Genomic DNA, 72,089 nt, shown 5'->3' on the forward strand with positions numbered 1-72,089 from the left:
CATTAAATTAAAAGGGATTGCACAAACAAAACCAATGCAGTCAAGTTTAGAAGGAAAGCAGAAAACTGGGAAACATGTTTACAGCAAGCTTTTCTGATAAAAGCCTTTTTACTCAAATATATAAAGAACTGAATCAAATTGATAAGAATGAAAGTCATTCCCCAACTGATAAATGGTCAAAGGATTTGAACAAAGTTTTCAGTCAAAGAAATCAAAGCTATCTACTTACATGAAAAAATGCTCCCAATAACTACTGATTAGAGAAACGCAAATTAAAACAACTCTGAGGTACTACCTCACACCTAACACATTGGCTAATATGACAGAAAAGAAAAATGACAAATGTTATAGAGGATGTGGGAAAACTGGGACACTGATTGTTGCGATACTATTGTGAACTTATTCAGCCTTCTAGAGAGCAACTTGGAACTATGCCTAAAAGGCTATAAAACTGTGCATACCCTTTGACCCAGCAATAGCACTGCTAGGTCTGTATCCCAAAGAGATCCAAAAAGAGGACCTATTGTCTTATGTCATGTCAAACTCTGTGACCCCATCTGGAATTTTTTTGGCAAAGATACTGGAGTGGTTTACCATTTCCTTCTCCAGCTCATTTTACAGATGAAGATACTAAGGCAAACAGGATTAAAGGACTTGCCTAGAGTTACACAGTCAATAAGTATCTGAGCCCAGAACAGAACTTCCTGACTTAAGGCCCAACATTCTATCCACTGCACCGTCTACTTACTCACAAAAATATTTATAGCAGCTATTTCAGTTGTGTCAAAGGATTGGAGATCAGGATGCCCAGCAATTGGGGAATGGCCAAACAAGTTGTGATATACGATTATGATGAAATACCATTATGCTATAAGAAATGACCAACAGGATACTTTCAGAAAAACCTGGAAAGACTTACATGAACTGATGCAAAGTGAAGTGAGTAGAACGAGGAGAACAATGTAGACAGTAACAGCAATACTGTATGATGACCAACTGTGAATGATTTAGCTATTCTCAGAAATACAATGATCTAAGATAAGAATCTAACATTCTGAAGGATTCATGATGAAAAATGCTATCCACTTCCAGAAAGAACTGATGGAGTCTGAATGCAGATCAAAGCATACTTTTTTTAACTTTATTTTCTTTTTGGAGGGGGGAGGGTGTATCTGTGTTTTCTTTCACAACGTGACTAAGAATAGAAATTATTGCATGCCTGCACATGCACAACCTATATCAAATTGCTTGCCTTCTCAGGGCAGGGTTGGAAGAGAGAATATGGAACTCAAAATTTTAAAAAACATATGTTAAATATTTTTACATGTGAGTGGAAAAAAAAAATATATATATATATAAAAGATTTGTGAAAGCTTTGAAGAAATCAAAGATCCTTTAGGGATTTGACTATCTGTAATAAAACCCTATTCAAGGAGAAGAATATACACACCAAATATTACATCATTATAAAGTACAGCAGAGTTTCTCAAATGATTTCCAGGTCCATGCTTCCAAGTTTATTGAAATTTTTAAGGCAAGACATAATTTCAAATATCTAGACCTGAGTCATGCGCTTGATAGAGAATGGATACTTTCTGAAATTTCAAGATCAGATACTACTGTTTCAATCTTAGAATGTTCTGATGTTTTGTTTTTACTTTTATCTGTCTTGGATATTACTGTCATATCTCCTGTCTCTTTCCTAGCAAGACTGTATCTTTTTGAAGCCAGATGTTTGAATTTTTCATGAGCCAAAGGGGTATGCTCCCCATGTCTTTTGCTTTTCTGGCTTAGGCTCTCAGAGGAGGAATGAGAACAACTTTCGGACTGTTTCTTTGAAGAGTGTTTTGAGGTATGTTCACTCATTCTGGCACTTGTCTCTGAGGAATTTCTACTATTTCTGGAAGACTCCTCTTCTTTTCTTTCATTTTGAGCTTCAACAACAACATTTGCTAAAAATGATAATGATGGTGCAGGGACAAATTCTTTAGGAGGAACCTGTTGATGATCAGAGCCCTTGATTTCACGAACTTCTTTGGAAGAAGATAAGGCCTCCTGAGTAGAAACTGGAAACTGGAAGGTGTCAAGAGGCAAAGAAGTTCTAATATCGCCACTAACTTTCTGAAACTGAAAAGTATAATTCAAATTAGTCAAAAGCACTTAACAATAATAGTCAGAAATTTCTACTGGCTACTATGACTTTATTAATAAACATTAAAGACATTTAAAATTCAATTGCTGATTACACACAAAGTTCTGGGGGTCACTTCTCCTACTGGGGGCCTAGGTCCTGAGAAATTTCAACAATTACTCAGCTATGTCTAAGAGCATTTCCCATTGTCTTCCAAGTCTCAAGAACATGGAGGGCAGATGAAAACTTAAAAACAAGTTATCAGGTTCCAAACTAATAAACAGGGTGTGCGTCAAAAGGGGCCTACAACAGGGAGGGAAGACAAAGCAGGGGGCCAGCGAAAGGAAGTCCCTATGGGTCACCTCCCTGTAGATTTTGATACATAGAAAACCAAAGCCATTTTGATACACAGAAAACCAAGTCAGTGAGTGCTCATTTCAAAAAACTGCCTGTGTTCTCTTACTAATCTGGATAACTAAAAACTGACTCTCAATCTTTTCCCCTAGAAATACATATCTACACATATATTTACTTATATAAGAACCTTTAAAAAAAAACCCAATGCCTTTTTGACCTATGATCATTCATTCATAGTACCTAACTTGTATTACTGTGCTTTTTATTTTGATTTCTCATTTTGTGCCTTCCTGAAAAAGTTTGTTTATACCAGTATATGTCAAACTGTCAAAAGGCTAGAGTTTCTTATGTTAAAATATCACTTTCTTATTTTGTTAAATCTATAAAGTACCTATATACTAATCATTGATCTGTAAAGAATCTTAAGAGGTCAAGTGGCTTAGTTCTTCTAAGCATGTCAAAGTCTCAATCATCCTAGATAAAGTCCATGTGTATTTCATCTTCAAAAACTTCTGTAGACACAGAATCCATTGGCAACCTAAGCCAATGCTTATTAACCTATTGTTTTAGATCAAACTAAACTACTACTACTATTTAAACCCATTTCTGTTTTTTTTCTTTATAAAGAACTGAATTATTTAGCATTTTCCTCACAATAAAACTCTTCTTAAACCAGTAGTACAGTAGAAAGAGCACTAGTCTAGGCATCATCTGGATTCCAGTTCAGGTGATACTAGCTGCTATCTAACTCTGGAGGTGCATCTAGGTGGCACAATAGATGCAGTGCTGAGCCTGGAGTCAGAAAGACTCAGTTTTCTGGGTTCAAATCTGGCATATGTTGTGAGAAACAAGCAAAACAATATATAAAAGAAGCTTATAAATATAAAGCATTATATTAAATTTCATGTTTTCTAGCTCTAAGATCCTAGGCTCCTCAACTTATACATCATGCTCTATTCCCCGTATCCAATCAGTTCCTAAATCTTTGTTTCTCATTTCTACTTATATGATCATTGAAACTTATCTCTTGTACACACCCTTCTTTTTTCTCACCCTCTTTTCTCTTTTCTGCCATCACCCTGGTCCTCCCTTATTACCACACACACACACACACTCACACACACACACACACACACGGACTACTGCAACAGTTTGCTAGCTGGTCTCCCTGCCTCAAGACTCTTCTACTCCTGTTCATCCTCCACATCAGTTATCAAAATGATCTTACTAAGTTGCAAATCTGCTGAGGTCACTCCCTATTGAATCAACTCCAATGGCTCCCTATTGCATCCAGGATCAAATACAAAATCCTGTTTGGTTTTTAAAGCCCTCCATAACCTTTTCACTATTCTAGTCTTCTCATATTTAACACCTCTCTTCTCCCCACTCTGCCCCACCCCACCCCCACCCCCACCCCAGGAGACTCAGTGACCTTGGCTTCTTTACTATTCCTTGCATAAGATTCCATCTCTCAACTCTGAGTATTTTCACTGGGTGTCCCCTACTCCTGGAATTGTCTCCCTTCTCATTTACATCTTCTTCTTATCTTCATCAACTTTATTCACGTCTCCACTAAATTCCAATCTTATACCTTTTCCAGCCCTCTTTATATTAGTATCAGTGCCTTCCCTTGGATAACTCCCATTCACTCTGTATCTTGTTTGTACATACTAGCTTGTATGTTGTCTCCTTCACTAGGTAAACTCCTCGACAGCAGGTGTTGTTTTTTGTCTTTGTTCACCTCCCCAGAGCTTAGCACAGTGTATGGCACATGGTAGGCACCTAAAAATGTTTGTTGACTTGTCGACTAGGCATACTAGTAAATATTAACACATTAATTTACAGTCTGATCATATAAATCATTATTTTATTACTGTTGTTCAGATGTTTTCAGGATTTTCTTGGCAAAGATACTGGAATAGTTTACCATTTCCTTCTCATTCTACAGATGAGGAAACTGAGGTAAACAGGGTTAAGTGACTTGTCCAGGGCTGCAAAGCTAATAAGCATCTGAAGCCAGATTTAAACGCAAGAAGATGAGTCCTGCTGACTTCTAACCCAGCACTCTATCCATTGTGTCACCTAGCTTTCCAATTATATTATAGTCTAATACATATTAAATAAAAATAACATGAAGAAATGAATAATGGATAATAATATAATTTTAATAATATTTACTTATAATACACTAAAATAAACTCAACACTAAGGCAGCACTTGCAAGGTTAAATCATGAACCTACTGTTACTGAACAGATCTTCTCAACAATATCTTAAATGATGAAATCAAGAGATTCTTTGTTATATTAGGTAGAATGATAGCAAAATGAAATAGAGAAAAGGTATAGTTTGAAGGTGGTGTGCCTGCTCCTCGTACATCGTCACTTACTTGCATGCTATGCATTTGTCCTAGGGTATTCTGATTAAGTTCTGGTCTTTCTTCAAGTCCCTTTTTATCTTCTATAAGTATAGCATTAATTGTAGAGTTCATCTGGGGATGATCTAGGAAATCAAAATCCGACTGATTTATACCAGCGACTGTGGCAAGCTGCCCAAGTCTACAAGAAAGATTGGGTGAAGAGAAGAATCAATAGTTATTATAGATTCATATAAATGTCTCAGATCAGAGCAAAGAAATTGACTAAAATGGAGTCACATATTTGGTCTCAAAATGGGATCCTTTTCCCACCTAATTCACCATAAGTTATCTTCTTGTATGTTCTTGGATTTGTGTTCAAATTTTGAGAATAATCTCCTAATAAACTACTGTTGAATAGCTATCACTTTTATTTGCTATACCTTGATCTCATACCTGTCTGTTACTGCTTTCATAGGATTATTTTTGCATGAATGTGCTTTCTACCTAACCCCTTAGAAATATAAATTCACCATTGTTTATTTATTTTTCAGTGTAATCCAATATGATTTTCAATTTGATGGAGCTTTACAAATACCAGTGGAGAAAACAGTTTATTATATTTGCAAATAGTGGAATACTGAACCTTCTTTAAACAAGTGATAAAAATTACAAAAACTAAAGTTAAGCCAAGGAAAGAAATAGCATGTAACCTACCCAGCATCTTTAAGGAGATCCAAAAAGGCGTGGAACTTTTGAAAAGATGTCTCAATACTGCCCAAAACACCATCATCTTCCAAAATCATGGTTGCCAGTGACTGTGCATGAAGAGCCTCAGATAGAGAGAAATTTATATTTCGCAACTGGGAATTTTCAAGTTCCAGCTAGGAAAGAATATAATTGCCATTCTTTGTAAACAAGAAACAAAGTTTAAATGAAAAAAGGACTAAGAAACTTGTAGTTGTATTCCATCAAGCCCCACTGTGAAAACAGATACCATTTCCCATAATCTTGGATTAATAGTACAAAAACTCAGATTCATTTTTTATTTATTAAATCCTTCTTTCTAACACAAAAAGGGTTCATCTCTCTCAGAGTAGTAAGGGAGCTCCCGGTAAAACCACTCCTACCAACAGCTATCATAAACTGCTTTGCAGTAGTTTCAGGGAGCTATCTGGGCACTGAGAGGTCAAGTGACTTGCCTGTTGTCAGGAAGTCAGTATATGTCAGAAGTGAGACTTGAACCTACATCTTCCTGACTCTGAGGCCAAGTCCCATGCTACCTCTTCTAAGTGATTATACAGACAACTTGTGATTCTGTAAGTCTAAATGATTACATAACAACAACAAAAAAAAGTCACAATGATTGGTTCAATTCATACCAGGTTTCCAGAAAATGCTTTACTTTGTTAGAAAAATGGCTAAAACATTCTGTCAATTAGGAAATAAAATTAAAAGTCTGATTTCCGGAAAAATATACAGAAGTTCAAACTAACACAAGAAGCTGAGGGAAAAACAAGTATGGCGTTCATTTGTGTTTCTAAAATATCCTTACAGGTAACCACTGGATTAATTCCTAAAGCTTCACTCTGTAGCTTGTTGAATTCAATGACAACTTTTTGGCCCTGTCTTCGAGGTTCTCCATCAGCCTGCCAATGCTGCCACCGATACACTATGCAGCTCCTTCCTCCATGCTCTTCTACCAGATTTCTGAGTTCATTCTTCCATCTATGCCCTTGCTCATGTTACCTTTTCTGCTTTGATTCTGGATTCTGTAGGTACTTTATAAACTGTATCTGCTAAATGAATGCCATTCAATGGCTTCCCACAAGGTCAAGATATACCGTCAAAAAGCCACTCTTAATCCTGAGGCACCTGAGTCACTCTATTGCTTTGTGTTTCCTCTGGCACATAAATACCATCTCCTCTTTATTATTTTTGACTTGCTTTAATACTCTAAGTAGTCCCACGTCTTCCTATGCAAATTGCAAGCACCTCAAGATTGCTTATGTCTTAAATTTCTTTTGCACCTTCTATGATTCTCCATATTACTGTACACCAAATTGGTGCTTAATGAGTGAACAAAACCAAAGAAAATACAGAAATAACTAAGCCTTTTACTCTTATATTTTAGACTAAATAATGGAATACGTACATGAATGCAACATTAATGTTAACAGAGAGTGAACAATTTTCAAATGCACCTTTTAATTTAAACTTCATTCTAAAGCCTAAATATCTTAGCTCAAATATGTCACAAAAACACAAATTAATTTTAGTTTTACCTCAGTTACTCGTTTGTCAGCCTTGACTCTCATAATTCTTTCTGCTTTTAATTGCTCTATGCACTCTTCCAACTTCTCCTGCGGAAAACCAGCAAAATTATTACTTTAAAAAGAGCTAAAAAAGGTGGAAAGTCTTAGTCACAGACTCTCTGGGCCTCAACCTTCTTCATCCAAAATATCTTTAAGGTTTCAATCAGCTCTAAAAATAGAATTTTAAAGTGAAAGGTATCTTATAGGTCACCTAGTTGAATCTGCTAATTTAAAGACAAACTCATGTTCAGAAAAATTAAGTTTTTTTAAGCAGATTACACAAGTCTACTTTTTTTCCAGCCACTATGCTAAATACTGGAGATACAAAAAGGAGGGAAAAGACAGTACCTGCCTTCAAGGAACTTTCAATATATTGGGAGAGAAAAAATGCAAACAAATAAATACAAAACAAGCTATGCATGGGATAAATACGAAATAATAATAATAAAAAAAAGATCTTGAAATTAAGAGGGGTTGGGGACAGCTTTCTGTAGGTATGATTTTAGTTGGGTCTTAAAAGAAGTCACAGAAGTCAGTTACTGAAGCAGAGGAGGGAGAGCATTCCAAGAATGGTAGACAAAAGATAATAGCTATAGCCAAGAGATGGAGAGTATTGAACAGCCAGGAGGTCAATGTCACTGAATGAAAGAGGACATGTCGGGGAATAAGTGGAAAAAAGACTAGAAAGGTAGGAAGGGGCTCAGTTATAAATGGTTCTGAATGCCAAATAGAGGATTTTGTATTAGCTCTTGGAGGCAATAGGAGACCACTAGAATTTATTGAGGGGGGTGTGTGTGAGAGAGAGACATGATTGGCCCTACATTTTACGCAAATCTCTTTACTGGCTGAGTGGGAAGAGACTTGAAGCAGCAGACCCACAGGCAGATCACTGCAATAATCCAGGTGTGAGGCGAAGACAGCCTGCATAGAGCAGTGTCAGAGGAAGAGAGGCATATTCAAGAAATGCTGCAAAGATACAATCAACAGGCCTCAGCAACAGATTGGATATGGAGGGTGTGGGGAAGGTGAGAGATAATGAGGAATTCAGGGTAATTTCTAGGTTGTAAGCCTGAGGAACCAGGATGGTATTGCCCTCTACAGTAATTGGGAAGGTGTCTGTGTTGCCGGGGGGGGGGGGGGGGGGGAGATTAGGGGAAAGATAATGAGTTGTTTTGGATATACTGAGTTTAAGACTCAGTTTACTAGACATCCAGGTTGAGAGGTCTAAAAGGCTGTTGGAGATAAGATTGGAAGTCAGCAGGGGTAGATAGATTTGAGAATCGTTAGCATACTATTAATTAAATAAATGTGTTACATGAATGTAATGCAATTTTGTTGTGCTGTAATTAAATCTATGTGAGCTTATGAGATCATCAAGTGAAGTAGTATAAAGAGAAGAGAGAAAAGGGCCCAGTACAGAACCCTGAGGGTATACTTAGGGCATGTTCTGGAGGAGGATCCAATAAAGGAGACAGGTAAGGGGTATCTGATAGGTTAAGTGGAAAACCAGGAGAAAGTATGTCCTGAAAACCTAGAGAAAAGGGAGTATCAAGGAGGAAAGAGTGGTCAACAGTGTCAAAGGCTGCAGAGCAGTGAAGGAGAAGATCAAGAAAAGGCCGCTGGATTTGGTAATTAAATGATAACTTTGGAGAGAGCAGTTTTGGTGTAATGATAAAGTTAGAGGCCAGATTCTAAGAGGTGAAGAAAAGCAAGAAGAGGGAAAAAAGAAGCATTTACTATTAGCTCCAAAAGGCAGAAGAAAAATAGCACCATAGCTAGTAGGGATGGAAGGATCAAATTAGGGTTGTTGTTTTTTTTCTCCAAGACAGGGGAGACATGAGCATATTTGTAGGTAAGAGGAATGAGGTAGTACGGAGAGAGGGAGATTGAAAATAAGTGAAAGAGTGAGGATGACAGAGGAGGCAATGTGGTGGAGAAGGGATGGAATGGGATTATTTGAACAAGTAGAAGAGTTTTTAGCCTTGGAAGGCCACTTCATCAAGTGAGACAGGGTGAGGAAGGAAAGAATAGCAGAAGGCATCTGAATGATAGGAGATGAGGAAGAGTGAAGAGGGAGTTCTCAGTTGTTGTCTGTATTATTACAAGTGGTGCTATTTTGGTGGGAGAAATTCTGTTGTACTTTTCAATAATTTTCAAAATTCTTTTGATTCTTTTCTAATTTCTTATTCAGCTATTTTATATATTCAAGACTCTGGCCATTTATTTTTAAATTACCTGACAGGGAATGTATAAGCTTTCCTGGCAACTGATTCCCCTCCCCACACCCCCTGCCCCCAAACCCTCAATCTCATTTAGTCTCTTTGGAGTTGGGGATGAAATATAACTCTCTCTGGAAATGCACAAAATACAACTAGTACTTCAAAAGCACTTCACCACATAAAAAGGATTTAGTTAAACCGAGGTGATGGGGCAAGAGGCACAACATAAACCTCAAGATTTAGAGTTAAAAGATCCCAATTCAAATTCCATCTCTAACTCACTACTAGCATGATCTTAGGTAAGTTATTTCACCTCCCTGGGCCTCAATTTCCTCATCTGCAAAATGCAAAGGTTGGACCAGATGACCTCTGAGGTTCCTTCAAGCTCTACATCTATGGTCCTATGACCTCTCTACTCTATGTAAATCCTCTCTTCTGCTTCAGTCCAGTTAGTTTGTAAAGGAGGGAACTAGCATCTAAGGGAGCACCTTGAATGGCCTCTTAGACAACTGGGGAATGGCTGATCAAATTGTGTTACATGAATGTAATGCAATTTTGTTGTGTTGTAAGAAATGATGAAGGAGAAAATTTCAGAGAGTCCTAAGCAGTAAAAACCGACAGTGAAATGAACAGAACCAGAAGGATAATTTATACAAAAACAAAAAAAAAAAAAAAAGAAGAAAAAAAAAGACGACTCCAAAGGGTCTATAATAAGGCAAGATACTCCTCTCTTGGCAGAAGTACAAACACAAAGTGCAGAAACATACCTTTTGAGACATAGCTAATTTGTGGATTTATTTTGTTTGACTTTGCTTATTTGTTACAAGAAGTTCTTCGCATTTCCTTTCTTTTTCTTTGTGAAGTGAGTGGAGAGGTTTATGGAAAGGGAAGGTAAACAACAGTGATGCCAAAAAGAAGGCACTGTAACACTTTAAAAAACACATTTACAATAGAAAAAAAGGAAATTCAGAAGGAAGCAGCACAGACAAGTAGGAGAATTTATTATATATTATTAAAATAAAAAATGGGTGGCATGAAATAGACATTTATAATTCTATAATTGTGCATTCTGCCATGCATATAGAAGTTCTGGGGGGTGTTTAAGTTCAGAATATATATATTTTTTAATTCAAGCCCCTTGAAATGTTCCCACTACCCACAATCTACTCCCCTCTCTCCACTATTCAAAATCTTTGTACTTCAGCCCACTGAAGGAAGACTAGTCTTCCCATCAACATTGAATTCTATAATATATCATAATGTACTGTCAGAAATCTTAGGGTCAGGGCATGTCCTGACTCTCCCACTATTTCTTCCATAGTCTTCCTATCCTCCTTTCTACCCCAGGCCTCCCTCCTGAGTGTCACTGTTTATGAGACTCCCATGCTTCAGGAAAAGGGCCAGTCTTGTCTCACTCATGGCTTCCCCTCAAGTCTTTTCTTATACTGCCTCATCATATGTTCCTTTCTTCCCTGTCCCACTCTACCCTCATGATCAAAAAAATCTACCAATTCATGGATGAGGTTGATATATCTCCTCCCATTTTTGCATGTACATTCCCAGAACACAGAACACAGCTTTGCCCAGAGTTAACTTAACTTTGGAGAGCTGGACCTTATTCAATTCAGGCATAGGGAAAAATGATACCAAGAAATGACAGGTTAGAATAGTCTGTCTGTTGGCAAAAGAACCTTTTCTCTTCATTCGTGCCCCAGCCACTCTTCTCTAGACTTTTGACATCACCTCTAGGAACGTCACCATCCCGCAAGATCACTTCCCCCGGGGAATTCATACCTCCTCAGAAGCCCTAGCCCCATGGATTCCTCCCTCTGATTGAATGGCTCCTTCCCGAACCTCCATTTAAGCAAGGGGCCTAGGCTGCCATGTCTTTATTTCCCCCCAGACTGCACTCCCCAAGCCTCCCTGCCTTTCAGCTTCCTTTTATGTGTTGTCTTTCTCCATTACATTGTTAGCTCCCTGAGGTTAGCGACTTTTTCTTTTTTGTATTCCCAGCCCTTAGCACATTTAAATGTTTATCCTTAGCACATTTAATAAATATTCATCAACTGAGGACTGACTGTCCAAGTTGGTTGAAGTACGAAGTATATAGACTGGATCTACGTGACAGAGTAGTTAAATGCAAAGCAGTTTGGGAGGGAGGGCACTAGCAGTGGAGGGAAAGTCAGGAAATCTTCATGTAGAAGATGGTGCCTGTGTTACATCATAAAGGAAGAGACTCCTATGACACCGAGTGAGGAAGGCAGCACATTTCAAGCACAGGAACAGCCAGTGTAGGGTGATGGGGGGGTGGGGTGTGTATCATGAGTGAGTGAGGACTAGAAGGACCAGTTTGGCTAGGTCACAGAAGAGACTGTAGCTAATTTCTCCTTCTAGTTCTCACTTGATCTATGCAGTCAGAATTTCATTCTCTGGAGCACCCCATCCTTTTTGAGCTGATTTTCTCTGTAGGATCTGAAACCTAGAATCCTATTTTTTCCTCTTAACTCACTGAAACCCACTCTCCCCAACTCTAGAGTGAGACTATCATCAGGATTCTTTTCTTTATATTCCATGTTATCTATTTTAAAGGCTGTTATATGAAAAAAGGTTTGGATTTGTTCTGCTTGACACTAGGTAGCTCCTAGAAATACCAGATTTTCAGTTACCCAAGGATTTCAAGAGAATAATGGATGACCACTCACTGGTGATGTTGTAAACAGAATTTTTGTGCACGTATAGCTTGTACTAGCAGCCTCCAAGATCCCTTCCAACTCTGAGAATCTGTGATTGTGACCAGTAATATATGTGCTTTGTAATTTTTTTAAGTCAGAATGATGAATCTGCATGGATTTTTTTTTTAACACTATTTCACCTTTGAGACTAATCAGATACTTGGGGGGGAGGGCAGGTGGAGAGAGGTAAAGGAACAGAGAGGGTAAAGGTACAGACTGGTTACTGATAACCTTGCCAATATTAGCAAAGCACATGGACAAACAGATCCTAACTAACCATATAAAATAATTTTAAAAACATTGTTAAATTCTGACCCTTGAAAAGAGAGACTAACTTATAAAACTATCTTATACTATTAAGTGCAGTTTATCTGCCCTAGATTACTCAATTATATAAGGATTGCAAAATCTTATTTGACATTATTTCATGACAAAGACCAGTTCTATACAGAAATAAACATCTGGACATAAAGTTAAAAAACAAACTAGTTTTTCTATGTAATGCCAAAATTTGGACATTTAGCACACATTGCATTATGTGGATAGTCTCAGACTTGAGAAAAATATCTCTGTTTGTGTATGTTAAATATTTTAAGGAGTTCTGAAAACTATTCTAGCTTTTATTTTAATAATTTCATTTGTTTTGAAAAAATACTTTATAAATACATTTCAGAATGAGATTGTCCTATATTAACCTTATTTCCATAAATGTATATATCAAGGATACTGGATATAGTTTGGCCACAATTTCCTTTAATTACTATCATTTTAGGAACACTCAGTCACTATGAAAAAGAAGAAAAATACCTTGTTTCAATCTACTGTAGCAATCAAGAAGGATTAAGTTTAACAACAAAGGTGGGGAGACAGAACACGTCCCATAACTCTGGAATCCAGCTCTAGTTTTTTGGGTTTTTTTGGGGGATGGGGGGCATAACTCAGTGTTGTCTTTAAAATTTTACACTTTTGTCTCGTATTTCAGAAGAATGTTTGTGCTTTACTAGATTTTAATCAGGAAATAAAATTTATATGGCCTTGAAACTTTAAGGAAAAAGCTAGTTTTATTCAAAGCAAGGGATCAAAGAACTTTTGGTTTTATGAAAACTTTCTTCTTATAGAAAAGATCTGAACTCACTTTCTGATGTAAACTTTGGAAATTAATTAGTAAAGAAAGTACCAGAAAATCTTTTTAAAGTGAAAATGTGTAACACTTTCTACAATTCCTTAAATCAACTTTATAAATATTTGACTATCTCATCATATAATTACCTTCTCTTAGTATAAGTCCAGATTGTTAATCTGGTGCCAATTACCGAAAGTCTGTCTTATTTACCATAAAAGAGTTTACTTAATTTTAAAAACAGGGATGACACTAAGTAAATGCAGGACATTGATGAATATAATTTTTACACAAATTATTTTCAGTATAACTAAACCTAATTTTACCTAAAACATTTAGTAGTTCCTAAAATGTAAATCCATATTCTATAAATCAAGTAATATTTTTCCATTATAATTCCAGGTATCTTTCATAGTATTTTCTTGTTGATAGTCAATTATCAGTGGCTCTTACAACTTCAGCTTCAGGTTTTTTCAACCTATATATTCAAGTTATTCATCTATGAAAAACTGCCACCCTAGAAGATTTTTGAAGTGAATTCTTTTGTAAAATAAAAAGTCCACATGATGCAAATAATCTTGGCCGCTGTTATCTGTTGGTTAAATTTAAATTTCTATATATCACACATTCTTAAGGCAGGCACACTATGGAGTGCAATCTGATTCTTCAGCAAATGCTGCAACAAACCAGGAAAATAGTCAAAGAAAATCAAGCATCTTTCACTCCCAATTACAGAAAGCATTTAAACTTACGCAGTCTAATAAACAAAAGAATGCTAAACTGATGTCTTCAACACTTTTACTTTTGCACTTAAATATTATTTCTAACAGACACTTTAGAAATTTGCAATAACAACAACAAAAAAACTCACAATGGTTTGGAGAGTGGTTTTCAAATTATATCTCATAAAACCTTAGGAACTAATGTACTTTTCCGGCAAAAATTACATTTTTGTCAGCTTAGGAATATAACACCTATTAGATATCTAAAATAAACTTCAATCCCCTTAAAATTTTCATTCAGTACAAATTTTAGTGGTAATGAGCTCCTGAGTTTATGACCCCACTGTGTAACACAGCACTTAATTTTATTTATCCTACCACTTCTTTTATTTACCACATTATCTTTTTAATTGTTGACTCAATTTGTCCATTTGTAATAGCTGTAAAAGATCAGATCAACGGAGATCTATGAGCTAATCATTCAATTGCATAGCAGAGTTTGGAGAATAGGTTTTCTTCCTCTAATGGGACAAATTCTTGAGGGATTATAGATCATCTAGCAAAACATTATCAGCAAATACTAGCATCTGGGCACCTCACCTTCTATAAGGGCTCCCTTTAACTTCAACTCCATTATCTATTGCCTTTGTTTGACATTAATGATCAAAACATTGCCAAACGAGGTTATTTCTGTTACAGCTTTTAAGTAATCTTGTATATGCCTGATATATGCAGGGGAGATATTTCAGAGAAGCCATTAAGGTCACAGGTTCACAGTGACCTCAGAGGCCAGCCTGACCAACTTCCATATTTTACAAATAAGGAAAGTGAGGCCTTGGTAGGTTAAGTGACTTGAGCTGGATGTTTTGCTTTACTGAATCAACTGCTTTTTTATAGAAAACAAACAAGCACATCAAGATCTTGGATTCTTTACATTCCTCAGTCGAGTGTGTGATAATAAAAATATAGTCCTCTGTGAAATATCACTTACAAAAACCAGTCTGTTCCCTTATGAATAACTTCATTTAGGAGAGCCTCAATGCACATATGAGTACAAGAGTCTCTTACAAATTACGTCAAAGTGGAAATATGACTCGGTAGTTATGGGTATTCTTTTGGTTACCTTTCTTGGTTCAAGAAGGTCTCAGTTTTTTTCCCCACACCTTTGGTATCTTTCCCTTCTTCAAATACCACAAGCAGCAATTCCTCTGCTACGCACATTTGGTCTACTGTTCTTCAGTGACATTTCCATTGCATGTCTAGGACTGTTAACTCATGTTAAGAGTCCAAATGTGGCAGTTCCATATGGTGAAAAGACTATAAAATTTTTGCAAATCTTTTCCTAAGGTAATTTGTTTTCCAACTCAGAGTTTAACCTTTCTTTACATCTTTACATGGGGATGACTGCTTATCCGGGTCATTTATTAAGGATTCTACAAACTTGTTTTTTTTTTCCTTCCACTGTTTCTCCCTGTTTTATGAAGCACAAATACTCTTGAATCCTCCTCTGTTCTTCTCCACAAGAGAACTAGTTTATACACTAAACTGTTTGCCTTGGCAGTCAAATATTTCTATTTGGTAAGAAGGTCAAGTATTTGTTGACAAAGGTGGTTTTTACGTTCTTTGGACCTCATATTTAAGGCAGTTTCATTTTCTAATTTGCACCTTCAATAATTTGTTTAAATAGGTCAGGCTGAAGTTGTTTTAACTGGATTCCAAATTTTTCCCCATTCTTATTCTTTCTGCTAACTTCACACTAATTTTGATCTTTTCTCTAACTAGTCAGTAAAGAAAGGTGATTCAGGCAGATACAACTTTTGCATTAGCAAAAAGGAATTTTTTGTCAAAATACAACCAATTTCATTTTTTTATTATTTGGTGTTTATCATATTTTTTTCCTTTTTAAAAAAAATCTTTAGCTTTTCTGTGAAGTCTTATTGGGCTTGTGTCCAATTTGCTTGTAGATGTTTTCTCATCATTGTCTTCTTCTGAGTTTGTCTTGAGCTTCCTTGTCACCAACACCAAGTAGCTTTTTATTGGCAGGTTCCTTTTTTATTTTTTGTTTGCTCATTTTCCCAGCCTATTTCTTGACTTTGAACTTTATGTTAAGGTTGGGCTAACGTGGGGCTGGGGGAAAAGAGAAATTGGAGAGAAGAGGAGTGTATTGTCCTCAGCTTCAGACTTTTTCACACTACTATTTTCACAGTCAGTTCTGGAGCAGGGGTGGGGGGATGGATCTGTAAGTTTTTGGTGCTTCTAAGGTGGTGTGATCTAAGGAGAAGTGCGTTCACTGCTCTCCTGGTCTGCATTCTGGTACTTACCAGGAAGTCTCCTGCTCCCTTTCAACCACAAGTGCTCTCTCTGCCCTCAAACTGCAATCCAGAATTGGGTAAAGGTGATGACAAGTACTACAGTCTTGTACTCAGTGCCCACATACGGGTCCCCTATAATCTATTTCTGATCAGTTGTCCAAACTCTTTACTGTCTCTGGAGATGGAGAACTCCCACAACTGTTGCTGCTGCGACCTCTGAGTCCCACACCTGGAGTTGCTGCCACATGTGCTCTGGGCTAGCCCGTATCCCAGTTTCACAGATCTCTTCTTCCAACCTCCTGAGTTGTTTTGGGCTGGAAAAGTGTCTTATCTGACCTTTTGTTGGCTGTACCGCTCCAGAATTTGACTTGCTATTTTAAAGTTGTCTGGAGAGGAATGCTGAAAGTTCAGCTTGAATGCTCCTTCTACTCAGACATCTTGGCTCCACCTCTATCTGGTGTTTACCATATTCAGGATTTAGAAGCCTTCTGAATTCATGATATATATTACTGAATCATGAGGCTTCTATGCAATTTACAAGTCTTTGGCTCTCTTATTTCTAACATATTTTTCTCTATTCACGCAAGCCCACTTTTGCATTGAAAACACTAAGTACAAAACCATGTTTATTTAATTTGGAATATCTCATCCAACTATCCAAAGAATTTCTCTCTTCAGCTTCTGCAATATATGTTGGCACATTTCCTTTAATTATTTTGATGGTGGTTTTCCTGTAAATATTTTTCATGAGTATTGCTAAATGAGATAACTAAAAGTCCCATGAAATGTCTCCTATTGCCTTTCAATGTCAGCTGAAACCACTACACCAAACCTTTATTTCCTTCTCAAAGAGACTTGTGATCCTTTTGTTTTCTGCTTTTGTTTATACAGAGACTGTCAAGAACAAACCAATTCAGTTCCTCCACTAAGTCCTACTTCTAAGTCAGTGAACAAGGTTCTCACACATTTAGAGTACTACTACCAGTACTAATACCTAACATTTCTATAGCACCCACTGCGTGTCAGGCACTGTTCTAAGTGCTTTACAATTATTATCTAATTTTATCCTCACAACAACCTTGGGAGATGGGTGCTATTATCATCTTCATTTTACAGTTGAGGAAACTGTGACTTGCCCAGGGTCACATAATAGGAAGTGTCTAAGGCTAGATTTAAACCCAAGTCTTCCTAACTCCCAGTGCTCTAGTTAATGTTTACAGACAGCCTAAAAACTGTATGGTTTTTGGAAACCTCTTTATTACAATTCTGTCATCTGAGTTCTAGAAACAAAGAGGGTGGCCCAGGACAGACTACTATTTTGTATTTCTTTTCTTCATGGGTTGCCAATGCCAAAGAATTCATCATCAAGTAGCCAAGCTACTGGTGACTAGCCTCTGGCCAGTTCCACCTCTACCCTAGCTGCCTGGCCCCCTGGGGAAAATCTTCATCCTGAGGCTGATTCAGTAATTTCTGTGTCTTTGATTGAACCTCCATGTCATGAGAAGGCTCAGCCATGCTACGTTCAACTCCCTTTCTCAGGCTCAGTCTCAAGTTCACTCCACGCCACCTCCTCACTGATTACCTGCATCAAGAAGGCACTCTCCTGAAATCGAGAGGATGCCCATCAAATGGGGAATGGCTGAACAAGCTGTGGTATTATATGAATGTAATGGAATATTATGGTGCTATAAGAAATGATGAGCAAGCAGACTTCAGAAAAACCTGGAAAGACTTGCATAAACTGACACTGAGTGAAGTGAGCAAAACCAGGAAAACATTGTACACAGTAACAATAACATTGTGCAATTACCAACTCTGATAGACTTAGCTCTTCTCAGCAATGCAAGGATCTAAGACAACTCCAAAAGACTCATGATGGGAAATGCTATCCACATTCAGAGAAAGAACTATGGAGTGTGAATGCAGATTGAAGCATACTATTTTTCCCTTTTTTGTTGTTTTTTTTCCTTTCTCTTGGTTTTTCCTGTTGGTTCTAATTCTTCTTTGCAACATGATTAATGTGTAAATATGTTTTAATATGATTGTACATGTATGGCCTGTATCAGATTGCACTCCGTCTTGGGGAGGGGCAGGGGTAGAAAATTTAAAATTCAAAATCTTATAAAAGTGAATGTTGAAAACTAAAAACAAATATTTTAAAAAAAATAGAAGGTGCTCTCTTTCCTCCTGACCCCCAGCTAGTCATCAGAAATTCTAGACTTTTAAGCATGATAGAATATATTAGAACTTGCACTCCAACACGCATAGTATTTGAGAAACCTTAGTCATTTACCTCCACAAATAATTATAAGGGATTTCAACAGCTATCTAGGTCCAACTTATATACAAAAGAAATTTCCATTATAACATGCCCAACAATTAGATATATCTAGTTTTTGACCTGCCTCCAAATGATAAATAAATACTAGGTAATATAATGAAGAGTTCATTGCTCCTACAAAATTAGGAACTGCAAGGCTAAAATCTAAAGTACCTTATTCTTGATTGGTTCTAATTCTTTACTGCCAAGATAACCAATTCAAAACTCATGACTCGTTCTGGTAGAGATAAAGAGATATTTTTTCTTTTAAAAATAAATAAATTATGGTTACTTAAACTCACAATAATCATATAGCTGGATAATCAAATTAATTTTCAGAGAAGAGCCAATGAATTAAATTTACATAATGATCCTAACTTTACTATAAAAACGTATAGACTCTGGAAGTCCTCATAAAGGGATTCAGCATATTATGGTGGAAATTTTGTAAAATATAAGCTACAAAGTGGAACAAACCTATTGAAACTTTAAAAATATGACAGCCTCATACCTGTATTTCATTTATTTTGTATGGTGTTAGGCTAGTATTTTCAGGAAGAGATTCTAAAATGGTGTCTTCTGACTCTTCCGTTTCTGAGCATGATGGGGTCTCCACAGTTACTTTCACAGGAAAATCCATTTGCTTAAAGAAAATCATAGGAAACTATAAGCAAGGTTAAAATGATCAAACATTAAAGCATATTTCAAAACATTTCCAAACTCTAAGTAAAATTTCCTTATCTGACATCTTCATTATGTAACACTTGACTGCATATGTATTTGGGTAACATAACAAGTAGATGAATGTGCAAGTACTTTTCTTCCATTTCATCTTAGTCATACAAGATATAATTATTAATAACCAAGCCAAATGTAATGATTGTAGCATAATATACTTTTTCCTGCTGGTTATACTATGATTAAATAATTTCGACATCCTGAATCATACTTTTATTTTAACTTCACATAAGTAGTAGAAGTTGTGTTTAGGATCACAGATTAAGAGCTGAAAGGGGCTTCAGGGATGATCTAATATAAATCTCATCACTGGAGAAATCTAATACCCTGAGTTTAAGCGAACTGGCCAAGGAATATTCTGGGTTTTATTCAGGAGAAAGCCTGTAAAAAGACAGTTAATTTAAGGTGCAAAGCAGGGAGTAGGAGTTAGAAATTACTATTTAGATGGAGTATGAATGCAACAGAGTTCTTTTTCCCTTTTCTGCTTAACAACATATGTATGGTCTCTTAAGCCAAACATCTGCAATATTGACCTAGGAATTTTTAAAGATACACAGTGTAGATGACAAAAATAATTCACTGGGAGGTTAAGTCTTCTAAGGGACAACCAACTTGCACTCAAAAATTAGGACAGAAATTTCCTCTCAATCCCCAAAACTGAAATATGATAAATATTTTAGCATATTACCTGAACTGGCCAAGGTAAATCTCGAGTTTTAATCAGTGGAAATCCCCTAAAGAGACAATTAATTTAGGTCACATTTTAAGGTAAAAATGTTGGGGTTTAAAATAACATACAAAAGCACGTTAAACTGACATCTCTGGAGAAGTATCTATTTTATATAATTTAATTTTCCAGATAAATGAATCTTAACCCTTAAGGTGCCAAAAAAAAAATTTGAAAGCTCTAGGTATTTTTAAGTTTAACATTTCATACATCTTTCTCTTTTGTGAAAGAATACAGTGAACACAATTAACATTTTCTTGGCTACCATTATAAACATCAAGATACGGCCTACATTAAATGGCCCCAAGCTACAATTTTTAAAGTTTCCCTTTTTATTTTCTTTTCTTTTAAAAAAATCCCCAAAGCTTCACACGTCAAAACTTTAAAGCTGGAAAAGCCCAGAGAGATCACTTAGTTCAGGAGTTTTAAATCTGGGGTGCATAAATTTGTCTTTTAGAATATTTTAATAACTATTTCAATATAATTCATCTCCTTCATAATCCAAAATATTTTATTTTGTGCATTAAAAAACATTGTGAGAAGGGATCCACAAGTTTCACCAGACTGCCAAAAGGGTCCATGTACACAAAACAGATTAAGAATCCCTGTTCTAGTCCAACTCTGACTATGTAAATGAAGAAAGTGAGGCCTAGAGGAGATGGTGCCCCAAGGACACACAACCAAATTTTTTTGTTTCTTCACTGTCAGCTGTCATTTTATATTACTATCAGTACAACCACCCATAATGCCACAATTATACTGTTTGTATCTGTTCCCAATTAATTTATTGCTTCTCTTAGAACTATATGTAAAATAAGAGTTCATACCCTGACAGAAAGCATGACAAGTTCTCATTAAGTCAAGTGAATATGCTCTAATGCACTGATATTGTTAAAGCATTTTTATTTTTCATAATTTATAACAAAATACATTTGCTACAGGCAAAATATATTTAGACATATACTAAAATGTATGTACCTCAAAATATTTTCATTATGAGTAGCCAAAAAAAATCTATATATAGTGTCACTGAAATCTATTAGAATGTAAGCTCTTTGAGGAAAAAAGACTATTTGTTTTTTGTCTCTTTATCCCCACTGCTTCAAAAATTTTCGTGCTATTATCTTTTTTTCTTATGAAACAAAAACAATTAACTTTACCTGAAGATCAAAATTATCCCACTGAGCCTTTTTAAAAATAACTCAGGGGCAGCCAGGTGACGTAGTGGATAGAGCACTGGCCCTGGAGTCAGGAGGACCTGAGTTCAAATGTGACCTCAGACCAAACACTTAACGCTTACTAGCTGTGTGGCCCTGGGCAAGTCACTTAACCCCAACTGCCTTTAAAAAATAAATAAATAAATAAATAATGATAACTTTTACAAACTGATCCTTTTTTCAGAATTGAAATCTGATGATTTAATTTTCCCCTCTATGGCAAACCCCCCCACCCAGTTTTAGAATAAAAATTATTAAGTAAGAATAGCAATGTATTGGGGTTCAAAAGATATACAATCTGATAAGCTGCCTGGCTCATATTTCATATGATCAATATTTTTCTTATATTATAAAGACAGAAGCTAAAAATACTCTACCTGCTCCTGTTGGCACGTTCCGCAGTACGCCAGGGCAGGAAGCCATATGTACCAGGTGGTAACGACTCTGGAGTATAAGAATCTTTACTACATAACAGTTTTCTTCCTGTACCTAGAGGTTTCACTGTTGTTACTCCTGAATGGTTTGAAGAGGCATTAAAAGAAGGAATTAAAAGCAATACGAAACATATATGTATATATGATTAGATTAGCATATGTATGTATATACACCCTGGGGTAAAAGAAAAATACGCATGTAGCATTTAAGCTAATGCAATACAGAATAAGTCCATTTACTTTAATGTCCTTTTATAAAGAACAATCATTTCATTTTTATATTATTGCTGTACTGTGCCAAGTATACTTTTAGTATGATGTTTTAAGTCACATACAATATGCTGAGAAGGTGAGCAACTCATGGACTGGCTTGAAAAGACTGAGTCCATTAGCCCAAGTGTGGAAGACATATGCCACTAGTCTTTACAAAATATTGTCACAGGAGAAGTTATGAGGTTACTTCAGTGTTTTTCTATTTAGCCCTTGCATGGCCATATTAAAACTTCTCCTTTGAAGAGGAGAATATAGGAAAGGTGGGCAATAGGCTATAAGCATATACGTTGCCATGTATATTTCCTATCAGGACTGGTCACAGAATTATCTCAGTGTGGTGGAAGCTATCACATGGGACTGGCTATGGCAAAATGGTGCTACCACTACGGGCTGGTGGAAATGTACCACTGCACTGTTGACTTCCACCTGCTCCATTCTGTGAATCTTTCACTTATTAACCTCTAGCCTTAACGTCATCTTATAATCTAAACCTGAGCAGGATAGTACATGATACTTAAGCATGTGTTAGAAAATAATACAAAAAAAAGTTAAATATCTATCATGGAATGTAAAGAATGATGCCACCAATTTATTGGCTAGGAATTAATTTCTGGCACATTTTTCTACCAAATTCATCAGCATCAGACAGCCACACTAACATCTTTGGCACTCCTATACTTGAGGGAAATGGGAAAACAAGTATACACTTTTTCTTGAACAGGTTGCACTTTGCAGCTACAGTATCATACTATTCTGAGACCACTCTCTCCCCCTAACATTATCACAGGGAGTTGTTGGCATGAAACTTAGGAATCTGTTCCCTACTTTCATTGAACAGACTGACACTGAACTGCCTATTAAAACAATCTCTCAATAATGCAAACTTACTTTCATATGGAAGACAAAATACAAACGTAAAAAATAACAGCAAAAAATAGGTGAAAGAAAATATTTTTGAGATTATAAGAAGCCAATAGTTCATTCTTAAAATGTCCAAGTAATTTATGCATTTACTGCCTCTCAGAACATCAATTTATTATTATGCATAATTAACTTATATCATTGCATTAATATAACATCATTATATAATTATCTTAATTATCAAGGCAGGGTTATGATTTATGAATAATTAGAAAGGACAGCAAGCAAAAGATAAGCTGAAGTTTACATTCAAAAATTAAATTTCCTGCCTTGCAACATTAAGAACACCTTAGTTAAATTTTCATATAATTGTAAGAATTTATTAGCCAAGTTCAATTCTCCCACTATTCCAAACGGCATATGTAAAATCAGTACATAGGATATAAGATGTCCTAATCCCTACAAGTCAGTAATATGCAAATCTTTATAAGACTATTATTCTGTCATGCCCATGGAATGAATTTACACCTCACAAATTACATTAAAATTTAGTTTACCTTGTGCTATTCAACTTAAATTTTTTTCTTTCTTAATACAAGTCTAAATGTAATACTGAATTTTGTCTTTAAAGCATATACTAAATACTATTAACACAATTAATCTCCTATGCTCTCTGAAACGAAATCAGACACTGACTTGAAGTGCTTACCTTTGTGCCTCCAAATTACTGAAGCAAACAAAAAAGCCCAAGAAACAAAATTACTTTTTCAGTAGTTCAGTAAAACTTGCAAACGTGTCACGTTTTCACTTTGCTTCTTAAGGTAATAAAGGAAAACTGACATTACAGAAAGTGTATCTTTTAACATACTAACCACTTTTCCATTATTTGATGTGATCCAAATACTTAAAAACAAAATTGGTAGGCAAATCATAGTCCATCTTTTTCCATTTAGCAATCAACATTCTTAAAAACTACTGTTGCACGTATCTTCCAATAAAAGAACCAGTGTGAAGTCAAGGATGTATAACATTTAAAGGATGATATAAGGATATTTATATTAATAAAAGGATAAGGGCTACACTTACCCAGTTTCTCACTGGTATAGGGCTCACAGTGAGAAACTTTCTCTACCACTGTTATGTTGGTCCCAGTTATTTGACTTGCTTGGACTTAGAGAGTCAGTATGTGTCAAAAAGTAAGACTTTAACTCTCTTCTTCTGACTCTAAGGTCAGCTCTCTACTATGCACAATTAAAGAGCTTAAAAAAAAAATTCAATGTCCTCACTGAACATGTTCTTCTTATTCTCATACACCATTAAGGGTGGGGCTGGAAAAGAATCTACCCTTGGTTTCCACATCAAATCCTTATAGGATTGCTATGATAGCTCTCTTTGAAAGGCAAAGTGGTACATAATGGCTGTTTGGCCCTAAGCAAGTTACTTAATTTGTCAGGACCCAAGGTAACTTTCTAAAACTAAAAAGTTACAGAGCAACTGATAATCTGCATTGAAGAGGGTAATTTCTTTGATGAAACTACACGTTCGGGGGAAAAAAAAAAATTCTTCTGTACAATGTATGAAATACCAAATAATGGGTTATTTTATGTGTTGACAGGTTGAGTGGATTCTCTGTGGGAATAGTGGGACAACTTGGACAAGAACTGAACATGATGAAAAGACATAAATGGATGTGCTATTTATACTGATGAAAAGAATGTATCAAGATCCACTAAATTATATACCACATCATGGGTAACAAAATGATGATTAACAATTGAACCAATAATAAAATTTTTAACAAGTCATTTTTTCAATAACTGCTCTAATGTACCAGTATTCAAAGAGCTGTAAAAGCTAAATTTCAAGTCTATCAAATCCTTTATGAAAATTATCCCTTTTGATGCACTTATTCAACATAAATCTAAGGTATATTTTCACTCTAGAACATCTGGACCACTATTTATTCCTAAAAGAAGTTCCATGAAGAACGAGACTCCTTCCAGTTCTTCCTTTCAGAAAGTAACATTTAAGGGTTTAGAACAACGCAAAAATTCACAGCTGACCAAGGAAAAACATGTTTCAATATTATATTTAATTTTACTATATATTTACTAACATATTTATATTGTCCACTGAGCCTCTCATTTAGACTTTTTAAAGGGTAACTTAAGACCTAAGAATTTATTTTACATAACACCTGTCAAATCGCTAAACCTAACATGGGAAAAAAAAGAGTTGGCTCCTTTTTCTACTGTCAGGTACAAATTGTTCTCCAAAATAAGTATACAATCAATCAAAATTCCTGCTCAAGAAAGTAAATATAAGCGCTCTCAAACAAGTAGATAAGTTTTTTTAAAAGCGTCTGATTAGGATGTACTTTTTCATGTTTTTTTCTTTCCCTTTTCTTATAAATGTACAGCGAAGGCCATGTCCTGTATTCTTTAAGTTTCCTTAATTAAAAGGCCCACAAGCTACAATGAAGGCAATCTTGATATTTTCCCACACAGACATCCTCCCAATACACCGCCACAAGATGGCACATAAAAGACCCATTACCAAGAGCAAATGAGAGGATCTGAAAAAGAGACTTTACTGGAAGTTCTTTTTCTTTTTCTTTTGGCTAGGCAATGGGGTTAAGTGACTTGCCCAGGGTCACACAGCTAGTTGAGTGTTATGTGTCTGGGCTGGATTTGAACTCAGGTCCCCGTGAATCCAGGGCCGGTGCTCTATCCACTGTGCCACCTAGCTGCCCCTTTACCGGAAGTTCTTACTCAGCCTTTGCTGAAAGCATCTTAAAAATTCTTACAGAACAAAAGTTCTTTAAATACATAAATTTTAACCACACCTGATCATGGAATTATAGCTCTAATTTCAGAAGTCTAGATAACCCATATTTGGGAAGTTCTTTTGAACATAAATCTTCCAATGCATTACTCAAAGAGTGTTTCTCTCTTAAATCTACTTCATCTGAATTAGTAAACCATTTTTAAAATACTTCAAAAAATAACTGTAGATATGCCCTTCTCTGAAAATAGCAGACACATTTTCACATTTATTTTCTGGTTAAGCACTTCATTCATTTATGTTAGGTAAATGTATATAAGGGAGGAAGGCAGAAGAAAACAGATATCTTCGGAAATATCACTGATTTTAATAAGCCTTATCTTTAAGTTTACTCTTCATCAAAATCCTTTCCCAAAATTTACTTTCAAAATATTAGAAGTAAACAAACAGATATTCTACTCATAGTAGTCAACATAAAAAGTCCCCAAAAGGGCAAATAAGTTGGGATTGGGGTACTGGACAGGAGTTTAATTAGGAGCACTTTTTTCCTAGGTGATTTTTCTCTGAAAAGAAAAAGTTGAGAATATTATGCCTATGCCAATTATTTTAATTAAAATGCTCACAATCTGAATAAAGCCAGCATTTATATCTTCAATACAGTATAGTAATTAGAGTACATTTTAAGTCTGAAGCTCTGTTGCTGAACATTTTTCGCACCCAAAAAAAAGGTAAATAAATATTACAGGGGGAACTTCCAAGCGGTGTTAAAAAAGCACGGTTACCAATACGAATAGTAGCTTTTCCTTTTCGACCACTTCCCAGAATTATAGTTCTTTTTTTCTGTTTAGTTTTGAAAAGGTCCTTTAAAGTTGGAGAACTTAACCACTTGTACTAGAAAAGAGAAGTAAAATACTACATTTCAGTGATAGGCAACTTATGAGGTTTTAGCTTCAGCCAGCAATTATAATTTTAAATAAATAAAAAATGTGTTTTGTCCTTTTGGTGATATAATTAGCAATGTAATCTTTGGCAATAAGAATTAAAAGAAAAGTATAAGATTGCCTTTATGTTATTTAGAGAGAAAATGACTGAATTGTAACTGGAAAACGAATTTCATGTATGCCTTTGCTATTAAAGAATAAATACAACAAAAAATCCTTCTGGATGAAATAAAAAAATACACCATACCTCTGATTTAGCACTGTTTCCATTCTGGACAGCTCTGTCAATAACTGCTTTTATCAAAGAATGATCTAAAGTGAAAACAAAATTAAATTACAAATTTTCTAGTGATTTTGTACATGTTTTTGTTGAAAAACAGAAAAGTAGTCAAATACCACTGCTATCCCTTTCCCAGAAACATAGAAAATTCTCACAAATGTATAAACATGTGACCTCTTTGTGTGTATATCTCTTCCACTCAAACAATATATGTGGCTATTTCTCCACAAAAATTCCCTCCAAAAGGCTTCTTTGTCAACAACAAGTAATGTAGATGAAAGAACAGATTAAGAGGCCTGAAAAATATTCTTTGCTTGAAGTTTTTACTCAGTCATTGTTCAAACCACATGACACACTCTTACCAATTCTTCAATAGCATCTCTAGAGGATCTCAGACTCTAGGGATAGAGAAGGGCTTCCAATGGTAAATGTATTAAACAAGCCAAGACATATGAATTATATTCTAAATACTCTAAGCATAATCTCAAAGATCATATAAACATTATGAATTTATTGGCTAAAAAAAATGCGCCTTTGCAAGGGAATTTTTAACCTAAGACTCCCTGTGAGGAAAAAGGCTCTAGCAAGGGTCTAAAAGATAAAAATAAAGATTCTAGGGATATTTAGGTGTATGTAAGTATTGAAAGTCAGAACATTTAATATACAGTTCCCTGGCAAGGATGAACAGTTCAACTGGGTTGGAGCAAGGGTCACTGCCCCACCCTAGTGGGCCATACACCAAGTGCCAAACAAAGCTGTGGCAAAAAAATTATACAATGCCAAAATTATTCTGCACTGCCCAGCCTACAACTACAAGACCCCAAACCCACCCTGACTTTGGCACAGGAACAACCAGGAACCATTATAACCCATTTAATAACACAATCTCCACTTTAAAAATTGTAAAAGAAACTGAGATTATGAGAGTCAACTTGGTAATATTTATAATTTAAACACTTTTTCTTAAGCTCTGTCACTAGCAAGCTTAGTTAAACAAAACAAATTTATTAACATACCAACGAGTGGGTTTTTTCTTATATCCAGAACCACCATGGTTGTATTTCCTTCCAGGGCAGTTAGCAGAGTTTGAGCTCCCTCATCGCTAATCCCACAGTGCTGCAGATCAAGTGCTTGAAATAAGAAAAAAACACTTCCACTCACTAAATATATATGTTTAATGTGTAGTCATCACTATTCACACATGGAGTATCCTTTTTTACATTACTATACTGAAATGAATCTGTAATGTCATTGACATGGGTATTGCCTCTAACATTGCATATGACAATGCATCCATGTCTACTTATCCAGTGAGACTATTGTCAAAGACCACTTTTACATTTATCATCAGTAACCTAGCTAACATGTGACATGTCTTCTTTACTTTCTTTTTCTTATTATCAACACCACCACATGTATACAAGACTAAAAGGCTTATGAAGCAAAATATTAGACTATAAACTTTACTTATATTTAATATACAGTCACAACATATTCATCCATGAATTTGGAAATAAAATTAAACAATCAAAAAACACCTATTAAGTGTCTACTATGTGTCTGGTCCTGGATAGGCAGTGGGGATGAAAAGAGAAAAATGAAAAGTCCCTGCCAATGCATGTATAATTACCTCACAACTCTCCCCAAGGGGGAGGGTAGGTAATGCAAGTATTAGTATCACTACATTACAGATGAGGAAATTGAGGTCCACAGAGGTCAAGTGACTTGCCCAAGGTCACAAAGCAAGAGTCAGAGCAGAGCCTTTACCTTCCTTACTCCAAGATTAAATCATGCTTTTTGAAGATTATTCACATCAATATTTTAATTCTAGTTTGACCTCCCTGTTTGAGAACATTTCTGGGCTGCTATCATTGCATATATGCACAAAGGAATGTAAACTAATTTTAAAATAAACTAAATTAAAAATATCAATGAGTTCTAAAACCTGACTTTCATTTTTGGTGGGGTGGGGAGGAAAAACAGAAAGGATAATCTGTGCTATAGTTACTTTCTATTAGTGCACGGCACCAAAATTGTGTTGATAAATTTCACAGTTACAGCAAAAGAGCCATAACTACTCTGACTTCTTTGGCCTCCATTGGTTTGTTAGCAATAGTAAGTAGAAAAAATTTTGTACTACATCCCCTGGTCATCTACCTGGTCTTTAATAGTCAGCCAAACAAAACACTCAAGAGATTCAATAACAACAAGTATTTATTAAGCACCTACTATGAGCTAGCTGCTTGGGATACAAAAAATGATACAATCTCTACTTTCAAAGAGCTTACATTTTAATGGGAGAGACAACAAGCACATATATAAGTATATACAGAATAAATATAAATAGAGTAAGTACAAAATACAAGAGAGTTTGTGAGAAAAGGCACTAGTAGTCAAAAGGGGACCAGAAAAGTATTGACATAAGCTGAGTGTTTTGAGATACATCTTGAAGCAGGAGAGGGATTCTATGAGGCAGACATGAGGAAAAAAGACATACTAGAAATTGGGGATGGTCAGTATGAAGGCACAGAGATGGGAGCTGGAGTGTCACCCATGAAGAGCAGAAGGAAGATACGTTTGGCTGTATCACAGAGTGCAGAAGGTGGAGTAATGTACAATGGGGCAGGAAGGACAGTTTGGAGTCAGGTTGTTAAGGAGTTTTTTTTAAAGCTAAAGAGAAGAATTTATAGTGGATCTTAGATTGCAGTTTATGGAGTAGAGGAGTCATGTGGTTATTAAAGAAAATCACTAGCAGCTGTGCAAAGGATGAAGTGGATTGGAAAAAGACTTCATGCTAGGAGACCAAATAAAAGGTTGTTGCAATAAATCTAGGCAAGGGGTGATAAGGGCCTGAAATAAGGTGGTGGCTGTGTAACAAAAGGGGTTGGACAATAGGGTCAACACAGAGGCAGAAACAGCAAGATCTGACAACTGAGTATGAGACACTGAGGAGAAAGAAGGTGAGACAGGGAGGATAAGGTTACAAACCTGAGAGACTGGAAGAGTGATGATGCTTTGGACAGAAATAGTGAGACTGGGAAGAAGAGAGGGTTTGGAGAAAAAATATGAGAAGAGTCACCTAAAGAGAGACGAGAGAGAATGCAGAGGGAGAAGAGAAGAGGACCTACAACAGTAAAGATGGAGAGAAGAGTAAACAAAAGTAAAAAGGAAGAGGAAGAATGCTAAGAGGGAAAAACTATGACAAGCACAGAAAAAAAAAAACGAAGATGTACAGAGTGTCCCAAAAGTCTTAGTGCTGTTTTATGCCATTAAATCTTAAAACAGCACTAAGACTTCTGGGACATTAAAAAATATATTTTTTACATAATCTATTAAAAGCATAAAAATTATATTAAAATATTCAAAATACTGTATTTTTATATGTAAGATTTTTACGCACAAACATATTAAATAAAAGTAAAAAGAATAAAGAAAATAGCCACAAAGAATTTTCTAACCAGCCAATGTTTCCCAGGAGCAAGGAGCTAATAAAGGCACTTCTCTAAAGCATATAAGCTCTAACACAGAAAACACAAACTAAAGATCTCATATGTAATGTCCCTTGCTTCAAGATTGTTACTCAAATAATATTCTGAAAGCCAGGGTATGAATATCAAACTAAAGTGCCTTATTCTACAGAGCAAAGAATTTTGCAGTAAGTCATTTTTGTACTTGTCATGATGGACCAGATCAGAGACCACTTCTACTATCCCCCAGAAACAACTGTTTTTACCAACCTCTCAGCCACAAACTGTCATGAAGACATTCTGCAAAAGCACTGGCACCCTGATCGCCAATAAGGGTGTTGCAGTTGAGTGAAATGCGTTGCAAGCCCGCCATGCCATCCAGATCGGGGTTCCGATATCGAAGACTCTCAGCCCACACATCTTCATGCCTCCTTATCGCCTGGTACTTGAAAGATTTAGACAAATGAAGTAAGTGCTGGGAATAATCATTATTTATGTAAATATAAGTCTTTTATAAAATGATTTATTAAATTGTAAATTCACATATACTACCAATAGGCCATGAAGACAAACTTGAAAAATGTGGTTGAGTAAAAAGGGCCAGTAAATAATCAGGGGTCATCAGGTCTAGCCCCTGCACCCCCACTACTGAAATGTACAAACTGTGGCAAGTCATTCAACCCTTTTGGGTTTTGTTTTTTTGTCTATAAAATGAGGAGACTTAAAGAAATGACAGACAAGATCCTACAATTCCAGGATTCAACGTATTAAGAAGTGAACATGACATATGCCAAAGAAAATAAAGATTATTTATAAAATTCATACAGTGGTGCTATGGCAAGCTTCTTAACTCCATGCTTTAGAAATGAGGCAGAAGCAAATTAAAATGACTTGAACAAGGTTATGTAAGAGCTCACTAAGACAGAACCAGGACTAGGGTCCATGTCTCTAAATACTAGGTCCAATGAACTTTCCATCACACCATGCTGTCCTACAATTGATAAATCAGAAACATTCACCATCATACATTTAAAATAAAAAGAAAAATTAAAAACACCAAGCAAATTTCTCAAAAGAAGTTCTTTATATAAATGGAAAAGCTTGGGCAGTTATTTGTGGTTAGAACAATCAGAACTGTAGGTGCCCCCAAAGCATCAAAACCTAGTCACCTCTCTTTAGCAACTGCTAATTCACTTTCTGTTTGATCATCAAAGAAAGAAAATTTTTTAGGGGCAGCTAAGTGGTGCAATGGATAGAACACCAGCCCTGAAGTCAGGAGGACCTGAGTTCAAATCCGACCTCAGACACTTGACACTTACCAGCTTTGTGACCCTGGGAAAGTCACTTAACCCCACTGCCTAGCCAAAAAAATAAAACAGTAAATTTTCTGATCAATTCATGTTAATTTTTTTGTGCTAGATGCATTAAATTATTAAGATTAAATTTCAAATACTAATCACCTTTAAGATATTGGCCAGATGTTCTGCTCCACGCCAAGTCAGATTACACCCTGACAAGTTTATAGTCTTGAGGGTTACTGAGGTCTTAACACTTTGACAGATAGCTAAAAATAATAGAGAAACCAAAGACAAACAAGAGATCAAACACAAATATTCATTATTCACTTTTCTGAGTCTATTCCTGTTCAATAGTTGTTTTTCTAATTACTGTTGTTCTTTTTTTTTTCCTAATACCTGTATATAAACTAAGCCTGTTGAACAGAAAAAATATGACAACTATAAAGTCTATTACAATGGCAATGTTATTCCAATTTACAAAAATCACGAGCTAGCTAGCCAAAAAGCACACAGTCTGAGTGTATGGAATTTGCTTTTGATATACCAGGAATTTTCCTGTATTCTTAAAGCATAAATTATAAATGTTTTCTCCTGTCTATGCCTTAATTTCTATGCAATCACTTAAAAAAAAAACCTTCTGCAAAATTACAAGCTCTACAATCTATTTTCGTTGGTTTTTATAACAACTACATGTCTATCACTACACTGCATCCCAAGGAGGATTACAAGGAAAACACAGACAGTCCTTAAACTCAACAACTATTTGAGAAGACATTGTAACGCTCATTTTTTTAAAATGAGAGAATACAAAACAAGATATAATCAAGTGCTAATTAGTATAGTGCAAAATAAATAAAACAGGATAAGAGATTGGGGAGGTCAGGTTAGTGGTTAGTAGTAGTAGGAATAGTTAGTAGTAGTTAGTTTCATGTTAGAAAACTTGGTCTGGCCTCTGAAAAATAAGATTAGGATAGATGGAAAGAAAAATAAATTAATTTAAAAACTCACTTTCCAAACCTCCATCTCCAATTGGACAATAGGCTAAAGACAGATGTACCAAAGATGCTGATTTATTCAACCCCTTCAATGAAAAAAAAATCATGTTGTTAAAAACACATGAGGAAAGTTTAAAAACCAGAATTACCACCAAATGTTGGCAGGATGAATTTTAGAAACCTTACCCTTGTTAACAATATTAAATCTCGTTCTCTTAAATATATTCCCTGAAGCTCTAGGTTCTTCAGAGCAGTAGATATACTTAAACAGCCTTTAATAGCTTTACATAATTGGATGGTCACTTCTTTGGATCTAATCGTAGGAATTCGCCTTTTAGAATAGGCTTTATATCTATCAGAAGCTAGAAAAAAAATGTTTTCCAAAATTATTATCCAAAGAAAACTTGCACCAATGACAACAAAAAAGTGCTTATGTAGAGCATTCTTTTTCCTATATTAAAAACTAGATTCTGTGTGAATAAGCAATATCCCCTCTTCCAACTTTTCACATAAATACAAACATTAAGCAACTGCATGAGGAAAGATACAAAGTCTAGGTAACTATCTCTAGGAGCTGAAAGTTTTAGTAAGGGGTCAAGATCTATAACATACATGATTAACTACATTAATCATTTTACAAATAAAAAGTTATAAAACAAAGCATGAGATCTGAGGGGAAAATTCATTGTCATCTAGGGAGATCAGAGAAGGTTTTCTTAGAATAAGTAATATATGACTTAGACATTAAAGGATGGGTTTGACAGGTAAAGAGGGATAATAAAAGTGTCAGAAAAAAAGAATGGAATTCTAAGGGCATACTGAGAGTGCAGGAAAGCAGAGAGTAGTCCAGTTTGGCTGGAATGTAGACTAATAAGAGAAAAATGTTTCAGGTGACATACTGTAGACTATTTGTTTGATAAGGCTTCCTTACACCATGTACCACAACAAGCACAAATGAATGTGAATATAAAAAGGCCACACGATGAAAATTCTGAGAAGAAAATGGGATGAAATACCTTTCACAACTATGCCTACAGGTGCTTTAAAAAAAAAAAGAAAATGATAGGGTCTCCCCTATCTTGCCCAGACTAGAAAAAATCAGGGACAACTCAAGGGCTCAATCTCACTGACCCCAGAACTTTACCCTGCTCCATTTCTGTCCTGCTCTGGCTGGCACTCCTTAGGCAACCTTGTAGCTCCCCCACTCCTGGGGCACACCATATTCATACCAAACATAGTGGGGACACCTGATTGGCACAGTCCACTGCAGCTCAGAACTCTGAATCTCAAGATATCAGCCAGTCTCAGATCCCCCAGTAGCTGGGATTACAACTGTGTGCTATATCATCCAGCTGTGAGGTAAATTTTTAGAAGATAAAATAGACAATTTTGACCTCACAAAATTAAAAAGCTTCATTCACTAATGAAAACAGAATTAAGAGAAACTGCACACTGTGAAAAATGTTTGCATAAATATCATTAATAAAATGATATCCAAAATATATATAGAATTGACAAGAATATAACACCAATAGTCATTATAGTTTCCAAATTGCAAACTATAAATGGTTTCTAAACACATTCCAAATTATTTATAAAACTAAAACAATTCTAAGGTTTCACCTCACATAAGACAAATGAGCAGAAATGACAAAAAAGAACATCTGAAGCCTACAGGAAGGCACACAGTAATAAATACAGTGTTGGTAGACCTGTGAATGCTTCAAACATTCTAGATTTCAATTGGAGACTATTTAAAACAAGTGATTAAACTGTCCATATCTGCCATTCTAGCCATCACACTACTGGGTATATAATCCAAAGACAAAGACAAAAACAAAAAAAATTAATGACCAAAACCCAAAATATTAATGACAGCGCTCTTTGTGGTAGAAGAGTTAGAAACAAAGTGGGTGTTCATGATTGGAGAATGACCAAAAAACAGGGCATATAAATTTTGTGGAGTATTACTGGACAGTAAGAAATGATGAATATCAAGAATTCTCAAAGCAATAGGGGAAAATTTGTATGAAACGGAGCAAAGGGAAACAAAGTAGAACCAAAGAACAATACACACAAGGAATACAACAATATGAACGAAAAGCAGACGACAAAGTTGCCTGGCTCTGATTACATCCTTAGTCTTTACTGGGAGAAGAGGAGAGCTAACAGGACAGAATACTGTCTACACTGTCATACTGGAAACCTCAACTTTGTGGTTTTTCTTTGTCCCCAGGAAGAGCTCAATCTGGAGAACTGGGCTGAAATCACAAGGGCAAAATGCATCAATTAAAGTGATTTTTCAAAAATAAAAATAAAACGAAGGGGCTGGACTAGAAAACCACTCCATTCTAGCACGGTATCCATGAGCCTATGAACTTCCTCCTCAGTAACAGTAATTATAATAGGAAACATTTATTGTCTACTACACGTCAAGCACCGTGTTAAGCACTTTACAATTATCTCATTTAACCCTCACAACCTTGTGAAGTAGGTACTATTATTATCCTCAATTTAAAGATGAGGAAACTGAGGCATAGAGAGGTTAAGTGACTTGCCCAGGGTCACACAGCTGGATCTGAACTCAAACTCAAATCTTCCTGATTCCAGGCAAGGAACTCTATCCACTGTACCACCTAACCCCCTTTGACACCTTAGTAACTAAGTACTTGGTACCAGGTTATATCCAAATAAATTACCAAGGAACATTATAGATTACTACTATTCCATTTACTAAATTATTGTTTTGGATTCCTAAGTAGCAAGCAAGAGGGGTTGGAAAGTTAGAAAATAGTTTTGTGGAGAGCTATTTTATGGTACCATGCAGCAAAATAAGCACACAATAAATGTCACATAAAAAATGATGAAATTAGAGGCTAAAGTAGAAAATCATACATGCTATGCAGTTCATATAATGAAAAGAACACCAGACTTGGAGCACCTAGCACAGTGCCTGGCACATGTACATGCTTAATAAATGGCGACTGAATGCCAACTTTGCTGCTACAATTATTTTCTTAGTAAGCTCTTGCCACGACAAATAAATGCTACTTGAAATCTGTTTCGAGAAAACCAGGCTAATATATAGTATTCTACTTTCCCCATCTCTTAAATCTACCCTATGGGATGCTGTTATTACAGATAAAAAACCTGGGGGTACCCACCTACCTTCCAGTGAAAGTGTAAATTACCAATTGTTTAAAATTTCACACATTCTCTCCCTTGGAACCCAAAAACAGCTTAAAGGCTTAAGCAGCATTTCAGATCTGAACCACAAACCTGAATCTCCAAAACCTGGTTGATATGAGCTCCTGATGGCAACAGAGGGCAAATTTTTATTTATCCTAAGGGCGCTTAGCAAAGGGGCCCAGTCCAGGAGCTTGAGGCGGTCTGCATTGAAATCGAGCACCCCCAGCCTCAGGGTGGCTCTCACAACAGGCAAAGGTACAGAGTCTTGAAGTGCACAAAGATATTCGTAATGAGAAAAGAAATCTGCAGCACTCTCTCTCCGGAGCTTCACTGAGTCAATCATTTTCCGGCCACCAGTTGAAACCCACCCTGAATCCTGGGAAGGGAAAAGAAAGGCAGAGATTTACTCCCAGCAGGAACTGGAATTGGAGTAATCACCACTCATTTTGGCAGGGCATTTGGGTTTTGGGGTGGGGTTTTTTTTTTCCTTTCTTTCTTTCTTTTTTTTTATGGTAAGGGGAAGAGTGGGAAGAATGGCTTTATTAAACTTCTCCTGGAGACTACTGTACCCCACCTTTCATATCTCCTAAGAATAAAGAAACACTGAAAAGGGGTGAGATGTCAGAACGGGCTGCTTGCAGGATGCTAGGGGAGCAGCTGAAATCAACCTCCACATCTCTGGCCTGTGTGCTGCTTGTAACAAACTCCCCTTACATTGAAATTCTCATTCAGTCTTTTCCAGTCGTGTCTGACTTCACGACTATTTGGGGTTTTCCTGGCAAAGATACCAAAGTGGTTTGCCAATTCCTTCTCCAGCTCATTTTACAGATGAGGAAATTGAGGCAAACAGGGTTAAGTGCCTTAAGTCACAGAGATAATAAATGTCTCTACTCTAGAACTGGCACTCTATTCACTGGGCCAGCTAGCTGCCCTTTTACACTGAAGAGCAGATTAAAAAAAAATGTATGGAAAGGACTGTTTGCAGGGGCAGGGACAAGAGAGCTGAGGGAAAGCAGTGACTTGTTTGAGCTCTCCCCCCAAACCCTTCCAAATACCTATAAAAAATGGCTCTAAACAAATTCTAAAGCAGCAGAACCCACAAAAAGACAGAGTGAAACAAATTTTCAGCCAAAGACAGCCTGGATGGTTGATTGGAATGGTATATCGCACTAGGCGGGGAGAGGAGCACTGTTCGGCATGTGCACACAGGCCGCAGTGACCCTGGAGCAAGCCTCAGAGGACTGAAGCGCAGGAAGCTATGGTGGTTTCTAGACTTCTGAACCCAGGAACGCCAAAGACAACTCAGAAGGTCAGTGGGAAAAGTCTGAGACTGTGGTGAGAGAAGGAGCTAGGTCTCAGCTGCCCCCAGCGCCAAGGCTGTTTCCTGAGCTTCTGGCCCACAGACTGAGAGGGAATCCAGTGGTTGATCAGAGGGGGATTGCAGGGATCTCTTTGCCAGTGCTGAGGCAGGAATCTCTTGCTTTGCCCGTGCCTGGATCTGGGTCACAGTTCTGAGGGGCGGTCCTGGGGCAAGGAGGAGTGCTGACGTGGTAGAGCTTGTTGTGATGGTGGAGAGGAAATACCTCGCCCCTTATCATAGCACCTTGGAAGAACTGAAAATTTTCAGGTCCCCAGAAGTATCTCTGAAAACAGCTGTACAAACCCCCAAAGCCTAGGACAGTACATTCTCCACATTGGAAACAGACTCTTACCTTAACAAAGAGTTTAAAACTCAAGTAATTGGGCAGGATCATGAGTAAGCAGCGCAAAAAGAATCAGCCTATATTATCTTACTTTGGTGACAAAGAAGATCAAAACATACAACCAGAAGAAGACAACAAAGAAAAAGCTCCTAAATCCAAAGCCTCCAAGAAGAATATGAATCAGTCCCAGGCCTTGGAAGAGCTCAAAAGGGATTTTGAGAAGCAAGTAAGAGAAGGAGAGGAAAAACTGAGAGTTTTGCAAGAAATTCATGAAAAACAAGTCAACAGCTTGCTAAAGGAGACCCAAAAAAATACTGAAGAAAATAACACCTTAAAAAATAGCCTAACCCAAATGGCAAAAGAGGTCCAAAAAGCCAATGAGGAGAAGAATGCCCTAAAAAGCAAAATTGGATAAATAAAAAAGGAAGTCCAAAAGATTACAGAAGAAAATACTTCCTTAAAAATTAGGATAGAGCAATTGGAAGCTAGTGACTTTATGAGAAATCAAGATACTGTAAAACAAATCCAAAAGAATGAAAAATTAGAAAGCAATGTGAAATATCTCACTGGAAAAACAACAGACCTGGAAAATAGATCCAGGAGAGAAAATTTAAAAATTACTGGACTATCTGAAAGCCATGATCAAAAAAAGAGCCTAGACATCATCTTTCAAGAAATTATCAAGGAAAACTGCCCTGATATTTTAAAACCAGAGAGCAAAATAGAAATTGAAAGAATCCACCGCTCACCGCCTGAAAGATATCCCCAAAGGAAAACTCCGAGGAATATTGTAGCCAAATTCCAGAGTTCCCAGATCAAGAAGAAAATATTGCAAGCAGCCAGAAAGAAACAATTCAAGTACTGTGGAAACACAATCAGGATAACACAAGATTTAGCTGCTTCTACATTAAGGGACCGCAGGGCATGGAATATAATATTCCGGAGGGCAAAGGAGATAGGATTACAACCAAGAATTACCTACCCAGCAAAACTGAGTATAATCCTGCAGGGGAAAAAATGGTCATTTGGTGAAATAGAGGACTTTCAAGCATTCTTGATGAAAAGACCAGAGCTGAATAGAAAATTTGACTCTCAAATAACAAGACTCAAGTGGAACATGAAGAGGTAAACAGGAAAGAGAAATCATAAGAGACTTATTATGGTTGAACTGTTTACATTCCTGCATGGAAAGATGATATTTGTAACTCATGAGACCTTTGTCAGTATTAGGGGAGTTGCAGGGGAAAAAATGATATGCACATATATATGGATATAGATAGATAGATAGATCACACAGGGTGAGTTGAAAATGAAGGGGTCATATCTGGAGAATAAAATTAAGCGGTGAGAGAGGATTATACTAGGAGAAGGAGAAAGGGTGAGGTAGAACGGGGTAAATTATCTCACAAAAAAAAACAGAAAAGAAAAGGCTCTTACAGTGGAGGGGAAACCGGGGAAGGTGAGAGGGAATGAGTGAATCTTATTCTCATAGAATCTGACTTAAGGAGGGAATAACATACACACTCAATTGGGTATGGAAATCTATCTTACCCTACAAGAAAATGGGGAGGGGGGAAGGGGACAAGGGAGTAGGGGGATGATAGAGAGGAGTACAGATTGGGAAAGGGGGTAATCTGAAGCAAGTACTTCCGAGGAGGATCAGGGTCAAAAGAAAGAATAGAATAAATGGTGGGGTGGGATAGGATTAAGGGAAATAGAGTTAGTTTTTCACAGCATGTCTACTATGCAAGTGTTTTGCATAACTGTACATACATAACCTACATTTAGTTGCTTGCCTTATCAATGAGGATGGGTGGGGAGGGAGGAAGGGAGAAAATTTGGAACCCAAAGTTTTAAAAACACATGTTTAAAAAAAAATGTTTTCAAATGCAGCTGGGAAATAAATACAGGAAATGGGGTACAGAAAGCCATCCTGCCCTACAGGAAAACTGAAGGGGAAGGGGATAAGAGAAGGGGGGGGAACAGAAGGGAAGGCAGACTAGGGGAAGGGGTATTTAGAATGCATGCCATCTTGGGGTGGGGGGAAGGGCGAGAAAGGGTGAAAATTTGGAACTCAAAATCTTGTGGAAGTAAATGCTGAAAACAAAAAAAATAAATAAAAATTACCATAATATAAAAAAAAACTAAAAAAAAAGAAAGGACTGTTTGCAGGTTGTTAGGATAGCAGTTGGAATCAGGCCCCTCCTCCACACCTCTGGCTGATGCACTATGTATAATGAACCCCTTGACAAAGAAAAGCAGATTTTTAAAAAAGATGTTTTTGGCGGGGTTTGCAGGATGTTAGGGCAGTAGTTGGAATCAGTTATCTCCCCCACATCTCTGGCTGGTGCTTTATAAAGAACTCTCTTTACAACGAAAAGTAGTTTTTTTTTTTAAAGGGATGTGGGAGGTGGGGTTGCTTGCAAGACGCTAGGACTGCAACTGGAATTTGCTCTTCTCCCAGGCCTCTGGCTGGTATGCTATTTATGAACTTCCTTTACACTGAAAAACAGATATGCACACATATATGAATAATTCGATGTGTGCATGTGTATGCAGAGGCAGGGGGCGGGGAAGTTGTTCCCAGAACGCTTAGGGTAGCAGTTGGAATCAAGTTCCCCCCTAGTCTCTGGGTGGAGTACTGTTTATCACGAACCCCCTTTACACCGAAAAGCAGATCAAATCTACACACACACACACACTAAGGCAAGCAGCGCAGGAGGAAGCGCAGGAGGAGCGGGAGCCGCCGCCACGGGGGAGGCGAGGCGCAGGCGGCCCAGGGCGGGGAGGCGCCACGGTCCCGCGGCTGCTGCCGCCGCCGTTTAGCTCCTCAGACTCGATCTATTCCCTCACCCATCCCCCGTGCTCCGCGCCGTTCACCTCTTCGGTTGAAGAACGTTGACCCCCAGCTACATGTCTTTCAATCCGGCGCTCCGCCGAGGTCCCGCCGTTAGCTGCCGCCGCATTGTCCTCCACAGGTCGGCGCCGCCCAGCGCACCGCTTCTGTTTGGTGTAACCCGGAAAGGTAGCACCGACGCCGACAGCGAGCGAGCGTCCCCACGCAGGCCGTTACGCCAGCGCGTCGCCACCGCCCGCGGGGCGCCGGGAGGGGGCGGGGCCAGGCCGTTCGCCTTCACAGGATTGGCTGCTGGACCTCGGCGGGTTTTCAGGATTTCTCCGCGCTCCTCACTGCCTCAGTCACGGAACGTGAGCTCTGGAAATCGGCTCGGGGAATCCAAGACTTGGGCTTCTGAGGGCCCTTAAAGGTGATCTAGTCCACACTCTTCCCTTCTGCACTTGAGGAAACTGAGGGCCAGAGGGCTTAAGTGACGTAAGGCACGCAGGGAGAAAAGAGTCCTTCATTCAGCAGTTGCAAGGAAGAATGTATGAAACCAGCTCCCTTTTCCAGCGGACCGCACCCCTTCTCTAGTCACCTAGGGTAGACTCCTGAGCTGTCAAAGAGATTTTCCTAAAGCTCGAGGGCGGGGCTGACCATGCCACGCACGCTCACCCCGAGCTTCAGTGACCCCTGACTTCCTGGATCAAATATAAAATTCTCTAGCGTTTGAAGCCCTTCACCATCTGGCCCCTTCCAACTCCTCCGGTTTTCTTGCACTTGACTCCTATCCACTCGCTGTATGGTCCAGAGACACTGGCCTTGCAGTTTCTCGTACAGGACGATTCATCTCCTGACTGTGCCTTTTCATTGTCTGTTCCTCACACCTGGAATGCTCACACCCCCCTCCCCTCCCCCTCCTGGTTTTCCTGATTTCCTTCAGGATTCAGTCTACATCCCACCTTCTGCAGGAGGCCTTTTCTGGTCTTCTCTTTGCCTTTCTTCTCCAAGATTACCTTCCACTTACATCATATAGTGACCCCAAAGCTAACTGGTATGGGACTCTCTCTTCATTGGTGGAGTTCAATGGCCAAGCCCTGCATGAGGGGCTGAATGAAATCAGTGAACTTGGGAGAGAAGACATGCCGTCTCATCAGCATCTTCAGTATTTCTGGCTTCCCTGCTTTAAGAGAGATGATGGCCATACCAACAACTCTTCAGGTTGCTGAAGAAAAAAAAACAAGTAGAAGTCAATCCTGTCCTTATTCTCAGCTTGCTATGCTAGAGATTTTGGAGAATTTCCCCTTGGATGAGATCAGGGACTCTCTTGGTTGAGTGAATTATCTTGCTCCCAATGGGAGAACTCCTTCAATTTGTATTGTCTGGGAGATATATAGACACAAATTAGATATAGATATATATTCTCATACATATACTTTCTCTGATCTCTATTTTTCTATCAATTTAGATAAATTAGTTTCTTTGCTATTTACTATGTATGCCCATTGTGAACTGGTATTTGATGGGAAAGAAGTCGATTTGGATATTTTGCTTGGGGGCCTCCCTTCTCCAATAAGAAATAGTGATCAGGAATTTAGCTTGAATCTTAATATTACGTCATCCTTTAGACTAATAATATTTAAGGAAGCAGATAGGGCAACAGAGCTAAGCTACAATCAATCACCTACCCACCAAAAATAATACTTCAGGGGAAAAAAATTGACATTCAGTGAAATAGAGAACTTTTGAAGTATTCCTGATGAAAAAACCAGACCTGAAAATTTGACTTTCATATACAAGATGCAAAAGAAGCATAAAAAGGTAAAGAGGAAAGAGAAATCATAATGGATTGATAAGGTTAAACTGTTTATATTCCTACATGGTAAAATGATATTTACAACCCCTAAAAATTTTCTCATTATTAGAGCAGTTAGAAGGAGTAAACGTAGATAGAAAGCAGAAGCGTGAGTTGAATATGATGGTATGATTATCTAAAAAAATAAAATTAAGGGATAAGAAAGAAGAATGCACTGGGAGAAGGAGAAAGGGAGAGATAGAATGGGATAAATTATCTGACATAAAAGAGTCCTGAAAGAGATTTTATAATGGAAGGGAAAATGGGGAAGGTAGGGAGGGGAACACATGAACCTTACTCTCATCAGAATTGGCTCAAAGAGGGAATAATATACAAACTCAGTTGGGTGATCTTACCACACAGGAAAGTAGGAAGGGAAGAGGATAGGAGAAGAGAGGGGAGCTGATAGAAAGGAGGGCAGTTTGGGGGAGGTAAAAGTCAGAAGCAAAACACTTTTGAGGATAAAAGGAAAGAGTAGGATAAACAGGGGGAAATAGGATGGAGAGAAATAACATATTTGGTAATCATTACTGCGAAAAAAATTTACAGAGTTTCTCAAACATAGAAAACTGAATCAAGTTTATAGAAATCAGAGCCATTCCTCAATTGATAAGTGGTCAAAGGATAGCAGTTTTCAGACAAAGTAATCACAGCTATTCACATTTTAAAAATAGTCTAACTCACTATTGATTGGAGAAATGCGAATTACAATAGCTACTACCTCACACCTGTCAGACTGGCTAATATGACAGAAAAGGAAAATGACAAATGTTGGAGAGGATGTGGAAAAAATTAAAATACTAATGTACTGTTGGTGAAGTTATATGCTGATTCAACCATTCTGGAGAGAAACTACCCAAAGCACTATAAAATCATGCGTACTCTTTGACCACGCAATACCATTACTAGGTCTGTATCCCAAAGAGATAAAAAACGAAAAAGAGAAGGACCTATGTGTACAAAAATATTTATAGCAACTCTTTTAGTTGTGGCAAAGAATTGGAAATTGAGGGGATGTCCATCAGTTGGGGAATAGCCAAACAAGTTTTTGTATATGATTGTGATGGAATATCATTGTGCTTTAAGAAATGATGAGCAGGATGCTCCCAGAAAGACATGGAAAGACTTACATGAACTGATGCAAAGTGAAATGAGCAGAACCAGAAGAACATTGTATATAGTAACAGCAATATTGTATGATGATATACTATGAATAACTTAGCTATTATCAGCAATGCGATGATCTAAGACAATTCTGTAGGACTTATGATGAAAGGTGCTGTCCATCTCCAGAGAAAGAGCTGGTGCAACCTGAATGCAGATCAATGATACTCTTTCTTTATGTTTTTTATTTTTCTTTATTTTTCTAATTTTTTTATTAATTTATTTTTAGTTTTCAACATTCACTTCTGTAGGCTTTTGAGTTTTAAATTTTCTCCCCCTCCTTTTCTACTTCTCTCCCCACCTCCTTCCCCAAGACTGCATGCAATCTGATATAGGCTCTACATATACATTTCTATTAAATATATTTTCACGCTAGTCATGTTATAAAGAAAAATTAGAACCAATAGGAGGAACCACATACTTTCTTTATTTTTCTTGGAGTTTTTGTTTGTTTGTTTGTTTTGGCATGAGGCAATCAGGGTTAAGTGACTTGTCCAGAGTCACACAGCTAGTAAGTGTCAAAACGTGTTTTGCATGACTGCAGATGTGTAACCTATGTCAAATTGCTTGCTTTCTCAATGGAGGGGGAAAGAAAGGGAGAGAATTTGAAACTCAAAAATTTAAAAAAAAGAATGTTAAAATTGTTTTTACATGTAATTTGGATAAAAAATAAAATATTAAATAAGAATTATATAATTCTATTTAGTTTATACCTACTTATCATGATTATTATCATGTTTGAATAATAATCATAATCACATACTTCTTTATAATTTATATAACTTTTTGATAGTAATTAGTTCTCAGCTGATTCTTACAACAAACAGCATGGTGAAATAGAAAGGAAAGGGGTTGTTATCCTTATTTTGCAAATGAAGAAACTGAAGCTCAGAGCAGATAAATGACTTTGCCTAAGACCTTATAGCTAGTTTGTTATAGAACCAGAGCTTGAACTTAGGTTTCCTTGTGCATAGACCACTTCTTCAATACTCTTTTGATGGCATCTCACTTATTAGAAGACAAAATGATTATAAAAGATGCCTGGAAATCTACAAAGTGGGATCCAAATGCAGATTGTTATTGTTGTTTAATGACTGCTTCAGTTTGTGGACTGGGGTTTTCCAGGGGCCACATCTTGAATACTACACAGTCATGCAATCATTTCTTCATTTTGCATTAGTTCCACAACTCTTATCATAAATTTCCTGCAATTTCACATTAAATGAATAAAAGTGTCACCATTTAAACTCTCACATTTTGTCTAAATGATGAAAAAATAATTCAGCAAGCATTTAGTAAGCATCGAGTATATGCTAGGCATAGTTTTGGGATTTCAGATAAATAGACAAAAAGGAATCAATACCTACTCTCAAAGAACTTACAGTCTAGAGGGAGAGGGAGAGCAGACATGACAGTATGGATATAGACACATAAAATCATACAGATACATAAATAAAAACACATGCAACGCAAATTCAGAGCAGGGGAAGAACATTAACTACGGGGGTAGGGAGTGGCTCAGGAAATGCTTCAGGTATGATGTGGCTTTTGAGTTAAGTTTTGAAGGGAAGGAAGTAAGGCTTCCAAGATAAAAGATGCAGAACATTCCAGGCATAGGAAACAGCGTGTGCAAAAGAAGTAGGAGATAGAATATTGTCTGCAGAGAATGGCACGCAAGCCAGGTTGTCTGGTACGTAAAATACATAAAAGGAACATTAAATATGTGATTTGAAATCAGTCTAATAAAGACTTGTTGGAGCCAGTTTGTGAAGGGCTCTAAATGCTAAACAGAAAATTATGTGTTTTCCCCTAGAGCATGGGTACTCAACCTGGGGCCTGTGAACTGGGATGGTAAGTTATTATTATAATTAATTTTTCTACCACACATTTCTTTGGTATTTCAATAGATCTGTTATCTCATTTCTGTGGCTACTCCTTCCAACAATGACAATCAGGGTCAGTCTTATCTTTTAATCACATAGGATAAGAAGGGAACAGATACAAAGAATATGCCATCACCACATTGCAGTATAGATGTACATATCCTCCAATAAACTCCCCATAGAGAATCCATAAGGAGAAAAATATAGCTTTGAAGTTTCTACCCCAGCATACATTTGTGAAGAACATATAGGTTTCTTTATAAATGCAGATGTAGCTTTATTCAACACTATTATGCTCATCAATCTTAAAGTAAGGCATAAACAGTCAGATGAGTACTCATGATGCTGTCATGATGACATCATGGATTGAATTAAATCACTTTGAACGTGTAGACATCATGGATGTTATCCTATGCAATATCCTAATGGAAGTGAGATTTCCTGGAGATTGTGAGGTTTTCCAAATATTCCTGTTTAGAAACATTGATTGAGTCAAGCCTCAGACCTCTCAAAAGGCTTCAGAATGTGTTTCTTGAGGGAAGAGAATTTTGTTTTTGTTTTGAATTTGTATCACTAATACTTAGAATAATGCCTTGAACATAGAAGGAGCTTAATTAAGGCTTGTTGAATTGCAATAAATACTAAAGTGACTCTATAGCTACTCAAAAGAGTCAAGTCTAATCGTCTACATAGGAAAACTAAGTGGGTGACAAATGTATATTGCACAGATTATGATATGTAGTTGCATAGGAATCCTATTGAATTAGTTTCTCAACATGTATATATGTTAGATATGTACAATAGATAGACAACCACTGAGATCAGAATAGGATAAGGGGAATTGATTGTGTTGCATTTGGGGAATTATATAACACTCTTGATGATCCCAAGCTGTACCTTGATGGAAAAAAAATCTTTTCAAAACCAATATTCTTGCAATGATTCCATATGCTTGCTGATCATGGAATACAACACTTTCCAAAGAATCAAAAAAAAATTCCAAGTGACCTAGAGGTCAATATAGAGCATGTCAAGAGATTGTGATGTCATAAAGGAAATGTGTAATTGAACAAAGTTGTGGGCTTAGTCACACAGCAAGAGCAAGGAATATCAGATCCCTGTGCTGAAATGATACCTATATAATATGAAAAGACTTCAAGAAAGGCCTCTAGTGCATTGACTCTATGGAGCATTTATGGGAAAATATGAACAGGAATTGTGTACAGGATGAGGAGTCATGAATGGATTGTAATCTGCATCAGTGAATCCATAGAGCCATGGCATGGAGATTGTGAATCCGTTAAAATTGAAGTATGACTATTACCTGAACCTGATAATAAGTACTAGGCAGCCATCATAGTTTTTGAGCAAGGAAATTGTTTTAAATTAATAGACAAATCCAACTAAATAATTTATTTGTTTTAATTCTTATTGCAGTGTTGATTGCCATTGGAATAATTCCAAAAGTTGACTTCTCTATATTCAGGGAGGTAGTATGTCATCATAGTAAATACAGGAATTTTCAACACATCAAGAAATGTGAAGCTTCTAATTTCAGCTTCATGTTGCTAGAGAAAAGATTAACTTTTTAAAGATGAGGTTTTTTTTGGAAATAGATCAATTGCCCACTTATCTGGCAAGGAAAATAATTCTGTTATTTATGGAGTCCAAGAGTTGAAACACACCTCAAAGGCAATATAGGGCAATCTGTTAACTGAACAAGAATCCTTTCTTTCCATGTTCCTAGCAATTTGTTAGCAGTCTAGTGCAGGGGAAAGAGCTCTGAAGTTGATGTGGAAGAAGTAGGATCGAATTTTGGTTTTACCACTTGTGTGACCTTAAGTTGCTTATCCTCTCTGCACCTCAGTTTCCTCATATGTAAAATAAAGGGCATTGGATTAGTTGATCTCATAGGTCCCTTCCAGCCCTGAATCCAGGATCTTCCCTAAGTTCCTACGTCTAGCCATGCTTCCTCCATTCTGTAATTATGTGGTTGTTTTTTCAACCTAAGTGTAGGACTTTTATCAGTATTACATTTCATCCAATAGATTTGGTCTATCACTTTTTGATCTTTTGGAATCAATACTGTCATCTAAGTGTTAATTATTACATACAGCTTTGTGTCCCCTGAAGATTTGATAAACGTGTCATTTATGCTTTTGTCTAAGTAGTGATAAAACTTAAAGAGCCCAAAGTAAAGGACAGCTCCCCAAGGCACCCCAATATAGTACACTACCCCCAAGTCAACAATGACCCATTAGTAAATACTCTTTGCTTCTGTTCATTCAGCTAATCCCAAATCTAGCTAACCATACTGTCCTAATATCTAGTCTATACCTCTCAGTCTTGTCCATAAATTCTAAAATGCAAGATTTGGGTAAATGCTTTGTTAAATCTGGATATCCAATGTCTATCTACAAAATTTTAGAAAGCTCTCAAATAAGGTTGGTCTGACACAATCTGTTCTTTATGAAGCCATCCTGGTTCCTTGTAATCATTATTTGTTTTTTTAAATATTCACAAACTTTTCCTTTAATGAATGGGGCATTTGCCAAGTGAAGTTAGTATGGCATGACCTGTTCTTTATTTTTAATCTTTTAATAAATTGATACCTTATGTTTTAGTATTACATTTATTTTTTAATATATCCCTTCCCAACTGTCCAGCAAGCCTGCTCTTGTATCAGTGGTTTAAAAAAGAGTTAAAAAGCTAAGCACAACCAGCCAATACATTAGCTACATTTGATAGCCTATACAATATTCCACACCCATAGCTTCCCACCTCTGTCATGAAAAAAGGAGATGCATTTTTGTAACTCTTCTCCAAGTGTGATCATCATAATTACATAGCATTCAGTTTTGTTTTTATAGTTCTTTCTGTTTCATTGTTGCAATTACATATATTGTTTCTATAGATCTACTTGCTTTGCTATACATCAGTTCATAGAAGTGTTCCCATGTTTCTCTGAATATTCCATATTTTTTTAATTAAATTTTGTTGCTATCATTTGTTTTTACAGCACATTGATTTCTAAATATAAACCTCTCCTACCCTGGGGGCCATCCCTTGGGATAAAGAATAAATTGAGAAAAAAAGGCAATTTTACAAAACTAAGCAGCACATTATTTCAGTCTGACAGACTATACAATGTTTTCAGTCTGACAGACTATAAAATGTTTTACACCTGTAATTCCCCATTTCCACCAAGAAAGGAAGGAGGTACATTTTCTCATCTCTTTTTGGGGAATTGTTCCCCAAAACAATGGGCATGTCTTGCTCTTGATGAAGCTATGCTGGCTCCTTCTGATCATCATTTACCTTCCTAAGCACTCATAAACTTTCCCTTTAACAAATGGATGAATGAATGAATGAATGAATGAATAAATGAATGAATGAAAAAGCATTTCTTAAGTGCTTGCTCTGTGCCAAGCACTGTACTAAGTATAGAGAATACATATAGGAAAAGAGAGTCCTTTCTCTCAAGGAGCTCATAATCTAATTGGGGAGACAATATATAAAGTAAATTCTTGAATTTTGGCCAAAATTTTGCCAATTTTGATTTTTCTTTAAATTGAGGTATTTGCTTTTCCTCAATCTTGTGGCACCTCTCCCGTCAGAGGCAGCAAGATGGGATCAGTGAATAGGGCACTGAGCCTCAGGAAGACCTGAATTCAAATATGACCTCAGGGCATTTGCTAGTTATGTAACCCTGGGCAAGTCCCTTAACCTCAGTTTCCTCAACTGCAAAATGGAAATAATAATAGTGTCTACTAACGTAACAAATTTGTTGTGAGGATCAAATGTGATAATATTTGTATTTTTAAAATGTGCTTAGCACAGAGCCTGGCACATGGTAGGCACTGTACAAATATTTATTCCTTTCCCCGTTATTCCCTGTTAATTCTCCAGTTTTTTAAGTCAGTGAATGAATCTCAACAATTAAATCTGAGAGTGCTTTCAGTACCCAGAATGTGGTTTGTTCAGTCCCAGGGACTTGAACTCATGGAGAGCAATAAAGTGCTATCTTACTTTTCCTGGCTTTAAGTCTCTATTAACATATTTTGTTCAATCGTTCTTTTTTGGCACAAAAAAGGCAGAAACAAGAATTCAGTAGTTCTAGGGGCAGCTAAGTGGTGCAGTGGTTAGAGCACTGGCCCTAGAGTCAGGAGGACCTGAGTTCAAATCCACCCTCAGACATTTAACATTTACTAGCTGTGGGACCCTGGGCAAGTCACTGAAACCCATTGCCGAGCCCCCCCCCCCCCCGCCAAAATTGAGTAGTTCTGCTTTGTCTTGGTTTTCTGTAATATTGTTATCTTTGCCAATCTGTTCATCCTGTCAGGGTCCATGGTTTTCAGGGGAAGCAAGAATCAAACTCATCCATCAGTATTAGGTCATTAGCAAGAAGATAAGGAAAGAATAAACAGGAATCAAAAACATATTATTCCAAGTCATTAGCAGGTAATAAAAAATTTAATCTGGGATTGAAGTCAATAAAATGGTTAAGTTTGACACTCAAAGGAAATCTATGGAAGATCAAGGCAAGATTTGATAGGGCATACACACAAAAGCCATGTAAGTAATTGTTTGGTTAAAAGTTTCTAGCCTAACAACTTTTTAAATATGCATTTTATTTTTTAAAGTTTTTATTAATGCCTTCCATTTTTCACACCAGTCATTTTTAATATATTTTAATATATCTTTGATGAGCCTTCCCTTACATCAACAGCAAAAAAGACCAGCTAAGTGAAACCAATCAACAAAACCACCCCAACTTAGAACAAATGCATCTTTTTGTACCTGTAGTTTCCCTACTGAGACTATAGAAAGTGTTTCTCATCTTCTGTTCTTGGGGACCAAGATTGGTCATTGTGGTTAATCTAAATTTAACTGCGTTATAGTGTTCTTTTCCTTTATATTCTTGTAGTCTTTGGGTTTATTGTTCTCATGGTTCTGCTTATATTGCTGTGCATCAGTTCAAATGAATTTTCCCATGTTTCTCTGACTGCTTTGCATTCACTCATTTCTTATGGTATCATAGTATTTCATTGCACCCATGTACCATAATTTGTTCAGCTGTTCCCCAAGCTATTGTTATTCTCTTTGTACCTAGGTTTTTGCTACCACCAAAAGTAATGCTAAGAATATATTGGTATATAATATGTGGGAACTTTCTTTCTGTCTTTGAAATATATGCTTAGTAGTATGACTACTGGATCAAGAAGTATAAACATTTTAGTGATTTTTCATATAATTCCAAATAATTTTTCAGAATGATTTGACCAATCAATAGCTCCACTAACAGTGTATTAGTGTCTCTGTCTTCCCACAGCTTCTCCACTGTTAACTACTTCTTTCAACTCTTACAATTTTCTGGGTATGAAATAAAACTTCAAAATTGTCTTCACTTACATGTCTTATTATTGATTTGAAACATTTTTTTCAAGTGGTTGTTGACAACTTGTGTTTCTTATTTTGAAAATTATTCGTATCCTTTAACCACATTCTTTATATTATTCCTTTGAACCTTCTACAATCAGTAGAACTGAAGCTGCTCTATCCAAAGTTTCCAAAGTTACCAATGATCCCTGACTTGCCAAATGTAAACGACCTTTTCTGCTTGTTCCCTTCTCCCTTCCCCTTTTATTTTATATAATCTTATACTGTAGTTGTTTGTGAACATGTCTTATCTCCCTCACTGGATTATAGCTCCTTATGGAGAGTAACCATTTCTTCTTCAGTTTATATCCTACATAGCACCTAAAACAGTGTTTGGCCTACAGTAGGCCCTCAATAAACATTTGTTGAATGAATTCATCAGTCATTCAACCAATCTTCATTAAACACATGGTCTCTGACTACTTCCTGGCCATTTTCCATTTTCAAGGCTATATGATTGATTGTATTTAGACAATATACTGTTTCATAGCAACACAAAGCACACAAATAAATCTCCAGAAAAATGCTAAGAGTATTTATCTATAGTTTTAGAACAGCCTATTTATTCTCCCTTCTCAAACAGGAGAACTAGGCTTCAATATTTATTAAATGCCTTTGTTCACATGGTATTCACAGGTGATTGTTACATGGTCACAAGGAAATGCAAATTTTGTGACAGTTTTCCCAATAAATAACAGCTACCCAACAACACAACCATTATAAAATTAGTTTCTCATCTTTTTAGTATCATAAAACTAATTTCTAACTGAATACATACCTTGATTCTTGAGGGCGGGGATTGCATTTTTGCCTTTCTTTGTGTCCCCAAAATACTTATTGATTCATTGATTGAAGAATACATGAGTTTGTCAGTGTGGGTAACTCACCCACTATATCCAGATTATAGTCACAATTGGCCATCTTTGTGAGTTGTTGTGGACCAAACATTCATCACCTGGCTGTCATTCTTCTGATAACAGACTTGTATAGGCTTGGCCAGTCTGGTTCTCTAACAACAAAGATACTTTCTATTGCTTAATCTTGAAGCTTTTCCAGTTTGATATGGCCTGCCAGATCTCGAACTTCACTGGGACAGCTTTCAAGAACTCAATGTCACTTCCATGACATGCTAAGGCAACAAAGTAAGATTTTCATGGTTGTCTAAATGTGTACCTGAAATTGAATAACGATTGCTTTCTACATTATGATAATGTTGAATACAAATTTAAATGGAGTGTTCTTATATCATTTGGTACTAATCCAAGTTAAACTCTCTACCCACTAAGCCATGCTGCCTCTCCCATTGCAAATAGTGTCATTTCATTATTGTTAGGAGAGAAATTGAAATTGACAAATATGGCTAGTTGCAATACACCCATAGAGCCCAATATCTTCATTACTTCAGCAAACCCTGGCTGTTGCCTTTCCCCACTGTGAGAAATCATTTCCTATATAATTCATTAGAAAACACTGTAACTAAGAGGGATACTTCATTCTCCTTCAAGTTTGATCAAGTTTGAGTTTATCAGATTCTCATTTGATGTCATTCTGTGTTTGCTTCTTTTTCATATCAAAATGCTTAAAAATTGCATTCATCATTGAGACATCACTGGAATGTGGAAACAGAAAATTACAACTATGTCATTGAGTACAAGGAAATAGCGATGGCTTTAGGGGGAAGAGGGATAGGGACTGAACCTGTGATTTCATTGGTATATGACATTCCTTGGTCAGGGAATTCCTTCTGCTGAAGCAAATCAATAGATTCTTTGCCCCTTCTCTTAGAGAGTTGCTTGGGATATTGGGAAGTTAAGTGACTTGCCCACAGTAATGCAACTGACATGGGTCAGATGCAGGACTCAAACCCATGTCCTCTTGGCTTTGAGGCAAGCTCTCTATCTGCTACGCCACACAGCTTCTATCTGAGGGAATGTTAACTTTAATACTTCAAGTATCTGTGATTTTTGTTGAGAGTATTCCACCAATTCTGATTTTCTCAAACCTTCTACATTTCACTACATGTGGTTTTTTAAGTGTTATTGTGGTAAAAAAATTAATTACCCTGTGCCCAAACTGGTGATGAGTCTTTCCAAAATTAGCTAGGCTAAGCATTGTATAAATGCTAGCTCTTGTTATTTTCTTTATTATTAGCTACCAAGTTAGCATTGTGTCAAGTAGGGGTTCAGTGACAATTAGAATGAATGACTGATTAAAAGTGCTAAAATCCCTCAGATGTATAGGGTCTTTAAAATTCATTAAGTCTGTCCTCCTGCCTTAAAGCAAGGCTCAGTTTAAATGATCTCATTCAGAAAGGTATCTTTTCGGGGCAGCTAGGTGGTCGGTGTATAGAGCACTGGTCCTGAAGTCAGGAAGACCTGAGTTCAAATATGGCCTCAGACCAAACGCTTGACACTGACTAGCTGTGTGACCCTGGGCAAGTCACTTAACCCCAATTGCCTAAAAAAAAAAGAAAGGTATCTTTTTTACCTTTAAAGATCTCTGGGGGAAAAAAAAACTCCGTCTCCCTTAGCAAGCCATTCCCATTGCTTCACAATCAACTACAATTCAAGATAATATGTGATACCTTCCTAGGGGTGGTAGAAAGGGAAGGGACAATTCTAAGTCTGTTGAAATAGGGGATTAAATATCAAGGCCCCATTTGACAACCAAGGCAGCTTTGTGTCTTGGGTTAGCCCTGTCCATCAAACTGAATTACTGAGAAGAACTGAGGAGCTAGAGAAGGAAGGGACATAGTCAGTCTTCAGTCAGGCAGAATTCAAATACAAGAAGAGTAAAGGAGGTTGAAGAACACAAGGGAACAAGGAAAGCAAGCTAGAAATCAAGGTGGAGAGAATCTAGCAATGCATGTGGCCTGCCCTTGACTTCACTCTTCCACTAGTGATGAACAAACTGGTGGGAGTGCTCAGAGACTTCTAAAATTTAGCTGATTAATACCTGCAAGGAAGCAGTCAGAGGGAGGGTTGGAGGCTGCTGCTGGCAATGAAATTCTGAACAGAAAAGCAGTGGAATTCTACCTTCCTAGATACTGTGAATGGATCAGAATTTGCGAAGTATATTTTATTGTAGAAATATCTTTAGCTTGCTCATAGGGAAGGGGCTCTAGAGCAAAGCAACCAGTGAGGTTAAAAAACAAAAAACAAAAAACAAAAATTGTTTCTTTCCTAGAATTCCTGTGTGTTTGAAGCGTGTCTGTAAATTGGTCAAAGACTGCCAAATTTGGGAAAAGTTGTAGGCATATAACCTATATGTTAGTATTGAATTATAGTTCTAATTTTATTCCTTTTGTTGAGTCTATACCTGAACAAAAACAAAACAAACAAAAAACCCAGTGTATACAGTGAAGCCTGTCTGCTATCTTGGGTGGAGGATGTCATGTCATATTCATGTGACTCAACAGAGTGAAATATAGCAAATTTAGGGAGGAGATGGGATTTCTGGTGAGATGGGCACTCTGAACCATTCTGATTAGATGGACCCACACTAACTACTCAAATAAAGCCACTTATGGATAAAGACAGAGATGGGGGTTGAATACTCTTTAAGAACCACAAAAGACTTGGCATTTCCTTTGAGCTCTGTTTGGTGTATAGATAGATTTGATGGTAGATAGCACAGTAATAGAGTCAGGGACACCTGACTTCAAATCCTCCCGCAGACACTTAATTAGCTGTGTAACCCTGGGCAAAGTCACTTAACCTCTGTCTTCTCAATTTCCTCATCTGTAAAATAGGGATAATGATAGAACCTACCTCACCAGGTTGTTGGAAGGTTCATATAAGATATCATGTAAAATGTTTTGTGAATATTAAAGTGATCTATAAATACCAGCTATTATATGTGCCAGGAAGAGCATGGGACTTTCCAGAACTAGCTCATATTGGGCATAGGATCAACAACACCAGCTAGGGGTTAAGCTATGTTAGTAAACTATGTTCAAACCATAAAAATGAGAAGAGAAGGAAAACCTAAAACTGAGGGAACATGAGGAGTACAAAAATGAGGAGAAAAAGGGAATTTTAAAAGTGAGAGAATAAGCTTTCTAAATGATAGTAATATTCTATACTGTCCAGATCCTTGTTGTCATCTATGGACATCTAATTTATTTCCTCTACTTCCCAATAAGTTAGGTATTTGCCCTATGGTCTTCTTACCCACCCAACTTCCACATTCTTCTATCTTGGCCTTCTTCAACCTCCTCACCTTCATGCCAGCTGTCTCCAGTCTACCATAATCACACATTAGGAGTGGCCATATTTTAGACCTTATTTCAGGTACCCCTTCAATCATTACACCACAGAAAGAGATGGATGACTATTCTACCATTTGGCCTGCATTTAAAAAAACCCCTCATGCAGTATATTGTATTTACACAGTTTTTCTTTAATTTCCTCCTCTTTTTCATTGGGAAAAGTTATTGTAGAAAGATAATCTTGTAGATAATGCAAATCTACATGAATCTTTTAAAGTATTTCCTCTCTATCATTTCATTTAAATTATTTGATACCATTATAGTCTGACTGCCATTTTGAAGGAGAAATTCTCCAGAGGCTGCTGTTCAACCTTTTGATTTTTCCCACTGTTTTAATTCTATCCCTTTGAAGCAGTTGTAATTCAGGGAGATGTTGGCCTTTAGAGGAAAGTGTCTGCTTGAAGTATTCCTTTCCTGATACATCTTGTGAGTCCAGAGACTTGGGTAGATGACTGTTGGGTTTTATTTTTCCTTCCAGAAAAAAAAAAAAACAAAATAGTGAGAAATTGAACTTTTCATAAGTGTCTAAGCTATTTGATGCCACGGTAATCCACAAAGCAAATGTTTTATACCATTCATTCCTAGGGCATTTTTCCTATCAGAATTTAGGTTTATTTATGGAATGGGATTAACTGCTCAAGTCATTTCCAGCTCAATGATTCTAAGATTATCTGAGGAAATACCTAAGATTTAGAGGGCTACTGCAGATACACAAATCCACCCCAATTCAAGCTGAATTTATAGGTAGAATCCCTGATTATAGGGGTAAAAAGAATGCAACTTCCAGCAAAATATGTATCCACCAGTGTCCTTGCAATCCCTTTAAAAATAAGTGGATAAAATGTAAATTATTGTAGCAAGGAAAATACTGTAAAATTTTCAGGACACCTAGAATGGTCTTGAGTCTATCAAAATGTCATCAATATGAGCTATCCACAAAGAGCATTTCATATATTCTTTATATATTTCAATGGGAACTAATTATTCTGTCAGCCCATCATTATGTAACCATTTGATGATATGACTCAATAATATAAACATTAATTAAAAAGAAATTAGACTGGAAATTAGAAATTCCACAGTACTCATTCTAGACTATGTGTAACAAGTCTTGTCTGTGGGACTCACAAACTGTTCCCAGGTCTGAAAAGGTTAGGCCTTGAAAGAAGGCCTGGCGCTGAAGACAAAAAGAGAAGGGATTTTCTTGAAAATCAGAGTGGCATGCCAACTCCACCAAGCTTCATGCACAAATATTTTCTTACTATAGCAAGTTTTTAATGGCAAAAATCCTCCAATAAACAATAACTATATATTTCTCCCCACCCCCCAAAAATTCTGCATTTTATTGTTTTTAATTTGAGAAAGTTTACAAACTACTTCCATCCCCAATTTTTCCAGAGGAAAAAATCCTTCAGAGAGGATTTGACTTAACTTGATTTTGGAGACTTCTGGTCTAGAATCTTGGGCATTCATCAGCAGGCATATACCCTTAACTTGATCCTACACAGACATATTTTGTTGGCAGTGGGGTGGCTATTTTGAAGAAGAAAATTAAAAAAGAGTAAACAAAGCAGAACCAAAAGTGTATATCCACTTGGAACTGGCCCACTTCCCCCCATCCCACTCTCATGTGAGCCCCCTACAGAGAAGCTATCACTGATTCGAGGTACTCATAGCTTCACATTCACTATAAGAAGTTTTTTTTAAAAATTCATGAGCTCACATCAATGTGTCTACTATTAATAATCATCCAGAAGACAGAATAAGTTCAAATTAAAGGCATTTCATGAAATATCATAGTAGGAAAATTAGTAATAGAATATCTTCCCTATAAACCTTGGGTATAATATTCTATAAATACATCATCAATGGGAAAATTAGACACAGCTAGGAAAGACATATGAAGGGACACACATATGGAGGGAGCACATGTTACTAGGGCATACAGATGGAGAGGCCACTTATCTCTGATGCTCCTGGGCTGACATCGTCTTCTGGTGATTTCATCATGCTTCTATCACTGGGCCTATTATCCAGTGTTGGTTTCTTCCAAGTAGGGATTTCTAGCAATTGGATTGTTTGTGCTGGATGGTACATACAATGGTTGATGCAAAACCACTCCAATGGGTATTTTATTGCATACCTTTTCTCTGTTACCAGTTTCTGGGCTTTAGCTAGAGTCCTCAACTTAGAAACTATATATTTCCCATAAGAAAAAGAATATTTTCTGACATCTTGAACCCAGAGGTTTGAATTTAGGCTCTTTTCATGAGAAAAGCAGGCCCTTCATACACCAAGTACTCAAACTAGGGAAAAACTTGCTTCTTACTGGAACTAAAGAGTATATCTAAGATGCTCACCACTGTCCATGGAATCATTGATTATAATATTAAGGATTACAATAAAAAGGAAACTAGTGAAGGTATTTAGGAAGAAATTTGCTTGCAATGATACTCTAACTGAACATCCAGTATATAGAGAAGTAATTCAGCTGCACAGTGACCAGCACAAGAACATATGCCAGAGGAAATCCTATAAGCCTGTTGCATAAGTGAGTGGCTAAACCTTTTGAAGAGAGGTCTCTCTGGTCCTACAACTAGTCTTGGAGGATTTCAGTGAAACAGAAAGTTCTTGCTGAGCTACTTTGGTTGATGTTACAGGGTTATAAGTCATAGTCCAGAGTCAATAGTATTAATCCCAATTGTGAATCAGAGGGAAGTTGTGTTCCAGGATCAAGTTGCCAAGCACAGGACTTAAGAACCCAAGAGGTATAAGAAAAGCAACACAGATGAAAAGCTGAAACAACATGGAAGAAGAGAGGTAGGCCACCCTTAAGAAGAGAATGCATAAAGGCCTTGGAGGGCTATACTCTTACTTGACCTTGACTTGAAGGTTAAACCTTACATGCTTAACCCATTGGCTTCTCCACAAGAAGCCTGAGGAAAGAAGTGACTGAACTAGGAGACAACAACTGAAACCAGAGGAGTCCTGGGAGGCTCCCCTGAAAAAGAAAAGTGATCTTTGGAACACAAAAACATCTGACTGCAGAGTGTAGCATGAAAGACCTTGCTAGATAACATCCATGGACTCTGGCTAAGGATGGGTAGTAGACTCTAGGTGAAAAGGTTCAATGCACTAGCAACTATGGGAAAACAAGATTTCTAAACCAGATTTACTTGATGAGATATTAGAGGATAGGGTGTGAGGGCAGAAAGAGGGCTTATATTAAGATTATGTGTACACAAGATGTGTGTGTGGCCCAGGAATTCTGTGTAAGAACATATTCTGTAAATATGTAGGTTTTGAATGGTAACCCAAGCCCTTATTGTTACTAACACCCCAGCAACAAGAGTGGCAAATATATACACACACATATGTGTGTATACATGTATATATAGTTTGTTTTCATTTTGTCCTTCAAAGCAAAATGTAAACAGATTTCAATGATTTAAAAAAAATTCCAAGTTATGCCAGAAGATTATTAGGATACATTTTGCATATTCTCAAACAAAAACTTAGGTTGGGGTTGAGGTGGTAGTGATGGGGGGGGGGGAGGTTGAAAGTCAGGATCTGGCAGCTTTACCTGTTAAATGCATGAATTTTGACTCACAAATATATATTTTCCATCAACTCCTGGAACATTTCTTTAGATAATGGTAGTAGATGAGGAATTAGATTACTTAAGAGTGCAGAAGTTAGAATACCAGACATTTTTGGACCTAGACTGGAGGTAATGGGAGAGGCGTAGAGAATCATGGAAGTTTTTTTTCCCTTTTAATATAAAGACAATAACTACTAAGTGAGACCAGGCAACTAAAGAACCTCCCAGAGTAGTGAAGTCAATTGGCCTGGTGAATCTGAAGCACAGAGAGATGAATGGATTGAATTATTGGCATCAGTGACGGACAACAAATGGGAGTTCAAGTTCTTTGTGGAGAGCTGTCCACCATAGGTTTATTCCAAAGCCTCATTGTAGTGTAAAAGTGACCATGGGTTCTTGAAGACTTTTCCAGGAGACCAAAAAACTCTGCCAAGCATTACGTACTTGGAATGGTCTAGAAATAGACTGAAGTCCAAGGAAATAGACTAGGTAAGTTTACAGAGGTTCATCACCATCTTGGCTATATAATGATGAATTTTTCATTCATGGCAACTGATAAAATTGTCCACTAAAACACAGAAATGTCGTGAGCTGTGTTGGGAATACTTACACCTATGAAATCATGAATCCATATGAATTAGGGACAGTCCATGTCCTAATTAGATGCAAGGGGACCATTTTTGTGTCCAGTGTGCATGTTATTCATATATCCTTAATATGTTATAGAGGCTATCTTATTTCTCTAAATTTGATGCTGCTCTGTCATTTCTTTGGTAGTAGCCAGGACTAACATGTTCTTGAATGTAGTAAAGTATAAATATGAATAATATTCATAGCTATCCAGAAAAGGGTTGCAAGCTAAGGAATTTCATGTTGTATTGTTACTCATGAATTTATTTGACAGTATGTGGGATGTTCAGGCAAGACCCAGTGAAGGTAGACTCATGTTTAGTTAGGTTTTTTTTTCCTCGTTATCTGATAATCATCTTTAAAAAGGGAGGCTCTGAGCTCTCATGAGTTCTAGGAATATTTTCCACTGTGGGAATATCAGGATTTTTTAGGAATGCTATGAAGATGGTTGTGGAAAAAAAAAGAGTAGTCAGAAGAATAAAGTAAACCAGTCTTGGAGAAGTCTACCATCATCAAGAATGAGAGTTTTGTAATAAACTACATGTTACTAGTGACCACGGTAATAATAATAACAAATATTTATGAAGAGTTTAGGATTTTGAAATACTCATATATGTATGCACACATACATATACACATATTTTTTTCAATTTTAAGGTTAAAACTGCACTAAGACTTTTAGCATAGCTGGGTGGCACAATAGAGAGAACACTGGGCTTGGAATCAGGAAGACTCATCTTCATGAGTTCAAATCCTGCCTCAGACACTGATTAGCTTTGTGACCCTGGGTACGTAACCCTGTTTGCCTCAGTTTCCTCATCTGTAAAATGAGCTGGAGAAGGAAATGGCAAACCGCTCCAATCTTTGCCAAGAAAACCCCAAATAGGGTCATGAAGAGCTGGACACAACTGAAATGACTCAACAACAATGATGACAACAGCAATGACTTTTGAGACACCCTGTATATAGTTTGATTCTTCCCAAAATCTTATGAGCTACTAGTACCAGTAGAATTATTATTATCCTTATTTTTAGATTAAGAAACCAGGGCTCACAGAGGTTAGGTGAATTGCCCATTTTTAGGAGGATGAATTAGAGCATAAAAAGTAAAAAGTGAGCAGAGCACTTAAAAAGTTTGGAGTAGGAGCTGATCAGCTCAAGGAAAGTAGAGCAGCAATGTATTTCTCTGACTGCAGAGAACAGGAAGGGCTTCTAACATATACTAGAGAAAGGCAATTTATGGTACCTTCCTCATCCCTTTGGGATGGGGTGGAGAAAGGAATAATGTCTATGAGGGGATGTGTCCCTTCCCTGCCCCCCACCTGGATAGAGTCAGTAATATCACTTCCACAATTCCAGTTATATTTCTGTGGTCATTGGTTTGCAAAGTCCCTCTAAACACAGCTCCTGAAACAAGTCACAACACATATTTCTCCCCTTCATAAACGCCACACCTCTTTCTCATTTTCTCCCCAGAAAACTCCGTGAACCAATCCTAGTCATACAGATACGCACAGTACGCACAGCCTCCAGATTTTTTCTCAAATTGTTGCTGTGCATCCTGTGATTGCTCTGCCTTTTAAAGTGACTTACAGTTAGTATATAGAGATGCCGATAATCTCTGTGGCTTTATTTTGAATCCTGTTACCTTGTTGAAGCTATTAATCGTGTCAGTTAGTTTCTTAGTTGATATTCTTACCATACCATCATTTCATCTGCAAATAGGAATAGTTTGTCTCTTTTTTGCTAATGTTTATACCTTTAATTTTGTTCTCGTGCCTCATTGTTAGAGTGAGCATTTCCAGAACTATGTCAAACAGTAACGTGGAGAAAGAATATCCTTGCTTTCTCTTTGTTTGTACTAGGAAGGTTTCTAGTATTTTTTCATTGTAAACAATGCTAGCTTTTGTAAATGTGTTTTTGGTCACATTAAATAAGGGCCCTTCCATGAGCAGAGTTTTCAAAATAATTGAGTTCTAGATTTTGTCAAAGGCTTTTTTATATATCTGTTGAAATAGTCATAAGTTTTTTTTTATCTCTGTTGTTTATATGATTAAGTATGCTCATTGTTTTCATAATGTTGGACCAACTTTGGATATGATGTTTTTGATGTGTTGCTGACATGCCCTACAAACAACCAAATGCAGTGGGAGGTATATCCCTCCCAAAATTTCTTCATTAGACTTGGCCCCAAAAGTGAGAGCCTTTGATTGCCCAGTCTTGTGCTTTCTAGGCCCGAGATCACTTGATCAGACCCATGGACACCGCGCAGGAAGTAGCGTAAAGATCTTTTCTGCTCCATCCCTCAAGACTCTCTTGCACATGCTAGCCATGTAGCCTGGAGCTGAGGCCACTGAAATGGCTAATTAGGACTGCCCTGCCCCCAGGATATCTTTTACTAGCTAGTGGATGTTGAAGTCCAGTGGAGAATGGATCTTTTGCAGTGAATGGAATCACCAGTAAACTGGGCAAAATGATGTTTCTTAGAAGCCATGCCCTTATTAGTGGGGACCACCCATTAGACCAGCAAAGGAGGAAGGATTCCAAGATCTGGAATGGAAGCCTTGGTCTCTAGCACAGTCACTACCTGTTCATGAAAGGCACTAACACCAGAGAGACCCAGACAAGAGTGATTTTTATTGTACCATTTCCATTTAGGAATAAAATCCTATGCTCTACCATCTTGTTAGAGGGACCATCTTGTAATACCCATCATAAAAGGCAACTCTGGGTGAAGGGTGATTGTATGGCTCTGCATCATTTGTTTGGTAGCAAGTAGGATGAAGTAACAGGTGAGCAATTACATATGCATACATACATATACATGGGAAGAAAGAAAAACAGAGAGAGAAAGAGAAAGAGATGGGGGGGGCAATTTGGAGAATATGCAGTTCCAAAAAACTACCAGTGGCTTATTTGGGGCATCTCTGGGTGTCTGCCAAAGGCTCCACTCAGCCTGTTCTTTATTGACAGAGACCTCAAGATACATGGGCCTTATTGAAAGAGTGATCACCTCTGGAAAGAGATCTCAAAATAAAAACCCCAAGGAATACTATAGCCAAATTTCAGAACTATTAGGTCAAGGAAAAAATACTACAAGTGACCAGAAAGAAACAATTCAAATATTGGGGAGTCACAATCAGTATCATACAGGACTTGGCAGCTGCAACATTAAAGGATCAGAGGTCATGGAACATGATATTCCAAAGGGCAAAGGAGCTAGGACTACAACCAAGATACATGGACCTTGCAAGTTATAAGGGCCCAAGGAGAGAGACAGGTGGACACTATGATTTAGATCTTCCAGAGCTATAACTTTTGGGTCCTTTGAGAATCAGATTTGCAGGTGACTCAGTAAAAGGTCCTATTATATCTGGCATGAATCCAACTTGGCCATAGTGAATTATTTTCTGTATGTATTTCTATAATTTCCTTGTGAGGATTTCATTCAAAATTATTTTCATCAATATTCTTTACTGAAATTGTTTTTTAGTTCTCTTTTCATGCTTCATCTCTCCCTTGTTTGGCTATAAGGACCATATTTGTTTTATAAAAGGAGTTTGGATTTTGAGAATTGTTTTTGTGGCATAGATATTAATTGCTCTTTAAATGTGCGATAAAATTCATCTCTAAATCAATTTCTTTGACAGTTTATTTGTATCTTGCTCAATTTCTTTTTTGGATATTGGAAAATCAGGACTTTGTTTTTCTATATGGTTATAAACAGTTCCTTGATTACCAGATTGTAAGCTCCTTGATGATAGTAATGCCTTGAACTTAGTAAACATTCAGATTTTTGCTGAATAATCAATTAATAAAAGATTAGTATGTTCACAAGTTCAGTTTTTCTACATGAGACATTTTAAATCTTCTTTGTGAAAGGGGTAGAAATATTTGTAAAAGCATATCCTGACTTAGAAACCAGATGAATTGTAAGATTATACTCAGGAACTCTGGGTTTTTGGTATCCAGCAAGAGCAAATATTTATAACAGCAACATAATCCCTGTTGTCACAACTCAGAAGCCTATATTTACTAAAATAGGTGGCATTGGGCCAAAGGAGAACATTAAATTAACAAGTTGGAAGTGTCTTTTTTTTTTAAACTATATAATACCTGCTTAACAGCACAAAAAAGGCAAAAGACCTCCATTATATATTCCTAAGAAATTTCAAAAGGGAATATATATATATTGTATATATAGAAATATATACATGAATATATATAATATAAAGGGAATATATAAATGCCTCACGTGACTAGGTAAAGAGGAAAAGAAGAGGACATAGTGGCACAGTGGATAGACTTCAGGCCTTGGAGTCAGGAGGACCTGAGTTCAAATCCAGCCTCAGGCCAGACACAGCTTGACACTTACTAGCTGTGTGACCTTAGGTGAGTCACTTAACCCTGATTGCCTTAAAAGAGAAGAGGACATAAGTAGTGAAAAAAAAAGTATTGTTTAAAGGGCTCTAAATTCTTAATGTCATATAGAGTTTCAATAATGGCTTTCCTGCTGTGAAGGTGTGGGGGTCAGCTCGGGAAGGAAATCAACCTTTTGCTCTCACTCTAGATTTTCTCCTTTGCAAGATTCACGTTCCTTTCCTTTTCAAACCTAACATTTTCTTACAAGTGAAATCTGCTTAAAATCAGCATGTAAGGCTAGCCGTAAATGGGGAGTGAGGAGTGGGATGGGGAGAATCAAGAAAAGAGCATACTGCCTAAGGAAAGGGAAAGAGAGCATTTGCCAGGGCCTTGTCCCACCCATGTTGAGTCTTACCATATATATATGTGCTCCTTAGGTCTTGTTGTGTCCTAGCTGGGGTTCAAAACTTCCCTTCTTCTGCCTGCTATGAATCACCAGATGAATCCAGATGTCTGGTCCCCACAGCAAAGTGGGGCCCTGCAAAGCACAGGGCAGAGGGGCAGTAGATTCATTTGGCATATATCAGAGATGCCTCTGCTTGTATCTATCCTTGCTGAAAAATTGGAAGAAAAAATTGCTAGACAACTGCCAGACACTTTTGGAAGTAGTGCAATGAAGCTGCCACCAAGCTTAGCCTTCCTGTACAGGTATGGGGTGGGGGTGGGGGGCAGGAGGAGGTGAGAGTGATGGGTTTGCAGTTTGCTCGTTAAAGTCCCTTAGTTTGATTTTACCTTCCCCTGAAACTTTGAAAAGTACCTATTTCTATAGGACAGGAGTTCTTAACTTGGGGTCCATAAACCTTTTTTTAAAAAATTATGTTTAGAGCACCGGCCCTGGAGTCAGGAGGACCTGAGTTCAAATCCGGCCTCAAACACATGACACTTACTAGCTGTGACCCGGGGCAAGTCACTTAACCCCGATTGCCTCACCAAAAAGTAAAAAAAAAAAATTATGTTGATAACTTTCAGTATATCGATTTCCTTTGTTATCCTTATGTATTTTATTTTATGCATTTAAAAGCATTACTTTGAGAAGGAACCATTAGATTTCATCAAATTGCCAAAGGAGTCCATGATCCAAAAAAGGTTAAGAACCCCTGGTCTTAGAGAACGAACTTAATATTGATAGCTTGTTAAGACGACAGTTACAGCTTCTGATGGAGTATCAGAACCCAAGATTACCCTAAGAGAATTAGCTGGTTTGGAAATGTATTTTGGTCCCTCCTGAGGAATGGATTTGAGTACCCAGGAAACTGGCTAGAACTCTTGGGAAAAAGAATTCTTGTTGTGGAGCCACTGCCCCATGTTGGTCCATAAAATAGAAACAACAGACCACTCTAGATCTTTTCTTTGGGGGGAGAGGAGAGTAGAAAAGAGGAGTATTTTTCTCTGTTTAGAGACAGACCAGAGCACAGAAGAATTAACTTGAGTTCTGAAATCAAGAGGGAACCCGTGTTTGTATGGTAGGAGCTGCACCCCTTGGAACATGGATGAGGATGGGCCTGCTGGGGCCATCCCATTTAGCCTATGATGAGTTCTCCTGGCAACTTCTGAGGACTTATGTGGCTCAGTGCTTACGGGTCTGAGCTTTAAGATGATGTGGCAATCCTGTTTTTGTTTTTTTGTTTGTTTTTGGATTTTTTTTTTCGCAAGGCAATGGGGTGAAGTGACTTGCCCAGGGTCACACAGCTAGTAAGTATCAAGTGTGTGAGGTTAGATTTGAACTCAGGTTCCTGAATCCAAGGCTCATGCTCTATCCACTGGGCCACCTAGTTGCCCCGGCAATCCTGTTCTTGGCTATTGAGCAAGAGTTACTTCTGTCCCGTGAATCATAAAAGGGGAGTCACTGCGCTCTCTTTCTCTCTTCAGCATGACCTTTGGCAAGTATCTCCCCCTCTCCCCCCATCCCATCTCCAGGCTTCCTGGAAGGGGGGACCATCTTTCCTCATACCTCTAGGAAAATGGTGACCTCTTTGTACTCGTTTGTTAAAAACTAGACATGAGCTCATATGGAGATTTCCCAGAGTAAACTTTTGGTGGGGGATACAGACCAAAGGGAGTAAGACGTTTATGTGTTAGCCTCTGAGATCTGACTCAATCTATGTGAGTCCAGAGCTTGGAGGTGAGGGGTGGGGGGGGTGGGGATGAGCCATGGGTTGGACAAGTGAGTTATCCAGAACCAACCCTCTCCTTTTCCAAATGTGAATCATGATCCAATGATGACAACATCATCAACAACAATAATAACAATTACTGATATACAACCTCTAGTATCAGAACACTAGTAAGTGGGCAAGTGATCAAGGTACTTTTATGTTGGTCAGCCCCTCTAAAATATAAAATGAGGACCAATCTTGGGATTTGAGGTTTAACATTTGAAATCAGTAACTATATCTTCTCTAAAATTGTTTAAAAGCTTGGTTGGTCTATGGTACTAAGTATACATGAAAGCTTTCCTGGTCACCTCATCTGTTAGTGTGCTCACTCCCAAACTACCTTGCATTTAATTTCTTTGATTTGTTCACTTTCTATTTATACTCTCTATATACATGTATATATAGTATACTATATACTTATATATATGCTTGTTGCCTCCTCCATTCAAACTACTCCTTATGAGTAGGGATTATTTCATTCTTTGTACTTATAAATTCATACAAAGTAGACACTTAATGATTATTGAAAAATTCAATTCTTTCAGGGTATTAAAAGTGTCATTTAGGTCCTGAGAGTAATAATACAAAGTAATATATTATAATGTATAATAAAAATAATAATTTAAAGTAATAACATAAGCAATAATAATAATAACTAATATTAATATAGCTCTTACTATGTGTCAGGCATTGTGCTAAGTGTTTTACAATTACTATTTCATTTGATTTTTCACAACAACCCTGGGCATTATCCTCATTTTACAGGTGAGAAAACTGAGGCAAACAGAATTAAGTGACCTGCCCAGAATCACACAGGTACTAAGTGTCTGAAGCTGGATTTGAGCTCAGATCTATTCTGACTGCAGGTCCAGTGCTCTGTCCGCTGTATCATCTAACTGCTCAAAGTGAAAGTGATGGCTATGGTAGCTGATAGAGATTACTTAGTACCTGGTGAATGAAAGTGATCTAGGTTCCTCAGGAAGGTTAATATCAACTAAAACCTTTGGCTTACCTGTCTGGAGCTGGAAGGGACCCTCAGAGGCTTCCTAGTCCTTTACAAATGAGGCAACTGAGGCCTGAGGAGCTTAAGTGATCACTCAGGTTCACATAGGTAGTAACGTGTTGAAGGTGGGCTTTGAACCCAGTCCTTTTAACTCCAGAGTCAATGTTCTTTCTGCTGTAGCATGCTGCTTCCTTCCCCTATAGGGACTTCCAAAATAAGCCAGAAAAACACAAGTAATCTTACTTTAAAGTGTTAGCTTTCTTCATATTCCTTTTCAGCAATTATCATTATTGTAGCCTGAAAAGAATGAGCAGAGAAGAGACACGAGGGAAAAGTCATCATGTCTACCAAGTTAGCACTTTCTGCTGCTATGTTTGAAATGTCTTGGATAAATAGAGTCATTTTTCAGCCTGGAATTTCTTGGCTTTAATTTATACTATGGGTTTGGAATAACATGTTTATCCTGATGTGTGTAGTTTATCAGTTAAGAAGATCATAAAAGACTTTAGAAGTCATTAAGTCCAACCCTCTCATTTTACAGATGAGGAAATTGAGCCTGGGAGAAATTAAGTGACTTGTCCAGGGTCACACAGGTCAAGGCTGAGGCAGAATATGAACCCAGGCCTTTCTGCTTCCAAGACTCTATCCACTAACTAGAAGGCAACCAGCATGGTAAAAGGCCTTAAGATGATGCTGACTCAGGGTTGATCTATGGAGGAACTGGAGATCTTTAGCCTAGAGGAAAAAAAAGGCTTACAGGGGAAGGTGCTGCATGATATCTATCTTCAGGTATTTGAAGGACTATTGCTTCGAAGAGAAGCACTTGGCCCAAGAGGGTAAAACTAGTAACAACGTACTAAAGTTGTAAAAGGGGCAGATTTGGACTTGATGTAAGGAAACATTTCCTAACATTACTGTTGTTTGTCCTTTGTTCTGGAAGAGGACCATGACATCAGCAAGGTGATGCTATGACTTGCAAGTGAATTGGTTGTAAGTGAGGCAGGGCTGTGCAAAGTCACCAGCCTCACTCTCTCCTCCAGAGTCCTCTGGGTCCAGCGGTGAGGTATAGGTCAGGATGACTGCAGATGGCCCTGGCTGCAGTGGGAGACCTTTGCCTTTTTCCTCCTAACAATTAGAGCTATTTCAAAGTGGAGTGATTTCTTCTGGAGTTAGTGGGTTTCCATTGGAATCTCACTGAAAATCATTGAGATCACTTGGGAGACCTTCAAGCAGAAAATGACCACTTTTAGAACAGAGACTTCTTGAGGACAAGGACTAGTTTGTTTTTTGTCTTTCTATCCTAGCACAGTACCTGGCACATAGTAGGTATTTAATAAATGCTTATTGATTAATTATTGTTGGGGAAGTGGTAGAGAATCTTGTTCTGGTATGAATTGAACTAGATTTCCTATAAGCTCTCTTCTAATTCCATGAGCCGATGATTTTGTGATTCAATTTTTAAAAAAAGGAATGGGAAAGATGTAACCTCCTCCCCCTTCCATACTGCCAAAAAAAACCAAACAAACAAAACCCTCCTACCTTGCCCAGAAAGATTAAAGTCAGTTTACCATCATCAGCAATGACAATATAATAAGAAAGAAAAAAATTAGTAATGCAAATAAGGCTACCTGCAAATATGATAAGAGTAATAAACGAAATAATGAAACCCATAAAATGTGACTTTCCCTTTTGTGAAAATAGCTTTTTTTTTTCCTTAAGCAGTAGAACTAGCCCCCAACTTGGGGAGCGTTTTCTCCACTCTGACTATCTGAAGCTGGAGTCAATGATCTCAAAGGTTTTGAATGAGCCTGTTTTCAGCACAGGCCCCCTTATTTATCAGACACTTCTATGCAGTACCATTGTGTGTCAGAAGTCTGGGCATTTGGACATCTTTTATCCATTGCAAAATAAACAAACATTGATCTGATCTAAATGGGTTTTCCAGGACCTCCTCAACTATTTGTTAAATAGGGAAGTCAGTACTTAATAAATGTTTGTTGAGTTCAATCTGATTCAATCAAATTTCTCAATGTGAAGTGTTTCGGTGGCTTCTTTTTTTTTTTGTAAAGAGTCCTTTTTTTTTGTTTTGTTTTGTTTTTGCACTTAGGAGCACTTACTTGAAAGCATACTAAATAAAGTGTATTCTTATTTATAAAGTGGGTTCTTTTCTTTAAGATTCATTTCCCTGCTGGGGCTTGACTTTTTTTTTTTTATCAACTTAGCCTCCACTAGTGAATGTTGCTATTTCTCTCCTACCTTCCGTAGAAAGCCTACCAGCACTGCATGCTAAGTGGCCAGGGAACAAAAACACTTTCCAAACCCTGTACTTGAAAATGAACTTACTGCTGCTGAACCTTTCCCTTTCTAGTTTTTGTCCAGAGCTCTGGGAGAATACTGGATTCTGCTGCTAGGTGGCAATGTTCTTTAGCAAAGAGGGAGGTTTTTTTGTTTTGTTTTTTAGCCTCTGAAATAGATAGGAAATACTGATCTCACTGTCTCTTCATTAGGAACTTTTTAACCATTTTTCCCTTTTCAGCTCATCCTGAGAAATCAGTAAAGTCACACACCATCCACAATGCAGGAAAGGATCAAAAGCAAAAATTTCTTCACAAAGGTCACAATACAGATTTCAAAATGTGAAAGCCTGAAACCATAAGTGCACTGTCGCCCAGAGTAATTGCAGAAATCAGCCATAGATGTTGGCTTGAGTCTGTCTAAGACCCTGGAGTGAGGGAAGAGACACAATTTCTCTTTAGTCATGATTCAGGGAATACACTAATTTAATTTATATTGGAGACCCACTTTAGTCTCATGTGAGCTATGGTTTTACTGCAAAGCAAAAGTCCTTTCAAAACAGATGAGAAAAAAATAAGTAAATTCTGAATTCCCATCCACCTAGTACTCATTTAGCATCAGTCCTCTTTTTGTCTTTGGCTTCATTCTTTTGAGTGTAAGAGCCTTCTTTGTTAGTTCTGCCATCTGAAACGGTCCCTTGTAACTGTTTCTATCCTGAATTGGAAATGACATACTTTTTCTTCTTGCCGGCAGTTCCTAATGTTCACTTTTTCAAAAATCTTGCAATGTAGTTAACATTGTAAAAAACATCTTTTATAAAGTGATGCTGCCTCAGTGAACCTTAAATGAAGCTTTGCTAAATTTATCTATTATTATTAATAACACTATATGTAGACTGGGCTCCAGTCTCACCTCAGATACTTACTAGCTTTGTGGCTCTGAGCAAATCACCTCACATCTCAGTGCCTCTGTTTCCTGATTTGTAAAACAAGGGGTTGGGCTCCATGGCCTCTAAGGTTCATTCTAGCTGTCATTATATGATCCTGTAGTAATTAAAAAGACGTTCCTTCCACTTAGCTAGACTTAGTTCAATGTGGGTCATTCATAATAATACTAGATAAATTTGGCAAAGCCTCATTTAAGGTTCACTGAGGCAGCATTACTTTATAAAAGGAATTTTTTTTTACAGTGTTAACTTATTGAAGGATTTTTAAAAAGTGAACTGCTGATAAGAAGAAAAAGTATGTCATTTCCAATTCAGACCCTTAGGAAAGCTCAGCGAAAGAATCCAAGGTATGGAAACTTACTTGCTTGTGTGTGTATTTACTGGGGGTAAATAGATTCATTATAGTTTCATTGAATCATAGAGCAGGATGAGTCCTGAAGAGATCATCTAGTTCAATTCCCTGTTTTCAGGTAGGTCCATGTCTAAATCATTCAGCAAGACTATTTCTAGGCATCTGAGGGCCAATAACACACTATATGGGTTTCTCTGTCCACGCCTCCCCCTTTAAAAAGAAAATCTTATTTTTATTGGTATATTTTGTTTTTATATCACCTTCATTTCCAAATATCACCCTAGCAAACCGTCCCTTATAGCAAAGATTAAAAAAAGGAAAGAATAAAAAACAGTTCTTCAAAACCAACACATCACCTCTGCAAAGAAAGGAGTTATATCTTCTCAACTTTTTCCACCTTCAATTTTTATGCGGGTGAAATTTGGTTAAATATATAAAGCAAGAACATCTACAAAGGAGATAAGAAGTCACAAAATAGGGGCAGCTAGGTGGTACAGTGTATAGAGCACAGGCCTTGGAGTCACGATGACCTGAGTTTAAATCCGGCCTCAGACATTTGACACAACTAGCTGTGGTGACCCTGGGCCAGTCACTTAACCCCATTGCCTAGCCAAAAAAAAAAAGTCACAAAATGTCATAATGCAACCAGTGTGGAAAGAGTGTGGGAAGTGTTTCCAGGGGCCTAGCCTCAATCCTTTAACAAATTAAAGAATACATTGATTGAATGAGTTTGGGTGCCTCAAGTCTTTTTTAGGACCAGCTTACTGCATACTTATTTCTCTACTGCTGCTACATCTTTGAATCATAGGACACTTCAAGGGGAAGGATCCAGGGATGTTAGTTTGATTTGTCCAGTGTTAAACATGGCTTTGCCTTCCAGGACAAGTAATTGTCTATTCCAATTCCTTGAATATCTGCAGAACTATAGATTTCTTAGTCATAGCTAGTGTTTTTTTTTTTCTACTGAGACAAATGTTATAAAGCTTGCTTGAGAATGTGGGTGGAGCAGGAATTTGGGGAGGAAAAGACAAAAGCCCTGGGTTTCAAGTGCAAGCCTGCTAGTGGAGAAGCTGCCTTGGGACTGGAGGAAGCAAGATGGAGCAGGGCTTGAGGAGCTCACGCCAGCCTAACCTTCCTTAACCTAGATGACAAGCTCTGTTTTTTCTAGTGCTATCTATATCCTGTAAATTCAGTGCTCTCAAATCTGGCCACCGTTGGGTCTCAGGTCTGAGTTCTGACTCTGCTTCTTAAACTCCTTCTGTATCCTATTTCAATGTTTTATCACACTGAAGGTCAAGAAGTGTTCCTTATATCCACTTGAAATTTCTCCTGCTTTTATTTAAGCCCATTTCCTCTGTCTGATTCAACCCTCTGGGGGATTGGAGAGAGTAACTGTTCCACATCCACTTCCCAAACTGGGAGGCAGTAATCAGGTCAGCCCTTAGCCTTCTCTTTTTTAGGCTAAACCACTCCAATTCTGCTAACCTTTCCTCAAAGGACCTGTTTTCTATCTATTTAATAATTTTTTATTTGCCTACTAGTTGGCAGCTCCTTGTGGAACAGAATGAGGCCACATGGTGGATTGGAACAATTCTAGAGATCCAAATTATAGTCCCAACTCTGCCAGTAAATACTCATGTTACCTCGGACAGCGAACTCTGTGAAATAACCTCTCAGCTTCTTATTCTGTATCATAAAAACAGAAACCAGATCGGTTTAAATCAATTAGACCAGTGTCTATCACAGA

The 72,089-nt window shown here is 37.3% G+C and overlaps 1 protein-coding gene across 2 annotated transcripts; it reads right to left on the reverse strand.

Moving 5' to 3' along the window:
• Positions 1 to 1,494: 1,494 nt before the first annotated feature.
• Positions 1,495 to 40,507, reverse strand: LOC114025944 (centrosomal protein of 78 kDa-like). 2 transcript variants are annotated; one of them, XM_027839481.1, is made up of 16 exons: positions 40,371 to 40,507; positions 35,878 to 36,163; positions 32,785 to 32,960; positions 32,612 to 32,684; positions 31,766 to 31,869; positions 30,576 to 30,744; positions 27,855 to 27,968; positions 26,806 to 26,870; positions 26,400 to 26,508; positions 21,643 to 21,778; positions 20,010 to 20,055; positions 19,095 to 19,226; positions 7,129 to 7,206; positions 5,561 to 5,727; positions 4,877 to 5,045; positions 1,495 to 2,127 (listed from the first exon to the last, which is right to left on the reverse strand). In XM_027839481.1, exons 2-16 carry the CDS (start codon positions 36,128 to 36,130, stop codon positions 1,567 to 1,569), a joined length of 2,352 nt encoding a protein of 783 aa, XP_027695282.1. In that variant the 5' UTR covers positions 36,131 to 36,163; positions 40,371 to 40,507; the 3' UTR covers positions 1,495 to 1,566. The 2 variants fall into 2 exon arrangements, with proteins under 2 accessions (XP_027695282.1, XP_027695281.1); XM_027839480.1 differs by having other exon boundaries at positions 30,576 to 30,750.
• Between the last annotated feature and the right edge of the window lie 31,582 nt (positions 40,508 to 72,089).

This window comes from Vombatus ursinus, unplaced genomic scaffold, assembly GCF_900497805.2.
Source record: "Vombatus ursinus unplaced genomic scaffold, bare-nosed wombat genome assembly UNPS02014832.1, whole genome shotgun sequence".
NCBI classification, from domain to species: Eukaryota; Metazoa; Chordata; class Mammalia; order Diprotodontia; family Vombatidae; genus Vombatus; species Vombatus ursinus.

What these genes read in the sequence shown, in the direction of transcription:
- LOC114025944 (XM_027839480.1), bottom strand. Translation starts at nt 36,130, where the DNA reads ATGATTGACTCAGTGAAGCTCCGGAGAGAGAGTGCTGCAGATTTCTTT. An exon ending in ATTTACCTTGGCCAGTTCAG is followed by an intron (nt 19,227 to 20,009) that starts GTAATATGCTAA and finishes ATTTTCTTTAAG; the next exon opens with CAAATGGATTTTCCTGTGAA. An exon ending in CTGACAAACGAGTAACTGAG is followed by an intron (nt 5,728 to 7,128) that starts GTAAAACTAAAA and finishes ATTCTTTCCTAG; the next exon opens with CTGGAACTTGAAAATTCCCA.